Here is a 68,897-nt window from a genome sequence, read left to right as displayed (position 1 = left end):
CATATTCTGCGAAGGTGCCGGCTAAAAGACCAGTGCCAAGCAACGGAAGTTTCGAACTGTCCGTCATGCTTTGGCAGGGTGCGATAGCTTTTGCAGAGGCTCGGGTGAAAACGGTGTACTTTTTTTTTCTTAAAATACCTACATTTGTATTTGTTTTGTGTGGTTTCGAGATTCAGAAAACCCCCGCGGATGGAAGCGCAAACAAACTTTGTACGAAAATATTGTAATTTAAATAAATGCGATAATTTCAAAACGTAACTACAGTTTCTGACGAATTTCTCCAGTACAGATGTATCACATTCCTGCCTTAATTGTGTCTCCTGTTGAGCTTCGAATCATTTCCTACCAGTTTCTTTTATTGTCTACAATTTCAATTAGTTTACTTCCAGAAGTCACTTGAAACGCACTTAGAAGTCACCTTTTATACTGGTCAAAATTCAAGAACATGTGGCTGCATACAACAACTGTCTATGGATTTAAAAAAAAATTTTTTTGTGTTCAAGTTGATACAATCATTGAACGAATATCAAGTTAAAATTAAAAATAAATTCAGTTTGGAAGATAATTTTATGGCGAAAGCATGTCTCTAGTTCCGTACAATTCAGGCCAGGATTTGACTAAATTTTAGCGGTTACGACACATCCCACCTTTTAATTTAACTAAACTACCATATGTGAGGGTTGCCATCCACCCCGCGAAAAAAAAGGCGTCTCCGCTTTTTCTCCAAATGTCTCGCTTTTTCCTGAGAAAACTTTTGTGGTAGACTCAACCTTCTCCGAGTCAACCACTTCAAAATAGTTGGTCCGTGCTTGATGATAATGCTTCTTATAAAATCTCCCCTCGATCATTTTCAACTCCTGTCATTTCTTTCCAATCTTTTCTTATCCATTTACTAGCTGATCCCATACGAACTCCGTTTCGCTTTAAATTTAGAATATGACATGAACAGTTTGAATAAATATCAATAGTCAGGCATTTTCCAGATGCTTTGCCGAATGCATTGTTAAGCAATAATAGCAAAAATGATGAACACTTAATATGGACGATCACTTTTTCTGTCGTTTGCTACTAAATTTGCAATCAGGATTCCATTGACCAAGCCAAAAAAAAACCCGTATATGAATATTCGTCTCGATGCGATACAAACTCACGTAATTATTGCAAAAACAAAACAGTTAATATGGAAGACCTTTTTTTGTTGTTTGATACAAATATTGAAATCAGATATCAATTGACAGTTCCAACCCCCATGTATAAATTACGATCGTTGCATTAAAACAGAATTATTGCCAAAAAATTAAACCCCTTTCGGTGGCCTCTTTTACCCAAACTATGATATCTGAAATCAACTGCGCTTCCCTCAAAACTCCCGTGTGCAAATTTTCAAACCAATCTATTGCATAATAACGTCAATATCGCAAAAACAGTGAAAATTGGTATAGACGACCCTTTTTGCCGCCTCGACCCAAAACTTGAAACCTGAAATCAATTACTCGTCACTCGAAATTTCTATGTACAAAGTCTCATCTCAATCTGATACATAATTATCATAAGAACGCAAAAACAGTGATCAATGTATATGGACGTCCTGTTTTGTCGACCACTGGCAACAAATTTGCCACCTAAAATCGATTGCCCGTCCCTGAAAACTCCTGTGTGCAAATTTTCATCCCAATCCGATGTATAATAACGCCAATATCGCAAAATCAGTGAATAGTTAATATGGACGACCCCTGTGGCCGACCCCTAACCCAATGTTGGATTATTGGAATCAATTGTTCGTCCTTAATAATGTGCAAATTTTCATCTTATTCCGATGTATAATAACGTCAACAACACAAAATATTGAAAAGGTAACATGGATGACCCCTTTTGCCGGCCCCTTACACTGAATTTGATACCTGAAATCGATTGCACGTCATTCAAAATTCCCGTGTACCAAATTTCATCTGAATCCGATGTATAATAACGTCAATATCGTAAAATCAGTGAACAGTTAATATGAACGACCAAAAAATTGATACCTGAAATCGATTGCCCGTCCTTAAAAATATCCGGGCGAAATGTTTATCTCAATCCGATGTATGATAACGTCAATATCACAAAAAATATTGAAAACTTAATATGGACGACCCCTTTTGCCGAACCTTGACTCAAAGTTCAATACCTGAAATCAATTTCTAATCTCTTAAAACTCTCATATGCAAATTTTCATTACAATTCGACGAAAAATAACGTCAATAACGCGTAAACAATATTTGTCCTGTATGGACGACCCCCTTCTGAAGGGGTCATCAAAAAATCTAAAAACATTTTTCATCATTCCTGATCCTAATGAGCACCCATGCCAAATTTCAGCTCTCTAGCTATTAAGGCGGCTGAGCCTATTGAAGACAAACATACAAACGAACAAACAAACAAACAAACAAACGGAAATTACTTTTTATATATGTATATAGATGATTTTCAAAACTAGAAATGTTCTTACATGACATTCACCGATAAGGCTGTAAAATTATAAGGGTAACACTTTTATAAAGTTTCACTGACTAACACTGGAATAAACCTAAACTTAGCCTCAATTAAAAATTATGGGTTTTACACAGAAAATCATTCAAATACAATGTTTTTTGTGTTTTTTTTCTCAAAATTAGCAGCATATTTTTCAAAGTTTGTTTCAGACAAGATTCTCGTTCAATTCTGAGCATTTAAGGTTGCCAGCATATTTTCCAGGTATATCCGGACCGGGCGAATCCCAGGGTGGCCAGCGGATGTCCACAATCAAATTCCCGGTTTTCCCGGTTTTTCCGATTAAGATTTTAATCTTTTTTTCGGTTTCACCATACCCAGATAAATACTTTCTATACAGTATAAAAGACATTTTACATTTTTTTAAAGTAAAAGTGAATTAATCGAATTTAAATTTCAAAATTTTATTATAAATTCAATTGCTAATACAGGTTTACAAACTTTACCTTTTCTGAAGAGTCAAGATTTTAAGAGATGATTTCTATTTGAGGCGCTGATTCAAGGCAATCAGCTTTTTTTTATCAGCTCAAGAGATGATTGAGATTTTATTGACCTTTTAAAAAATGTCTACATTTATTTTAAAAGTGTGTATCTTCCCTTTTTAAGAAAAACTGAACAACATTCCTAATTCCTAGGATTTCGAAATTTTCGATAACATAAACATATACATCATTTTCCGATTCTGTAAAACACGCAAATCCGAAGACATTTAAAAAAATTTAACCCCAAAAGGAAGGCAATGTCTTATGAAACCTACAACATCTAGGAAACATCAAAATCCTCGAGGGCAACATAAGTTGATAGAAATCTTTTTTTTTCCATATAAGACCCTTTTATCCAAAAGGGAGTAAGTTATAAAAGCTTATTTCTAGAAAACACGCTGTTAAGATGTGGTGTTTGGTTATTTCCGTATGTTTAAAAAAACTGTATTTCTCTTTTGAGGATTAAAAAGTAAATAAGATTCTTAAAATATGAAAAAGTCACAAAATATAGTTGAAAATATAAAGAATCGATTGGCGTTATTAATTGAAAATCGAACATTTTTGCACTTATACCGCTTTAGCTCTGCGGGCCTCATGTAGCCTCAAATTGATTTTTTTTATAAAATATAATCTTTTCTATAGAAATCCTAAAAATAGACTCTGATGTTGAAACTGTAAGTATATTATTTTTTAAAAATGCATTCCAATCTTAATCTTAGATTGTAAATTTGAAATATTAGTCTGAGTTCTGGAAAATAAATCTTGGTCTTAAACCTGAATTCAGAATATGAATTCTTCATCTGAATTTTGAGTCGGACTTCTGTATAAAAAATAAAAATTTCAATCCGATCTCTTGATTTGAATTCAAATCGAAAATAAATACAGATTCTGAAATTCTTATCACTTATGATTCCAATGTTTCGATCCTTGGAATTATAAATAAATAGTCGTTTTTGTTAGACTGCTAACCGAAAAAGTATCTCACATAATTCATTAAAAGTTGACAAAACACATTTGAATATTATTTCTGAATCTGATATATGAATTTTTAATTCAAGTTAAAAATTCTGTTTTCAATTTAATTATTTGACACGTTTTCTAAATTCGGACTTATGGCAAGTATTTCTAACATTTGAAGTAAAGGCTCAATTGGGGCACAAAAACCTGCAACTCCATCTCTTGTTAACTCATAACACAACAAAACTGACAAATTTGTCTTAAAGCATCTGAAATTTTTTTTATATGAACTTTCCTATTAAGAATGTAAGTATATTAAGAGGGAAAATATTTTATTTTATTTACAGTATTTCCCGGTTTTGATTTCAAATTCCCGGTTATTTACCGGTTTTCGCGGTGCTCTTTTCAATTCCCGGTTTTTTTTCGGTTATCCCGAGTTTCCCGGTTCGCTGGCCAGCCTGCAGGCAATTTTATCTTAAAACCCAGCAAAATCCGGGCATCTGATTTCCAAATTTTTAACCCGAAAGCCGGGTAAATTCAATAAAAATCAAAAAGAATACACTTGAAAATATATTTGAACATCATAACACATCAGCAAATTCTAAATATTATTTCAGGCTTCCAAAAAACTCTTCATGTTTGTTTAGAATTAACTTGCTGAAAAAAAAAAATGTTTTTGGACACAAAAAAAAATATGATAACTAAATTTATGTTTTTTGTTCATTTTGGAAATAACATGAATAAATCTGAGCAAAATCCAGGCTTGAGCACGTTCTAGCGTTGTTAATATTTTTCTATTGAAGAAAGTTTTAAGTTGCTTTCAAATGATGATGGCTCAAGATTTTTCTCCGGAATCCTAGCAGAATCACTTGAATGTGAAGGTCAAGGAAAAATTCAAATTCCGGATAAAATAGAAGAGGACTACCGAGCGAAAAAAAAAACTAATTTCAATCAAACAATAAATGAATGGACGAGTTAAACTAAATAAACTAAAGGGTGATACGCTCTAAATTTGGTCAAGGGATAATGCGTGTAAATCGGTGAAATCGTTTATTTAAAAAATCAAATAAAATTTCTTTTTCAAGTTTAATTAGTATAAAATTCAGGAAAAATATTCAGTTAGGCTTCCGCTTTTCCAAATCCGAATTGCCGGGCCTTACGCTTAACCCCTGCCATCAGATTTTGAACAGCTACTATTTCAGCTGAAGGAACATATACTTACGTATCGGTATGGTCATCCAAATTAGGTTTTTAAGAGTTTCCAAAATGTCCCGCTTTTTTCGGCGATGTCCCACTTGTTTTCGTGAAATGTCCCGCTTTTTCTGAAAGTTTCTGGTAAGCCTACCATAAATACTTCTTTTAGGAAATTTGCTCTATTCCTTGTCAACCTAAACATCTTAGAATAAAACTATCAAGCTGGCAATGTATTTTGATATGTAAACAATATATTTTTATATAGGTTTATTGATTCTGCCGAGGATAAACTTTCAACAGCATTTTTGGCCTGTTTGAGATACTGAGTACCTACTTTTCGACAGACAATCTGGGCTTAGGCAAAAGACATGCTCTAGGCAAAATCTTCTAAAGGCATATGAAGGATCAAACTGATGAAAATTTTTAAATACCTGGGGAAACTTGTGTGTCCCTCTTACCCAACATTGCAATTTTTTTTTCAATACGCTTGTTGCTCAGCCCCGTCGACCAAAATCCGATTATTTTTCTCCAGGTGGTCATCGAGAAGCCTAGCAAATATTTCACGGTTGAAAACTGTTGAAATTTCCAAAAATGCTGCGAGTTAAGGACTTTTTTCTGAGTAGAGAAAACTACATCGTATTGTGCATGCTTAAAGTTATCTATAAATACATTGAAAGAGCTGCTTTAGGTTGAAATATTTTTTTTTTCGAAATATAGATCCAATTGAAGAATATCAAATCAAACATAAGTTAAGGATTAAAGTGTTGAGTTTCAGTCAGGCAAAGAGACTGAATTGATTGTAGTAAATAATAAATTCCAAAGCGTCAATCATAATGGATTTTATTTAAATAATCATTTAAAAAATTGACTGAGCAAAAAGAAAAAAATAAACACGGAACTCCGTAGTATTAAAATTCCAACAAGATCCGATACTTTAAAAGTTTTTAAAGAAGCATGACCCTAATGGGTTAAACTCCTATGAAAAGGAAAAATATATACTTGAAGCTTTTTAGCTGTTCCGGAAAGCTCCTCGCAATCTAAATGAATCGAAAAGCTTCCAACACACGTCTACTCGTGTCTGCCTACCTTAAGGCGTTTAGCTCACGGCTAAAAAGCATTCAACGCTTGGAAATTCAGCTACCATTCCAGAACGTATTGGACGAACGAGGACGTTTCATTTGAGTTTATTTTATTAGAAAAATTTAGGTACTCGATAGATTTGCTCTCAAAACGCGATCAAACCAATCTTGCGAATTAACTGTAAAAAAGCCTGTACACTTATAAAGGTTTGACACCTTCCCTTTTCTCATGGGATTTTGAACCATATTACGTATAGAAATTTGGGGATTAAAATATTCAACGCAAGATTTTTATTCAGTTCAGTTTTAGGATAAATGACAGCTTGCTGTTAAATTCCCGGGAAAAAAATTATTTAGTGTTTTGAACGGTCACAATTCCCAGATTTCCAGAACAAGTATGTTTGGGTTGAGCAATTGATAAATAATTTGTGTACAGATTTGTGTACAGAATTCAAACATTCTTTGAAACCCCGAAGAAGCTTACTTTTTTCCCAATTCAATGGTGCAGATAGTTCTTTTTCAAAGCTGTTTGATATCCTTGAATAACGACTCCTTCACTGGAACACAAATAGACCCCCAAACCTCCAAACCAGTTCATTAGCATAGCAGATGTTAGGCGCGCTCTCAAGATCAGACGGAACCATTCTCAATGGATCGGAAAGAGATTTCGGAAACAATTCAGTCACATAAAAAATAAATTTAAAAAAAAAACAAATAGAAATATGTGAGACCGATTTTGGTTTTGGGATGAGATAAAAAAAAAATCAAACTAACATTTCGATGTCTTTGAGAGAGATAGTGAAAAAAAATCCTACCCGACTGACTGAACTGGCTAGCATCAGGTGAATGAAGTCGTTTGCCTTCTCCCTTGAAATAAGTTTAACCCCCAAAAAATCGCTGACGCCTCCAAGAAAGAAAACGGCTTAGATTACAACGTCATTATAGAAGTAAAAAGCATGTCTGAGAGTTTTGGAAATTATGCAAGCTACGCAAGTGGTTCTCAAGATGAGAAAAGCATACATCAAGTGATTACAAATCTAACAATCTTACACTCGGTGGACTATGCCAGAAATTTTTCCTAGATTGGAAACACACTGACTCTGCAGATTTATAAACTCTGTTTGGTACATTGTATCGATTACAGTAAAAAAGCATCATCATTAAAAAACAGCAATGTTAAAAACTTTGTACCATTTTAGCAAATTTGTCCAGTAAATGTGGAGAATTTTAGAAACTATGGTGTCAAAAAAATCTGTTCGATTCTGACACATGTCATAACGGGTAATTTGCTGGGGTGCTGAATCCGAATTTTCTATTACTTTTTTCCAAAAGCTTCATTTTTTTTTTATTTAGTGGTAAAGTTTGAAAGAATTGGAAGGAATTCAATCAATCACACAAGGCAACAATCAATCACACAAGGCAACACAATTTAAGTTTTTCCGAGGTGAAAAAAAAACTTAAGAACTGATTTTGACTAATTTGAGGCGCTGATTCCAAATATGCAATTAGTTTTTTTTGTTCTATCAGCTCTTGTTATCGAAATAACTTTGGAAAATGAATAAAAATTCACGATCGACGAGCAACGAGCTGGAGAAAGTCGAAGACTTTTTCTGTCAGTGATGAATATCACCTTTAAAAAAGTTTGCCCATTTTTGAAGCCTAATAACTTTTTTATCTTAAATCAAATCGAAATTTAGTCTTGTGATGAAATATTTGAGATAATTTAGGTTTAAATAAAACCCTTTCGCAAAAGAAATCGTCCGAAGGGTTCAAAAGTTATTGATGAAAAACTGGATTTTCTTGTTCCTCCCGAAAAAAATGTCTCAAAACTGCATACAAATTTCAGGCTCGTTGAGCGACCCCTTCCCGTGATCCGATCTGGCCCAAATTTGGCATGACATCTTGTACTAGGCCTAGGATAAATTTTAGACTGCAATGCATAGCATTTCACAAGTTTAAAATTTCACATACAAATTTGAGGCGGTCTAAGTTATTAGTCATGCAAGATTGTTCCCCACCAGGTGGTAAAGTTAGTTAGTTAGTAAAAAAAAATTGTGAAAAGAAAATTTGCAAACAAAAAATAAACGAACTAAATAGCGATTAGCGTACTGTACCGAACACTGATTTTAATGAATAAAATTTAAGATTGCTCAGTAAAAAAAATCGAGCAAACCTGCAAACATTCCTTCGTTTTGAGGTCCACTGTCGCTAGACCTAGTACGTATGCTAAACCACCCTGCTCAGAAAAGTACAACAATACTAGAGGAACGCTGGTAGATACTAACTTAGTCAAGACTATACTTAGTCCACTACCTAGTACGAGCTTCGACCAGATCTTCCACGGGCAAGATCACTCAGTCTTGAGGAACAATCGGTCGCAAGCGGGTCGTACTAACTATCTCTCCGGGTGTCGTTGGAATTGTTTCGGTCGAATTTAAAAACTCCTCCGCCTAACAGCACAGTTTGTCGCGCATTTAAATCTCCAGCGAGGTTATTTCGGTCTCTTATGTGCATACAGATCTATGGCAAACCGCCAAACATAAACAAGAAAAGTGGACCTCCTCAAAGTGTCTGATCGCGAGAAGTACGGCAGTGGGTCGTCGAATGTTGAACCAGTTTGGGCGCCGAATTTTGAACCAATCCTGCTGATCGATACCCGTTTGATTGACTACTTTTTGAAACTATTCTGTGTGCAATCCGATAGCGGAACAATTCGCACTTGAAAAAAAGAACCACGAAGACCGTGATACATCAGCCAGATTAACATTTCTAATAACAGTGCTTGCAGTAAAGATATAGTTTGCGGGTTTCGTGAGAAAGGTAAGCAAGCAAGCCCATCATTAATGAGAAGCGGGAGAGGTAAAAACGATGCGGGGCCAATATGGGGGCACACCGGACAATAATTTTATTTCAATCATCAGGCTCGTCCTCGGCCGGATTGAACTTTAACTCACCGATAACCATCCTGCCCATTAAATAGTAGTATCGCACAAAGTCGCAGAACGATGCAAAAACAGCAAGGCGGCTTTTAGAAATTAACGTGACTGTTCCACTACGGTTAAAGAAGTTCGAAAGTTAATTTTGAAACTTATTTTTAGGGATTATGAGGTTGGACAAGATATTGATGTTATAGAAAAAAAAAACAATATTTATTTTAACCTTTCTAGGGGAGAAAAGACATTGAAAACTTTACCATTCCATAATCATATGCTAAATAATTTGAAATTTATATGAACACATTTCTGCCATCATGTAAATTTGCGCAGCCTATTGATTCTTTTTAATATTTTTTTATAACATAAAATTGAAATATTATAGATATGTAGTTTATTATCACAGCGTTGATCATCTATAATGATTCTCTATTTTGCAGTAGGTAATACATCTATATATAACCATGAACACAGAGAACAGACATACAAGCTAGCCCACGAAACTTGTGTAAAATTTCCAACGATAGTTTTGAACAATTTTTTTTTGTTTTTTGGCTGGGCCTTTTCGAAAACTGGCCACCTGAAAATTTGATTTGTAACTTTTGAACGGCGCAATAGATGGCACTATTTTAAGTCCATTTCTAACGTATATTTTGAATGTCAGCATTTGAAATTTTACACACTTTTTGGGAGATTTTTTGTTTGAGCTTGTACGTCTGTTCTCTGTGCCATGAATTTCTGTCTGCCTGCCTGTTCCCTTTAAACTCGAAAACTACTGAACCCTTTTCCTGCAAGGGGGGGGGGGGGGGGGTGGAGGGTCTCTCATATAAAAGTTATGTCTTCATAACTCGAGAACTGATCAAGCAAATCAAACCAAACTTGGCATGGGTGGGTAATTGGGTACGAGGAATGTTTCAAAGAATATTTGGTACCCCTCCCTCCTTCCAGTATGGAGATAGTAAGGGGGAAGGGGGTCTATTATACAATTATTTACATAACTGGAGAACTCATCAAGCTAATGGAACAACATTTGACGTGGGAGTTTAGTGGAATACGAGAAATGGTTCTATGATTATTTCAGACCCCTCATTCCTTCCAGTGGAGATACAAGAAGGAAGAAAGGTGGCTTTTATACCTTGTTTATTGAATAACTTGAGAACTATTCGAGCAAATGGAACCAAATTTGGCTTGGGAAGGTATTTGAGCACAAGGAATGTTTCTGTGAATATATTTGCCCTACTGCCTCCTTCCAGTGGGGTGATGGGAAGGAGAGAGTGGGGCTTCTTTACAATGTGAATTTCTCGCATAACTCGAGAACTAATCGAGCAAATGAAAACAACTTTGGCATGGGAAAGCATTAGGATACGTAAAATGGTGATTTGCTTATTTTAGACTTCTTTCTAAAGACTTTCTGAAGACGGGAGCTCATATACGATTGTTTTGCATAAACTAAGAACTAATCTAATAAATGGAATCAATATGACATGGGAACAATCATACAATCGAGCAAATGGAACAGAATTTGGCATGGGAGTGTATTTGAATAGGGAAGAGGCGGGCTATATGCGATATTTAGGAAAGCACTCATTTTCTCCCATATTCCAATAGATAGGAGTCTGGAAACTATATACACATGAGCGGACATCTGTTTTATATACGTTAGAGCAATTTTTCTGTTAAAATCTCTTACTGTTTTTGTGAAAATAATTTTATAATAAAAGAAGTCAAAATAGCCGATTTCCGAAACTGGCGGGCTCAACGCGCATATTTATGTTTTTAGTTATATTTTATTAACACTTGCAATATTTTGATATTATTTAATTGAAAATAGTAGAAACGGATGCCAAGCATACATCAAGGCTGAAATTTTGGTGAAATTTTTTACATCACTAGTTCTTTTACATGAAACAAAGTTAGGGAATATTTTGTTCATATCGTATTTTTATCGGATCAGTATGAAGTTCTTCTTTTTTCACTGTAAGATCGTGATTTGAGCGTAGATTTTATGTTTCAATGATAAAAATAAAAATTTATAAGACTAATCTATTTTTCTTGATATAGGCATTTAACCTGCCTTGGGACCTAAGGGCATTCAGAACCTGTCTCTTATTCCAATATCTTATCATTTACAACTTTGCCAAAAGCTTCAATTTGTTGAATTTCCGATTTCCAAATGAATAAGAAAAAAAAAAAACCATTCAAATTTTTGGTCACAGATTCTGTACGCACGATAATTAAAGTTCAATATATTATAACAAAACTGACAAAAATCTTGTTTGAATTTTTAAATTTTTTGACTCAATATAACAATTTAATTTTTTCATACCATGTGTTAAAAGCGTATTACCCTCAAACTGAATTTATTAGATATGATGAATCTCCAGCCATATCGTCAATCTGCTGTATGCGCATATTACCCAATATGCGCATTTAGTAACACTTCCCCCTATCATGTATAATTTTTCCTACACCTACTAAGAAAAGTACACTGCAGTTCGTAAACTATTCAAAAATGCAAACATTAGGTACTGTTTTAGTAAATAACCACAACTTCTTCAATTCTCAAACGATTTTAACAAACAACCACAAAAAAATCTTTGTTTTGAAATAGCCTTTAAGGTGCATAGAAAATAAAATTTATAAAATGCTACCATCGAGTCTAAAACTGTCGTAAAAACAAAATTTTCTCTAGAAAAATGCATTTTTTTTTCTCTCATAAATTTACTTATATCAATAATACTGTGGATCATACGCAAAAATAAAGTTTAGGTGATTGATAGTAAATTCATCCACCCTAAACATGCAAAAAAGAGATTTCTAATTAATTTATGCTGTTGATGTTTGAATTGAAAAATAAGTACTTTTCCACATTAAAAGTTATCTTCAGCTTAATGAGTTTAAAAATACTGTAAACTAGTTTTATCAAGGCGTGAATTCAGTTGAAAAACTGTTTTGATTTTACTGTGTGAATTCAGGTCAGAAATTGAGTGTTTCTCATTTATGTTATCCATACATCCACAATGATAATATTTTTTAATTTTTTTTTTTATCCCTTATATTTTATCTGAAAATATTTTCTGAATTTTGATTTTATACTGGAGCACAAATGGTCGAAATTTGAGCAAACCGAACTAAACGCCATTAGCTTATTTTTTTAAGAAAACTTCATTTGAATGTTCAAATCACTTCTACATGCTACAAGAAACAAAATTTATGAAATTTAAGGATAAAAATTAGTTATTTTGATTACAAGAAACTAATTTCCGCCAATCATAGATAGATAGATGTTGAAAGTTTATTCATTTAAAAACCTTTTTTTTAACCGTTTTATTTCAACGATTCAACAAATCTCTCTAAAGTAACCGACAAATCTCTAACTTCACTTCATATGCAGCCTGCAGATATTGTTCATTAGTCTGAGTTCCAATTTCTAATACTTTTTTTTTATATATATGTGCAACTTGTAATTTCATTTAAAGCTTCATTAGTTGATGTTTGGAATTTCTACTGAGGCATTCCGTCACTTAAACAAAAAGAAATATTCAAGATAAACGGGATTTGACACATTAAAGACAGCAAAGAAATTCAAACGGAAAAATATCATATTTCTACCAGCTATTTCTCGGTACCAACTGGATTGAAGTATAAAATTTTAACATTTTCGAGTTGCTCGAAGCTTCATGTAAAGTAAATGTAAGTTTAATCATTTATCAGTTACCCTGGAGCATTGAAGGCACTGAAATATATCTATGCACTGAGCAGCTTAGCCAAAAATTTCCGATTTCTTGGAAGAATTCCCGACTTTTTCCCGCATTTTCCCGATGGATTTTGAATCCCGACTTTTTCCCGCATTTCCCGAATTAGTGGCGAGCCTGAATTTCGTGTGCTTACGTTAATAAAAGAAGTCAAAATCAATTTCCATAAACCTAAACCTAACAACATACTCATACGCGTTCCGCAGCTAAAATGTCAACTGTATTGCCATTCCATCATTCTCTGTCGTATCAGCTGCTGATCGATGGATCAACCCGGGGTGAAGGCAGCAGCACACCTTTATAATCTCGATTCTTAGTGATTTTTATTAAAGTTCTAAGATACTCACACCCTGTCCGTTTAGTGAGCATGAACGAGTGACAAACAATCAGGCTTAGCGGCTTCAACGGGTGGGAAACAAATTGCCATCTGTCAAGATCACTCGTCATTAGGCCCTTATTGACCGATTAAATATGCATGTCTCATGCGAGATTCATTCTAGTAGATAGGGTAAGTGAAGTTTGTAACTTTTTTATAGTAGAAGTTTTAGACCCGTTTCAGTTATAAATCAATTAACAATAGTCGTCTTCAAAACGCGCGATGTATTAGATAAATACGATAAAAAATTACAAGCAATGGAACCATAACCTTATTTGAGTAAACGTTTATGATTACATCACCTTCGAAGATGTCATAATCTTTGTCTACAATTGGATGTTTACCATTAAGACCAAGATCTTAAGCACATCATTCTGTTAGCTATATTTGCAAATATCGAGAAATTTTTAAGTTAATTTGTCTTTTCATTCCGACTCAGAGTCTCTGATTCTGTAACTCCATGGAACCAAATTTCATTACATTGTCTCGTTGACTATCGCTCAACAATATTTATCGACAGATGATGATTGTTTTGAATCCTGCAAATTTTGTTAAGATGCGATACCGATAACAACAGGAAATTCGCAACCTTGGTTGTTGATAATGGTATAGCACAACAATGTAATTAAAATGGAACTGTAAAGACCGATCACGAAGACACCACTTGTGATTCGAATTATAGATACGGATTAACGTAAACTTCCGGAAATGAGGGACTTGTTAATCATTCGTAGATCCCAGTACATACTTGTTTTGAATCTTTAATGCATGACTTTTGAAAATGAGTTTGTATAACCTTACTGTGAAACTGATTGACGTTTTAAAATGCATTTTAAAATGTTTTGCCGAAGGCTCAAAATCAGTCACTGTAGGGGCATAATTAGAACCCCCAGTGGGGCAGTATAAGCAACATTAATCGGGGCACGATGAGCGTTTTCTGCCGTGGAATCTAGCAGCAAATTTCACTCGATGAAGTCAACTGAATAATTGAGCTACAACTTGACTTGTTTTATCTGACGATTTTTTCTATTGGTAAGATGTCGGAGAGGTAATCAGAAGACTCGAATTCGATTCCTGTTCGAGGTGATTTTTTTTCATTTTCCATTCATGATCGATGCATTTTACACTGAACGGTGAGACGAAGATCCATCAAACAAAGCAATACCAAAATAATGTAATGACTGTTTGTAGAATACAAACAATTCACACACACTCATACATTAGGTTTTGGGTGCTTTACATCACCCGCCAAGATGCATCTATTCATATAATGCAAAAATCAAAATAATCGATCATGAATGGTAAATGAAAAAAACTACTCGAACAGGAATAGAACTCGAGTCTACTCGAGTTACCTCTCCGACTACTTACCAATAGGCCAAATCGTCAGATGTAAACTGGTGAAGCTCTAGCTCTATCATTCAGTTGACTACATCGAGCTGAATTCGCTACTAGATGTTACGGCAGAAAACGCTCATCGTGCCCCGATTAATTGTGCTCTGTTCGCCCCAAGTCAACAAATTAAAGTAAAAACGCGTTTTAAAATTGATTTTAGTGAAAAATCAAAAAGATAACGATGGTGAAAATAGAAGAACAATGTTGCAGTGCGTACGTTATAGAATGATGATTCAAAGATCATAAAAGCTTATTTCCTGGTGCTTGAAAATTATTATATTTTAGCCACTTGAGAACCTAGATGTTTTTGTTTAAATATTCCTGTAAAGATGATTAGGAGATTTCTTTTTTGGTGAACTATTAATACTATAGGAAGTACGAAACTCTTCCTCATGAAAATTGATTTAAGAAAATGCGTACTTTTGTAGAAAAGAGAAATGCTTACTATGCCCCGGGTGCTCGTTATACTCTTATCTCCCCTACATGTGTGCCATTTTTTTATGGAGATCGTCGAACTTTACTAATTTGGTCTCGTTTCAGTTGGATTTTTTATGGGAGCGCTCTCCTCACCAAAGTAGCAGCGTCTTCAAACTCTCATACAAACCATTTTTGGCCCAAAAACTCACGTGTACCAAATTTTCCGTCGTTCTAGCCACCCGTTTATACGTGATGGTGTCACAAAAAACTTCACCAGTTTTACTTATAAGATATGCATTTTTTGCATGAGACCTTCCCGTTATAAAAGAGGGGAATTATATTTATAGAATTTCTTGATCAATGCCTAAAAATTGTATGAATTATGTTGTTTTTGTGTGAAGCCTCCCTTTTTCAAAAGCGATAGGGGTCATACTGCAAGATAAAACCATTTCAGTTGTAAAATCATGCTTGTGAGGAATTTCAACGAAAATCACCTAATGAACATTCGCGTTAGATATGTCATGTTAAAAGTTGAATTTGTATGGGAGCTTTCTTTCTATAAAACCTAAGAGTATTGTGTCTATTAAACTAACCATACTTCGTCCGAAAAAAACCCTTGTGTACCAAATAACACATCATTTTAACTGCCTCTTTAAACGAGATGATGTTACAAAGAAAACGTCTCCATTTATAGATAAACTAGCTGACCCGGTGTGCTTTGCTATCCCTTTAAAAATCAATACATTGTGTTAAAATAATTTCATTTTAAATAAATTTTCGATACCTTTACAATGAGAGCTTTCACATCAGATTATTATTGGAATACAAGAAGATTAGATTCTCTGATATGATTTTTTTAAAACTTGATCTGAAATTGTTTTTCAATAACTGTCTGGCAGTTAAAAATTAAAAAGTAAGATTCAGATCTTCATAAATTTATATTTTAATCTGATTCACAATACAGATCAAAAATAAATAATTTAAATAGTGAATTTAGATTAGACCTGAACTACAGAATAATAGATTTATGAATGAGGGCTCTATAACTTGGCTCATAGAATTCTGATCTGGAATAAGATTCGAAAATCGTATATTTTAAACATTGCAGATTTAAATTTTTTAAACAAAATTAGTTTGTAAACACAATTTAGCTGAAAATCATAAATAAAAAGAGAACTCTCTTTATTTTATCTGCCAAAAATATATTTTTCATTAAAAAATTATCCACAGGATTTTCATTATGGAATTGATGCTTTATAAGAAATATTTCCTGGTAAAGAAAAATCTTCACCTAAAAATCCTGCACAAATTTCTTTATCTTCCCAGTGTGTTGTTTGACGTTTTTCACACATAAAGGGCACCAAAATTTGGCATTTTATGTTTCAGAAACCCATAGACAAAATTCTGCTAATTTAATATAGACATTGGAGCAACGGTTAAATACTTTGAATTTGAAGAATAGTTTGAATTTGTTTGTTTGGAGTATAGAATAAGTTTTTCATAAGAAATGGGAGACTTTCCTTAAAAAAGCTTATTTTATGCCCAAATCAACTAAGTTTTATCTACCACACTTTTGAACCAATTCAAAGATTTTAACTATCGATGAAATGAATTTTGCTCACTTCTTCGACCAATTTTCTAAAGTTACGATTTAATACGAACACAAAGCATCTTAGAAATATTTCTTGTAGTTCTCTTCCCAATTTGTAACCATCTGCTAGATTAGCACTCAAGTTATTGAAAAAATTGTATGGAAGCACCCTGTCCCTCTTCCAGTCGAATCAGTGAAAGAAGGAAGGAGCCTCATCTCATCTCTGCTATTATATTTGAATAATCTCGAAGTGATCCAAAAATATTGTATTGATATCTCCCTTCATGTTCCCTTCTTCCCGTTGGAGAGTAAGGAAAAATTTTCGTACTCGAATATACTCCCATGATAAATTTGATTTTCTTGTTTGATTAATTGTCAAGTAATGCATAAAACTGAATGGGAGATCCCCTCCCCCCTTCTTATCAACTTCGTTGAAACTTGACTCGTAGCCTTACACCAGATATACTAGAACCGATATACACCACTTAACGAGAAATCGGGAGACACGAATAGCGCTATCTGGCGACAGAAATGGAAGTATTACACTGTGAATTTTTTCGGAGCTTTGATCAGAGATGCCAGGTGTCCTGATTTTTCAATTGACAATCGCAAAAAGTGTAGCGTAGCATATAGAAAAGGCGGAAGTGAAATGAGTACTTTTTGAAAAAATATGAATTATTAACAGCGCATATTCTTATAATTCTTAAAACGTTATCCAAAACCTTAAAGCATCGGCAGCGGTGAGTGCCATCCCAGGTGTTAACCCGGGACACATACTAGGTCCTTTTTTTAGCTTTGCGCACCGGTAAGCGCTAAACTGGTTTACATTTTTGCCACTGGTGACGCTCCGATAGGTGTTGTTGTTGTAAATTTTTCCTAGACACTTTAGTACCAGGGGGTGACATCCCTATTCTTTGTCATTGATTTTGACAACCATCAAAATTACGGGCCCACGATTTTGTGGGCCCATAACAAACCTGACATTTTGCGGTCAAGGAACCAGACTAGATGTCAAATCCTAGAGAATTATGAATGATTGCACACTAACACAACAATCATTCTGATTCCTCATTGGTTGAAATTTTGACTTTTTCAACTCTGTACTGCTTTGAGAGGAAAACACCATAAACGTTTCTCCCGATGGATAGAAAAAAAGAAAAAGATTCTTGTTTGCAAGAATTGTCACCCCCCTGTTTAGTACCTTTCAAATCAGGAGCTGGTCGGTATTCAAATATGGCTCCTGGCTTATTTTTTCAATACCAAGGAGCAAGTGTCAAAACTGAGTGTTCTTATAGCATTGACACCTGACCGCTGCTGATACTCTTAAACATCGTGATAGTAATATTACTATCGATTTAACGCAAAGTTTAAAAAAAGAAAGAATGAAAAGGGAATTAGACTCAAAAACTTTAATAAATGGCTAATTTATTATGACTTCATAAATAACTAAAAATACATTGATTAACGACATTCGCGTAAAATCTGCCAGCACAGATTTTAGACATATGCATTTCAAATTTCCGCCAGCACTTTACGAGTAAACAAACAAACTACATATTCGAACCAAAATTTGCGCCTTTTAGTTTCTTTAAATCGAATTCCATAAAATTTATTTCATCTTTGTCTTCATTTCGAGTTTTTAACAACGATCCGGAAGCTTAATACAAATTTTAAAAGCTTAGCTAAGAGACGAAAATTAAATAAAGATAAAGAAATAAAAAAAATGGAAATTCAAAAATTCAAATTATTATTATTTTTCCTAGTTATATTAAAATAGTTTTTTTTTGTGTTTTGGAATATCATTTGTTTTGTAATAGTAAAGAATAATAAAAATGTTTCATTTCAAAACTAATATAATTGCCATTCGGAACCTGATATGAATTTTTATTTAATTTCGTCACATTCCATAGCGGGAACAAAATTTTTCCTTCTTGGTAACAACAAATTACTTGATGCTTAATGTGCGCACAATTTTCGTGAAAATTAAAAAAAACGTGCTTAAATTTTGTTTTCTCTTTGATAATCGTTTCTATGAAACTTGGATTTTTTATTTGTTTAGATTTTTGTTATGCGTTCACGTGCACAAATAAATGATGGGAAAACATTGTGAAATATATCGCATTCCGATTATTCATTGAGAATCGAAAGAGTTTTTTCTTATTTATTTCAGTACAATTGGTTTAAATTTGGAAGAAAACACAATTCTGTAGCACACATTTGTCTCAATTAATTAAAAAAAAATCGATTTGTGCCCTTTTAAAAATGTTAATCCGGAGCTGTTAAAATGTTTTTCAAGGATGCCGTCCGAACATATTTTCATCACTTTTATGTTTAGTTTAGGAACACATAAAAAAAATAAATTCCGCTCATTTAAGAAATGAATTCAAAATTCTCATCACCAGCCTTCACTTCTTTCATGTTTTTCAGAAGATATGTCACAAGTCTCTTATAGGCATAATTTCAAGTCCATTATCAGAAAACGTGGATATTAGTTGTGAGCCTTTTGTTTTTTGGTGCACTGACATTTTGAAAATGATTTGTTAGCCTTGATTTTTTTAATCAATTAATTAATTATAAACATTTAAAGGAGATTATTGTCATGTTATTGCTGGATAAAAGCTCGGTATAATATCCTTTGACCTAAGATCTAGATTTGATAAATGTTCTAACAAACTTTCTAGTTTGATAGTGATAAACCAATTTGTTTGAAAATGTTCAAATATTAACAAGAAACATCTAGCATGAGACAATAACAATACCATCTTTTTTCTGTAAATTCTTTATTTGAAACGGCTCATACCATCTTTAAATACGAATCGTTTAAAAAACCTATTTTTTCCAAATTGAAAAGCGACACCCGTCATCTAGTAAGGAGAAAATAACGATATATCTACGTAAATATTTTTTTCCTTAACTATTATTAGTTAGAAAAATTTTTATAAACAGTTAAGCAGTTTTTTCTATTCTGACCGATTGAATTTAAAATCTTTTTCTTAAAAAACACTTTATGCGCATCCAAATCTATGTATCTTTTGAAACAACCAAATGAGAAAGGCAATAAAAAGTAATTAATCCGCTCCATATTTTGTTCAGAAATATTTACAAGTATGGAATGAAGATATTTTCTTAAACCCCTTTTTGTTTGTTTGTTGATTCACTGAAATTTTAATGGTGCAAGAATTGAAACAAACAATTTCATTTATTATAACTGGCATCCCTGATCAAGTCGAGTCGGAATACACGCTATTCACAAGTTAGACGAATTTCTCGAATTAGTGCTTTCATTTTGTCCGCTAGAGGATGCTGATGGTGTCGCCTTCTCATTATATGAAGAAAATAAGTGTGGTGAATATTGGTTTCAATTATATTTGCTTACACCTTTCTTTGTGAAATTTGGATTGATTCGCATGTTAAGTTATCGAATAATGCAATAAATTGAATCTCCCCAATCGAAGAGGGTGGATTCCTAAATAATCATAGAAACATTTCTCGTACCCAAATAAACACCCATGTCAAATTTGGTTCCATTTGCTTGATTAGTTCTCGATTTTTTTTTGCAAATTTGTGTGTGAGACCACTCCCCATTTTGTATCTCACACTAGAAAGAACCTCGCATGCCAAATTTGGTTCTGTTTTCTGGATTATTTCTTGAATTGAGCGAAAAATTGTATGTGAGTCCCCCTCTCCGCTTACCATTTCTCCATTGGGAGCAGGAAGAGGTACAAAACTATTTTAGGAACATTTCTCATACCCAAATACACTCCCATACCAAATTTTTTTCAATCGCATGATCGGTTCTCGAGTTATTCGAACATGTTTCTTTTGTTTCAGAGGCCTCCTCCCCCTTCGAGAAAATGGAAACTCTCAAACTATTATATGAACCTTCTCCGGCCTTCAAAGACACTTCCTGCAAAGTTTCACATGAAATGGTCTAGTATAAGGTTGCCAGATTGCAGGGTTTTATCCGGGTTTGCCCGGTTGCCAGGATTTCATTGAAAAATGCCCGGATTTTGCCCGGATTAATTCGCTTTATTTGGCAAATAAAACCAAACCAACAAACACCTCCAAAACGAAATTGTTTGAGCAAGTTTTATAAAAATAATCATGAAAGGTTTTTTGGAAACCTTAAATAAGGATCAAAATCTATCAATGAGTTTTGATAAAAAAAATTGTTGAGGAGTTTCTGAGTTTTGCCAGAATTTGCCCGGATTTATGGTCGTCAATTTGAAATCGAATGCCCGGGTTTTGCCAGGTGTTTACATTAGAATTGCCCGGTTAGTCCGACCCGGATACGTGGTAAAAAATTCTGGCAACCTTAGTCTAGTTGTTTCCGAGTCTATAGGGAACAGACAGACAGAAATTCATTTGTCTATACATAGATAAGAAGAGAAGATCATCTAAAACTTATGGGAAGAAGTCAATCTGACATTTGTCGTTTTTGTCAGGCTGAGAAGGAAACATCGGAGCACCTTCTACACAGCAAAAAATTTCTAAAAGTACACGGAATCTAAAAAACGAGTGATCTATTTTTTCTTGAGTGTAATTGCAAAAAGATGTAATTTTAAACTCCTTTTGATATAATATTACACTTTTTTCAAAAATAGGATAGAAATAAACTATTTTGATGTAATTTTACATTGCGACATGCAAAAATCAACCGGTCAATGAAATTTATTTCACAAACAGTGTAAAATTAGATCTGTTTGATTTAAAATTGAATGCAAATATTTAACTTCTGCCTTTTTATATTTCGTTAGTTTGCCCACAAAGTAAACAAGTCGGTAAATTATTCGGAAACGGGTCGATCAAAGGCGTAGCTACCGACAGCAGCACTTCTAGAGTCTTTTAAAGTCATAGGTATACGTGAAATGAAGAAGAAATGCGGTTGAAACTGACAAGTTTTTTCTCCAATACAGCAAGGTCAGATTTTTGCGCAGAGGCTGATATCCGGGCAGTTATTATCCGGAGAAACTTTTGTTATTGAAGTGTCCAAGTGCTGACCGAAAGATCATGATGTTCCGGAACCATTTGAAGATACTGACGCTGATCTGTAAAAACATCCCCGTGCTGGGAATCATCGGATGCAACAACAATTCCAGCTTGACGCTTTGCTTAATGGTGTTTTAATTTTCAGTTTTGTAAATAAATGTGAATTAAAAATAATACATGTGGGCGTATTCATTCAAAGACAAAAGTAAAAACCTGAAAATTTAGCAAAAATATCAATATTCACGATAATAAATTTAAAAATTTACATCCCTGTGTATTTTTACACGACGGCTTTTGTAATCCGATCTCGTGCATTGATTTCAATCTAAATTTACACGCCGCAAAAATTAAATCCTTGAAAAAAATAAACCGTGATAGAATTTTACATCAAAATCGATGTTCCGTTTTCGTGCATCGTTTTCGATCTAAATTTACACGAATTTTTCTTGCTGTGTATGTGAATGCCCTTGTTTTATATCAAAAAGAACTAATGTTTAATGGGATGAATCATCCAATAGAATGAAAATCCCTGAAAAAAAAGAATAAACTAATCGATAAAGGAATTTTAGATCCTTCTGATTTATTTTCTTTAGTTTCCAATGAGGTTGTTAACTTCATGCGTGTTGTTCTCCCAAAATGGCAAAATGCTGATCAACAAGAAAGTGACACTACTGTAATCAATCAGAGTGATCTTTCTTGATAAGCTACAGTAAATAGGGGACAAACCACAAAAGATCTAACAACTGGTCGCAGTGGTAGGGACCCGACAAAAAAAAAGAAGTGAAGATAGCCCGGATTTACCCGGCCCGGAAAGTTCAAAATCTGGCATCCTCATATATGAACCATATGTACAGGATGTTTTCGCAATGTATTTGAGACTGATCTAAGCATTCAGTTCCTTCCCTTTCGTTTCCAAGATTGCTGTGGCTATAGAATGTTCTTAAGCGTACATGATTCCGCAATTGATCGTTCGTTCCGAGACTAATCGCCCTGCCTGGCTTAAGTGAATTCTCGCGCCAATCTCCTCTACCCATTGCACAACTTTCTTCAATTGCTCGTTGCAAAAATGCCATCCCGCGGTAAACACAGCCCCTTTCAGTGCCAGTGACAAGGACTTGGACGTCAGGTACAATAACTGTGCAAAAGATGCAGCTACTCGGACTCTTTTTTCAAGTACACCACCCTTGCCTTGAAGTGGTGCTCTGCGCCGGATAAAGAGTAAGTTTATTCATTTTGTTTTGTTTGCACCGTCAATCGTGAGCGAGACCTTTGCCTTCGAACTTTGGCAGCTCCAAGTGCAGTGGAAGTGCAGCAGCGCTCAGAAGAAATCTACTCTACAATATGAAGTTGCCATGCATCCGACTTGGTTGAATACAAATCTTTCAGAACGGTGCTGATTTTATGACAGATTCTGTCACGGGCGTTGCACAATTTTCCTTTTAACTTTGCTAAGAACCAATAATAGGTTGTAGGTTCTAAGTAAGCTTGCCAACCACTAAGAAACCCTAAGTCATGGGTTGAGATTTGCATCATATATTCATCAGCGATTTTGCTGTTGGTTGAAACAACCAAAAAAAACTAATGAAATGAAGCGTGGTGAAGATGAATTCCGAATAAATTTAAATGAGGGACACATGGAAATCAGTGTGAAATGTAAGCTGCTTAGAAATTCAAAACAACAAGGAAAGCATCCCAGAAACCTCACCTGCTTGTAGCCCTGCATCGAGACCTTGAAGGTCAACTAGGCTACAGAAGATGGTACAGCCCACATGGGAAGGTTTCTTTTTTTTTGTCAAAGAATGCTGATTAATCGGTCTGCAGGCCACGACGTTGAACTTCACCTGGTGAGTTTCTTTATCATGTTTTGCTTTTTTCGGTCACCAACACCGAACAACGGTCTTTTTCTTTTAAAACAAAATGTCTAGCTGTAGTTGAAACAAAACTTGTTTCCAGTTTGAAGGTCTCCAGCTCTCGGTGCAGAAATGAGCCGAGAAAGATAATAAACAAAACTGTTGCATAAAATTTGAGGCAACAGTCCTATTTATTTTTCATTTTCTTGGCTTCAGAAGAAAAAACCGTCGACCTTCTACTAACGGAAGCTTTTCAAAAATATAATAGGGCTTTGCTTTCTATCAAATACCTTTTAGAAAAAAAATCAATCTTTAACATTCTAACTTCTAATTAAGTTGAGTGCAATCGATTAAAGGACTTTCGCAACTGCACGTGCTCGTAAAATCTAACTGCCATAAATTGGAAGCTGGAAGCGAGCCTAAGAGTTGGTGGTCCTTGAGATGGAAAGTCCAATCGAAGTCAATACAGATACCGAACTGTGAAGGTCGCAGCCATAGCAGCATGAGTCAGCTCGAATTTTGGATGCGATAACCTGTTTTGGGTCATGCATTAGTAGATAAATTGGAACTTTAGTAGGAACAATTAGTTTATAGTTAGCCGGGAGACTCGGCTTAAAAGCTTGAATGAATGGTTGAACGTGGTTTTATTATACTATTAATTTGCTGTTGCACGTGTTATTATTCTGTTTTTGTTAAGCTCTACGGTTTGTTAATGAAGCTGTGCACATTTCAAAATCAAAAGGTGGTGAAATCACGCAGACCAACGGATTATCATATTTTAAGGTTGACCCTTTGGAAACGACCGCCTATAAATCTGCAGCTTTCAAAAGCCCACACCATATTCTTCTTACGTGAAAATTCAAACGACATCCATAAAAAGGGGAAAAGGGTGTGGAGGGATGCTCATAGTGTTCATAATTGAACTTCAAATGTTTGGTTTCGAAATATTGATAGAATTGAATAGAATTTACAGTTTGACAATCTCATGTCTCAACACTCTCAACTACCCAGAAGTTCCAATAATTTTATGTATTTTTTTATGTTTCGTTAGAAGGGGTTCTGAAAAAGTTTCTCAGCCTTGATTGAGGCATCCATTCAGCTGAAAATTTGAAATCAAATCCAATGTTCGTAATTCATCTTGGAACATCTTCGAACCTGAAAATTATCACATTTCCAAAGGTTATGGTAAGTATTAGAGAAACATGAGATATCAAGGAAAGAAAGAACATAAGCCGTAAATATAATGAATTTTACTAAAAAAAGATACAACGGCTCACCGACAGGACTTGAACACGCAATTTCCGCTTCAGTACAACGACCCTTTAGCTAATTACATCACGGTGAACGTGACGAAAAAAGCTCCGTCGGTCGACTGAGGGATCTTTTATCGATACACTCCATGTAATCTCGCATGCAGGGATGCCAATGAGACTGATTTTGAGTGATATTTCCGTTACACTGATGTATTCTGATTTTTGTTTCACAAGTCCCTGAATTTTGAAAATAAATGTTGCCAACCCTGCTCCTATGTGTTCTTTGCCTTGCCCACTATTGATCTCTCTCTTGTTCCTCTACCATACTCATCGACTCGGGATTTTAGCCGAGCGCGCACATGGTCGATTGCTTCGGGCCTGCCGCTACTTACTACGACACGGTCAAATGAAGATGCAATCATTGCTGCTCACGGGGTTGCCAACATTTTTTTTTATCATCCAGAGACATGAGCAATTAAAATTAGGAAACATGGTTTAATGGAAGGGCTTATGAAAATTTACATGCGCTCCGAGAATTTTAGCAAAAAAGCACAATTTGCCACAAAAGACAATGTCTAAATTCAAGAATTCTACACGGCGACGGAAAGCGGAAAGATGACAGAATTCTCAAATCGATTTTTTTTACTAAATGATTGGTGTGTGTACAAAATTTTCATACAGGAGGCATCGGTAATTCTTATTTGCTTGGTTATTAATGTGTTTGTTTGTTTTCAATAGGTTAAGCCGTCTTTTTTTTTTTTTTTAGACGAACACGAACACACACATATAGGATCTCAGTGAAACCTCATGTTTCTTTGAAGAGATCTAAATTCTACTTAAGACTAAATCGTCATCTTTCAAGGATATATAATGGCTAGCATCTTATTAATGCTAACACCACCAACCCACAGAAAGAGTACTATGTATGCCGTGACCGAGACTCGATCTCATGACCTCTGGCTTAGAAGACTTGAACGCTATCCTCTAGGCCACGGTCGGCGGCACCTTAAGACCTAAAGAACTGAAGCTTGACTGATTTTATTTTATTCCAATTATCCAATTTTGAGTCAGGCGTTGTAGAAAGGGGTCGTCCGCATTAACTGTTCAGTGTTTTTGAGAAATTGACACTTTTAAATATTGGATTGAGAAGACAATTTCTAACTGAGGGTTTTAAGGGATGGTGCGATTAATTTCAAGTATCAAAATTAGGGTCAAAGGTCGGCAAAAGGGGTCGTCAATACAATTTGTTCACTGTTTCAAGCGATTGACGTTATTATACACCAGATTTAGCAAAAAATATCGCATAAAAGGGAAATTAGTTTCAATTATCAAATTTAGGGTTAGGAGACGTTAAAAAGGTCGTCCCCATCAATTGTTTTATGTTCTTTGCAATAATTTGGCAAGGGACAGCCATTTGATACTTGTTATTCATTTTTTGTGAAGGCCAAGAAAAAGAATCGTCCACATAAACAAATGATACATGTTTCGGCAATAATGTCGTGATTTTCTGAACGTGTGTATGTATGTATATGTATGTATGAGAACCCACCAGTGGCTGATAGGTCCTTCGACCTGAATCGGTACAGGAAGTCTCGAACCACTGGCTTGGTCAATGCGTGGGCCGTAGAATGGGGTAGTCACCTTACAAACTCCAGGGGACAGCTTCTACTGGAAGCCATAGCAAGGCTGAACGCAGACCTGGGGAATGTAGGCGATACAAGGACCTACCACAGGAATGGGAGCGAGCCCATCATTGACGTCACCTTCAGCAGTCCGGGCTGGACGAGCAACTGGAGGGTAAGTGACGTGTTCACCGATAGCGATCATTTAGCGATCCGGTTTCGAGTGGGCACAATTACGCGGGCAGGTAGAAGAGGACACGGCAACAGGAGCACGCCTCTGGAAGACAACATAATTCAACCGGAACGTCTTTGTCGAAGTGTTAAATTGGGAGCGGAACTTGGAAAACCTGTCCGCGGAAAACTGTACAAGGGTACACGCACGAACATGCGACGCTGCGATGACAAGGAGGGCCAAGCGGAAGGACACTCGGCAACCCGTCTACTGGTGGACGACGGAAATCGCGGACCTGCGTACTAGCTGCCTACGGGCTAGGCGACATATGCAGAGAGCGAGGTCCCCGTCAGCGAGAGCGGAGCGAAGAGTACCCTACGAAATTACGAGGTCTGCCCTCTGCAGGGCAATCAAGGCGAACAAAAAGGCACGATTCAGGCAACTCTGCGAGGACGCCAACGACAACCACTGGGGCGACGCTTACAGGATTGTCATGGCTTAAACGCGGAGCGTAGATGCGCCGCAGGAATGGTGTCCGAACAGACTGCGTGAGATCATCAACGAGCTGTTCCCACAGCACGAGGAGGTTACATAGCCGACGGTCCCATACGACTGGGATACGAGTGAGGAGGAGAAGATTTCGCTGGAGGAACTCCTTCAGTTGAACAAAGCCCCGGGTTCGGATGGCATACCTAACGTAGCAGTGAAGGCCGCACTCATGGAACATCCCGAAATGTTCCGGTCATCACTGCAACAGTACGTCGATAAAAGGGTTTTCCCACACGTGTGGAAGCGGCAGCGATTGGTGCTCCTGCCAAAACCGGGCAAGCCACCAGGTGACCCATCAGCATATCGCCCGATATGTCTCCTGGATACTGCTGGAAAGGTGTTAGAGAAGGTGGTACAGAGCAGGATCCAGCTCTACACCGAAAGTGCGAACGGCCTATCCAACAAACAGTTCGGTTTTCGGAAAGGCCGCAATACGGTGGATGCCATTCGACGAGTCATCGAAAGGGCAGATGAAGCCAGAATGAAGAAAAGGAGAGGAGACCGGTTTTGCGCAGTGGTCACCCTTGACGTGAAGAACGCCTTCAACAGCGTCAGTTGGGCAGCGAGAGTCTCGTTAGAGGTTCCACAAGGATCGATATTTGGCCCGGTATTGTGGAAAATTGTCTACGACGAACTGCTGAGACTGCGTCTCCCCACGGGTGTGAGACTTGTGGGATTCGCCGATGACGTGGTTCTCCTGGCATCGGACCCATCAACCGAAGAGGTCCAGCTACACGCCACAGTAGCTATCGATGAGGCGGAAAGTTTGATGCGCTCCAAGAGCTTACGTCTAGCTCACCACAAGACCGAGATGGTGCTGATCACCAACTTGATCTCAGCACAATCAGGGACGATTGCAGCTGGACCGTGCGCAATCGAATCCAAGCGTGCGATCAAATACCTCGGGGTGATGATCGGCGACCGACTAAGCCTGTAAAAGAGCGGCAATGGCGACACGGGCCATGTCGAACAACTCGGCGATCCGCTGCAGCAGAAGAAGGGTCCTGGCGAGCGTGACCTCGTCCATTTTGCGGTACGGAGCGGTAGCCTTGAGCAGGCAGTGTAACCTGCAAAAGCTCTGCAGTGTGCAGCGGCTGAGGAACCTGCGACTAATCAGCGTATACCGAACAGTGTCCTCGCACCTGAGTAGTGTGCGTCCGATCCTGGCAGTAAAGCTTACAAAGATAAGACTATACCTTCTGCGTATGCCGAGCTGTTAGGTACGTCGCGCGTCTGTGTGTAGGATACCTCCAACGTTACCGTCGCGGAGTATCCGAGTCGAACGCACCCTCTGCGACGGAGGCTGTAGGGATAAGACATGACCTTTTCCGCAGTCGAACTCGTAGGGGGAAGAGAATTCACGTCGCGGAGTACTTTCGGGTAGAGTGGTCTCACGTCGCCATCGGATGAACCACTCGAGTCGGGTAGGATGACATCACCGTCGGGATTCATCTGAGTCGCAAGCCTTAAAGACCGTACGTGTGCTGTGACTTTCGCGAGTCTAGGATAAGCTGCTCTCGAATCGGTACACGGCGGGCAAAAAGCCTAGGGTTGCCAGCCCCAAAGTTGCCAGCCAAAGGAAGAGGGAAGACCGGACCACGGTCGGAGTAGAATGCCCTATCGGCAGGGGACATTCGTGTAGTGTGCGTCCGATCGTAGCAGTAAAGCATACAAAGATAAGACTATACCTTCAGCATATGCGGAGCTGTTGGGTACGTCGTGAATGTTGTGTAGGATACCTCCACCGCCGTGGAGTATCTGAGTAGAACGCGCTCCCTACGACGGAAGCAGCGGGGAAAAGACTTAACCTTCTTCGCAGTCGAACTCGTAGAGGGGAGAGTATTCATGCCGAGGAATACTCTCGGGTAGAGTGACTTCACGTCGTCGGCGGGTGAGTCACTCGAGTCGTTGTAGGATGACGTCTTCGCCGGGAATCATCCTAGTAGTTTCGTAAAGCCCCAGACGTGTGCTGTGACAGGCGCTTGTCTAGGATAAGCTGCTTTCGATTCGGAACACCGACGTGCAAAGTGGTCGCGGAAACCAAGCGAGCCTCGAGTTACGAGTTAAGGCCGGACATCGAGTCGTAAGAGGAGAGGTCCTTAGTGTTGAATCGTAACAAGAGGCAGGGTATATTTGCTGGAGTTTTGACTTGAAACTGATTGAGCCGATGAGGGCTTGAGCGCGGACTTGCTCTCCCATTTCGGGTACAGCCTTCGATGCAGATCCGTATGGGAATTATGACCAGAGGCCCTAGGTGGACTTTATGGCGTAGGGGTACATAATATCTAGAGTCGACCAATTGCACCCATGAACCAAGAGTAGCATACTGGAGAGACGCGGTGGCTCGCCGTCTCTGGAATGCAATCCGTAGAAAGGATTTACAACCTGGGTGATCAACTAATAAAAAAAAACACCAAAGTTGCCTTTTCAGTGTCCTTCCGCGCCACCATGGCTTAGCACAATCAGTCCATTCTCTGTTCGACTCATCCGGCAAGCTGGGGGATAATATTGGCTGTTCCGGAATGATGAGGAAAACGCTTCGTAGCTCTGTAGGCCAATTTGTAATATAGTTTTAGGATGAGGACTAGTAAAAAAATGAAATCTATTGCGAAATTAACCTTTCTGATCCTATTTTCACGTATTTCGCACAAAACCTAACTTATTTCTGAATAATAAAAAAAAAACAAATTTACCTCAATAGGCGGGTTCGAGAAATAATTACCTCTTTTCGAGTTGAATTGTAGCTCTACCTTTTTTGGATTTACCTCTTTTTCTAGGTGAATTCTACTTTTTTGTCAGCTCGATTCAGGTAAACTTTACCTCCTTGTGAGGTGAGTTTTACCTCCGTGAGGTGTAAAAGTTACCTTTTTCGATTTCACGACATTTTTATTTCGGTAAAATTTTACCCTTTTTTATTATTTTTCGTGATGAACTTAAAAATGACATAACTAGAGAAATTTTAAAGTGATTTTGATAGAATTTGAAACACAAGGGAGAGTTTCGAATTTTGAAACCGACCGTATAAATAAATAGATTGTCCAAAAAACTGACCTGTGCAAAATATCAACTATCAAAGGGGTAATGACGCGAAATGCATAAAACGTTGAAATCTGGTGTTATCTAAAAATCTAATATTTGGCTAAATATCGACTTTTTGGAATTTAGCCAATTCCAAATAAAGCCACTAGCGGTTTTCTGAAAAACGTCCTAGAAATTCGAAATAACACCAGATCTTGACGTTTTATGCGTATTTAAAATATTACACCACGCCACGCCATAAAAATTCAAATTTCAGTTTTTTTTAAGATTTCCTTTGGTCCTCCTTAGGTGATTTTTGTATGTGGTGTCACGCAGAGTTACTGCACTTGTATTTGGTTTCGAATGGAAATATTTCTAAAAATCTTTTTAGAATGCGTATCCATGCAGCTTAGCTGTGTATTAAGCTGATTGACGGCCCTTGAAGTTTAACGGGCAAAATAATCTTCGACGGCTAAGGCTTAATGGTGTTGCACTTGTGAATAAGATGAAAGCTTTAAGATCAGAGCCTCAAATGATCCCGTTTAGCGTCTTTTCCAGTCCCACATGATTAACTAAGATCTTTCAATATGTTCTCTAACCTTCTCGAACAGGTACAATGAAGTACACGAAAGCGATAAGCCCGGCAGACGAGTACAAATTCCCGTACGATGAAGCGCTGCAGAAACTAGCCGAGGAAGAGTTGGGAGAAACGGAGGATCGCCGAAAGCACGCACTGGAGGCGCTTCGAGAATGGGCCGAGAAAAATCCACGCATCGCAAAAATCCGAATGGGTGAGTTGGGAAAATTATGCCACAGACGAAAAATACTAAAATCTTACACTTATTTCTTTTTAGATTCCGTTTTCCTGTTGAAGTTTCTTCGGGTAAAGAAATTTAGTATTCCCATGGCTCAGGAAAATATCGAACGATTCATACTGCTGAGACACACGAAGGATGGCGAGTTGTTCACGAGCCTAGATTGCCGGATGCCAAAGATGGCGCGTTTATTGGACCTGGGTTACATGTTTGCTTTGCCCAAGCGCGACAAAAACAATCGCCGAATAATGTTTTACCGCCCAGGAGTTTTTGATTTGAATGAATTTAGTAACGCTGACATGTTGCGAATCCATGGCATTTGTTACGAAACACTGCTGGCCGACGAAGAGAACCAAATTCGAGGAATTGTGCACGCTGGAGTTGGCTCCGGCATCGGATTGCAATATTTAACTTTGTTCACGATCAAGGAAGCGGTCAGGATCGCGAAGAATGGGGAAAAATTGCTCCCGATGCGTCACTGTGAGATGCACGGTTGCAACATCAATCCGGCCCTTAAGATAGCCGTCGATTGGGGACTATCGTTGCTATCGGATAAACTTCGTAAACGGACACGCCTTTACACGGATATTAAGGATATCGAAATGGACAAATCCCTGCTGCCGAAGGAGTATGGCGGAGAAATGCCGATGGCTGAAATGATCCGACTGTGGAAGGAGGAGGTTGAGGCTTACCGAGCTACGCTACTGCGTGACGACCAAATGGCTGTCCATCTGCACATGTATTCGGAAGCAGCTCGGGAAGGATCGGTAACAGCTCTCAAGCAGAACTTGAATGCTTGCTCGACAACGAAAAGTACGAGCAGCCAGTATGGATTGGCGGGAAGTTTCCGGAAGCTAGAGGTTGATTAGAGTAATATTAAGCGAACGATTTTAGCTGGTGGTTGTCAAAATAGGCTAGGAATTTAATGTAAGTTTAATTACAAACGGATAATAAAAATGATTTGATGGAACGGATGAATTAATTAATTCGAAATTGAAATTTAATTTAAGTCTTAACCCAAGTGAAAACTTTCACAACCAAATATGCTAATGATAAACACACCGTTATACGATCAGAATCAGTTTAATTAGAAAACATAAAGATACTTACCGGAATATACGACTACACTATCAGTTCTTACACTCTTCGTGGAATGGCTCGAGCGTTCTCAAGTCTCTCCAAGTCGGCGGCAATGTATTGTGCAAATGCTTACCGCATTTTTTGCAGGGATCAGCAAACAGGGTCACATAGCTCCGGAACCAAGTCTAGGGTAGGGAAGTAAAAAAAAAACAAATCAGAAGGAAAATCAAGAAAATTTGAAACATTGGGAACTAACAATAAAACTTCGAATGGCCAGCTCCGGCAGGGTAGGCGAGAAGAAATGCAGCATCGCCGAGTGGGCGTGGTCTTGCACCTTGCGAAACACCAGATGCCGCGATTCGGTCCAGTGCTCATCGACACCGTCGATCAGCGATTCGTCGTAGCCCTTTACGGTGACCCACTCGATTAGCAGTCCCTTGAGAATGACAGCCGCCCTCAGCACCCGGGAAATCGTGATCTGAGGAAAAATGGTATGGAATTTAGAGAATGTTTTACGTTTGAAAAAAAAAAAAAATTCGCAGGAAGCTTACGTGAAGAATCGCATTCTGTAGAAACGGGCGAACGATTTTCAGATTCATATTGTTGTAATGAATGCTACCGATGAGATTGTCAACGACTCTGAAAAGAAAATCCAAAATGAAGAGAATATTCAGAACTGACAAACAGCAATTAAAATAACAGCACTTATTCTTCGAGTCGCGGGACGTGACTCACTTCGTCATCCTGGCTCTAGAAAACGCTTCAGGAAAGCAATATAATCCGAATTCATGATCGGATTCAGAGTTCAGATTCAGAATTCAGGATCATATTCATATTCAGAATTTGGAATCAAAACCTAGATTCTAAAGTGAGGTTTAGGTTTCAGATTCAGAATTAACATTCAGATTTAGGGGTTCAGATTCAAATTCAGCATATAAAATTTAAATCAAGAGATTAGGACGCATAATTCCGAGTTAAAATAAATTGGCATAAAGGCCATTTGGCATAAAGGTCATTTGGCATAAAAGCCATTTGGCATAAAGCCATTTGGCATAATTTCTTTTTTCGTGTGATCACGTTGAGATTCAGGCCGACCCGCCGTCCAATGACCTAGACCTAGACCAATGTAATAAGGCCGCCGCTTCCGACGGCGGGTCGGCGGCCACCTCGGATTGGGGAGCTTCGGCGGCTTTGTGCCGCCTCACCCCTGCATCCTCGATGTATGCGGCAACGCCGCAAAATTTGAAAAAAAATTGCAAGTTTATCTAAACAGTCACCACTCGGTAAGCTGAAATTATGCCAAATGGCTTTTATGCCAAATGGCCTTTATGCCAAATGGCTTTTATGCCAAATGGCTTTATGCCAAAAGGCATTATGCCAAATGGCTTTATGCCAAATGTCATACTCTCCAGATTTAGTACTTATTCAGTTTTAAAAATTCAGAATTGAGATAACGATTTGTAGAATTTTTGTTTCAATTGGGATTATTACTAAGAAGTTCTACTTAAATATTTTTCGAGTCTAGAAACCGGAACTGGGGTACTCACTGTGGCGTAGCGAGATGGCTGGACGGAAGCGAGCGGCGCCGTTTGGTATTGGTGTAATAGGACCGTTTGAGCGCATTCTGCTGCATCAGCGTGGCCGCGAAGGAGCTGTACTCATGCAGCTTGTCGTGCCATTTGTAGCTCTGCACCAGGTGCGGATACAGCGCTTGCCGTTCCAGATTCGTCTCCAGGGACAGATAGGCCGTGTTGGCCAAATTGAACGGTGCCTGGGGCGGGGTCAGATCGTTTATGCATGTTTCGAAATCCCTGAATGAGAAAAAGTTCATTAAAGAATGTTAGATTTACGTTAATACCTTCAATCACACCTATTACCTCAAATTAGAGTTGACCGAATTCAAAAGTTCTTGCAGCTCCTGGAGAAATTTCTGTTCCTTTCCTTCGTCGCCATGCTCTGCCCGAACTCCGTTTCCAAGTGTTTCGAAAACTTGCCCAACGCTGGACCGCAGAACCCGCAAGTTGGATAAGGCATTGTTTATCGGTTCAAGATTCATTTTCAGATAGTTTTACTTGAAATTTTGAATTAAACCGAGCCAATTTCACACGAGAACGCCGCACTTTTGTCCGCAGTAAAAAAAACAACAATAACAACAACAAGCAAACAAAAAAAGTAAACAAACCGAGAGCTGATGACAGAGTTCGCCTTACTCCGACTACTCCGACAATCCGCAGATGCGGCGAAAATGACGTGTTCCCAGCGAGGCGAAAACCGTTCCCAATTTGACGGCTGCTTTCTGACGTGTTTTTCACCTGGTCAGGGTAAATTCTGTGAAACTTCCGCGGATTGTAGTCGTTTTGTCTGGTGTTTTACCATGAAATTATTGTAATAAACTGCTTTAAAAGTCAAGCAACAGTTCACTGATAATATCTGTGACGCACTCTGCTGAAATTTTCGTGGTGAGTAAGCTTAAAAAACGTTTCCAGTTCAAAATGAAATTCGACCTCAACTTCATCAATTTTTTTTTCGTTCCCAACCCAGCGTCCAGCAGCAGCGAAATGACCACGTACGAAGAATTCATCCAACAGAATGAGGACCGGGACGGGATTCGGTTCACCTGGAACGTGTGGCCCTCGAGTCGCATCGATGCCAGCCGAATGGTGGTCCCCCTGGGCTGCCTCTATCAACCGCTGAAGGAACGGCCGGATCTGCCACCGATCCTGTACGATCCGGTCGTCTGCACCCGGACCACCTGCCGGGCCATCCTAAATCCGATGTGCCAGGTTGATTATCGGTAAGTTTGGCCGGAAATGTCTCAACTAAGTCTGAATCGATATATTATAAAAGGTATTAAAATGACGTAGCCTAAAAGCAGGGCTAGAAGTTGGTCATTTATTAGTTACTTTGTCACTTTTTAAAAGCTGGTCACTCACCAGTTGCCTTTTTGTTTTAAATTTTATCACTAAAGTTACTAATTTCAATAATTTCCTTCAAAATGACTACATTATACATTTACCTTTATTTTAGGCATTTTTTAAACTTAAATCGTTTTACAGGTCGGACACAATTATCCATTATAATTAATAATTTTAAGATTCAATCACAGAGAACAGACGTACAAGCTATTTCACGAAACTTGTGCAAAATTTCCAACGAACATTTTAACCAATTTTTCCTTTTTAGCTTAGTCACCAGATGTCTCCAAATACACCAAAGAGAACTGTGAAAATTAGATGACACTGTTGCAAGTCAATTTTCAACGTATTTTTTGGGTGTCAGCATTTGAAATTTTACACACTTTTTTAAAGATTTTTTGTTCGAGCTTGTACGTCTGTTCTCTGTGATTCAATTATCCATTCCTAAAATTTTTATGATAAGAAATGAGTTCTACCAACGTTAATATGATAATTGTGTTGGAACTCTGTTTTTAAAATTTTGTTCTTATTTTCGAAGATCCGACTCGGTTAACTTCGTTTTATTTTCATTGAATGGCCATCGGATTCTCCTCATTGGTTAGTACATTCATTGCCTTATCCGGCTTGCTGATGGCTAATATGTTGCTGTTGCTGTTCCGGAATGATGTCAAAAACGCTTTGGAGTTCATTGGGGCAATCTTTAATATAAGCAAAGTATTATAACGAGGAATTAGAAGAACTGAATGAAATTTTAGACTACATTTACCGTTCTGTTCCCATATTCTGCAAAACTTGTTCTTCGATGAAATAACAGCTCAACCTGCATAAACCAGAAAATAGTTATCATTTTTTCTAGCTGAATTTTACCGGTTTGTTTAGCTCAATCCAGGTCAATTTCACCTCGATATGAGGTAAGCTTCATTTCGCTGGATTTACCAATTTTCTCAGTGAGTTATACCTTTTTATTCTGCTTGATTCATGTAAAATTCACGTTGCTACGAGGTAAGCTTTATATTTTTTCGGATTAACCTTTTTTTTACGTGAACTTTACCTATTTTGTCAGCTCGGTTCAGGTAAACTTTACCTCATTGTGAGGTGAGTTTTATCTCGACGAGGCAAAAGCTACCTTTTTAAATTTAACCTTTTTATCTCGGTAAATTTTAACTTTATATTATTTTCCGTGTACCTTTTTTCTATGTGAATTTTACTTTTTCATTCAGTTCAATTCAGGTAGTCTTCACCTTGCTACGGGGTAAGATTTACTTTTTTTCTGATGAATTGTACTTTTTTCAGGTAGAATTTACCTCGCTGTGAGGTGAGTTTCACCTTGAACAAGGTAGAAGTTACCTTTTCGAAGAGGTAGAAGTAACATTTTTGGCTTTCACGAGCGTTCACCTTGCTATCTCGGTAAATTTTACCTTTTTATTATTTTCCATGATATCTATATGAATATCAAACTCGATTTCACAAATGATACCTAGTAGTGACATCTAGTGGCTGGTATGCAAATGGGAATAAATTCCAATAGAATCATAAAAAAACGGATTAAAATCAAAAAGTTATTGCAATGTGATGCAAATGTTTTAAATGTTCTTGAATGCACATAATCTCTTCTTTTGGTGTTATTTAGTTTTTCTTAAAAACGTTTGCTTTAAGTTCACAGATCAATAAAAAGTCTAACACCAACCACCAGATGTCACAACTAAAATGCAACCATTTAAATCGATTTAACGAGATGATAATTTAATTCTTACTGTGTTCAGTAACGTTTACCATTTGTGCGAAAATATTTTACCCTTTATCTCCTACTCTCAACCGCCACTTTTCAGGGCCAAGTTGTGGGTGTGCAACTTTTGCTTCCAGCGCAACCCGTTCCCGCCGCAGTACGCAGCCATCTCGGAACAGCACCAACCGGCGGAACTGATCGCCGGCTTCAGTACCATCGAGTACACGATCACTCGGGCCCCCTGTTTGCCGCCGGTGTTCCTGTTCGTCGTTGACACCTGCATGGATGAGGAGGAGTTGTCGGCCCTCAAGGATTCGCTCCAGATGTCCCTGAGTTTGCTGCCGGCCAACGCTCTGGTCGGGCTGATCACGTTCGGTAAGATGGTTCAGGTCCACGAGCTCGGCACCGATGGTTGCTCCAAGAGCTACGTTTTCCGCGGGACGAAAGATCTGACTGCCAAGCAGATTCAGGATATGCTCGGGATTGGTCGTGGTCTAGGGCCGAACCAGCAACAGCAGCAGCAGCAACAGATGCGCGGACAAGTCGGTGGGCCAGTTCCTCCGGCGAATCGGTTCTTGCAACCACTGCACAAGTGCGATATGGCACTGACCGATTTGTTGGGCGAGTTGCAACGAGATCCGTGGCCTGTTCCTCAAGGCAAGCGTTTCCTTCGCTCGACTGGAGCGGCTTTGTCGATTGCCGTCGGTTTGTTGGAGTGCACCTACCCGAATACCGGAGCTCGAATCATGCTGTTCCTCGGAGGACCGTGCTCTCAGGTACTTGAGTGCTTTTTTTTTCTTCTGAAGGTTTTTCTAGACAAGTGTTCTATGTTTTCAGGGTCCCGGTCAAGTGGTTGATGATGAGCTCAAACATCCGATCCGATCGCATCACGACATCCACAAGGACAATGCTAAGTTTATGAAGAAAGCGATCAAGCACTACGAGGCGCTGGCATTGAGAACGGCAACCAATGGGCATTGTATTGACATTTACTCCTGTGCCCTGGATCAGACGGGCTTGATGGAGATGAAACAGTGCTGTAATTCTACCGGTGGCCACATGGTTATGGGAGATTCTTTTAACTCCTCCCTTTTCAAACAGACCTATCAGCGAGTATTTGCGGTCGATCAAAAGGGTGACCTGAAGATGGCATTCAATGGAACGTTGGAGATAAAATGTTCCCGAGAGTTGAAGATAGAAGGCGGCATTGGTTCGTGCGTATCACTAAACGTAAAAAATGCTTCTGTATCTGATTCCGAGATCGGCATGGGTAATACAGCTCAATGGAAGCTGTGCACAATGACTCCGAACAGCACAATGGCATTTTTCTTTGAGATAGCAAATCAACATGCAGCGCCGATCCCTCAAGGTGGTCGTGGTTGTCTTCAATTCATTTCTCAATATCAGCACTCCAGCGGACAAAGGAGAATCCGTGTAACGACCGTAGCTCGAAGTTGGGCAGATGCAACTTCGAATTTGCACATGATAAGCGCCGGTTTTGACCAGGAAGCTGCTGCTGTGCTGATGTCAAGAATGGTAGTCTACCGAGCAGAGTCCGATGATGGGCCAGATACTTTGCGATGGGTCGATCGGCAACTTATTCGACTCTGTCAGAAGTTTGGTGAATACAGTAAAGACGATCCGAACAGTTTCCGGTTGGCGGAGAATTTCTCACTGTTCCCGCAATTCATGTACCATCTGCGGCGATCTCAATTCCTGCAGGTCTTTAACAACTCACCTGATGAAACCACATTCTATCGACACATGCTGATGCGAGAAGATCTTACCCAATCACTCATTATGATACAACCAATTCTATATTCGTACTCATTCAACGGGCCCCCGGAACCCGTTCTTCTCGACACCTCCTCGATCCAACCGGATCGGATACTGCTGATGGATACCTTCTTCCAAATTTTGATTTTCCACGGTGAAACGATAGCCCAATGGCGAAGTCTCAAGTATCAGGAGATGCCCGAGTACGAAAACTTCAAACAGCTGCTGCAGGCTCCGGTGGACGATGCCCAGGAAATTCTACAAACCCGGTTCCCAATGCCGCGATACATTGATACCGAGCAAGGCGGTTCCCAAGCTCGGTTCCTGCTGTCTAAGGTCAACCCTTCACAGACCCACAACAACATGTACGCCTATGGACAGGTGAGTAATTTTTCCACACCTTTTCTTTCAAGAAAACATGTTCTCGAGTTTTGTTTCTAAGAGAAACGTTTTTAACGCGTGTGTGTTATTTTTCCCGGAATGGAACTCTTCATCTACACCACATACACACGATTGGTCGTTGAAATTGGGACCCCGGTTTTCTTCTGACGACTTTGAACGAACCTTGTTCCATATTACGTTTTATCTTTCGTTTTCCGACAGATGGCTGCACCGATGGCGGTAGATATTGTGTTTTTATTCTTTTTTCTTCTGTAAATCTCGCTCGTTAATTTTAGTGGTGGGAAGCACAAATTACGGTCATTTGGGTGGTTTACTAAAATCATTCGACATTTTCAAACTGGTGGTGTAGTTATGAAATATCTTTTTATTATTGGCGTCTGAAACGGGAAAACAGTTGATTAACACATACAATATACACATCCCAAAGTATCACTAACATAACAAACGTCACACTAATCAATCAAACATTAAACTCAAAACATTTTATAGGTTTTTTGTTTCATAGACAAGGGTAATAGAAGTAACTATGGGAAATTTCGTAAATTTCCAGAAGGTTGACAAAATTATCTCAGGACGTTAACTCAAATCTCATGTTATTCTGTAGTTTTCAAGATGATGCTGAATATTCCAGACTGCGTATTACATTGATGAAAATGAGGATTTTTGGAAACAGTTTTCGGCCTCCAAAAACTTTTTTACCTGTTTAAAGAATCTACTTTTAAACTTGTAACGTATAGGTTTTCTTCAACTGTGTCGAAGTTGGAATCACAATTTCTTGTCGTACCGCATAATTTAGAGTTAAAGATGTTTTTATCAATGATTTTAGTTGAAATCAACTATTAAATTTGGTTTTCAAATGGAACTTTTCTTATTCACTTCGTGCTATCGACTGTTCGTATATTTATTTCATCAGCTTTACCTTCACCATTCGCTAGTCGTTCGTCGAAACAGCAAGGTCATGCTCTGCGGTTTCGTAATCCGTATGATCCATTTCATACTTTTCCAAGGCACCAAATGAGTAGGACGTTTTCTGTAGTTGTAAAAAAATATCCCAAATTGTCATACAACCGTTCTATCATCTTAAGTTCATTGTTGGGTAAGCTTAAAAGGCTAGTTTCACACATTGTTCAGGTCATTCATCCATTCAATATTCTATCGTCTAAATTTCACATCCGGTAAGAGGTAATAATTGTATTTATAAAACAGTAATAACGGTTTATGAGGGTATTTTGTTTGCATCGAACTTCAATGCAGGTACTAATTTCGTTCTTATTTTCAATTTTCGAAACGTGATGTTGCTGCTTCTGCAGGATGGTGGTGCTCCAGTGCTCACCGACGATGTCTCGCTGCAAGTTTTCATGGAACATCTGAAAAAGCTTGCCGTCTCTTCCACGACCTAGGAGGATTGCAATCGGACGCAGGGACAGAGAAAATGGGTATTTTATTTTATCGAATCACTGAGTCGTTATTATTTGTGTGTAGTTTAAATTCTTATCGGACCGTCGAAGAATTATGTATGTATCTGTTCTCGTACTTTAACGTTAGTGAGAAAGACAAGGGAATGATTAAATGGCAGCGCGACGATGCTCTTCGATCTGCGATCAATCAAATCGATTTGTTTTCGATTCGTACTCTTAATCGATTCCCGTTTGTTTGAACTCATCTTGTGGCAATGCGGGCTCTATTCAGTTATGTATTACTCTAGCAAAACCAATTAAACAATTGCATAAACTTTATAATAAATTAGGTAGAGACAATAGACCCTTTTTGTTCGGATAGAAAAGAAAGAAATAATCCTGTCGGTTAGTAAGTTACTGTTAAGAAACGCTTTATTGAATACTAGTATTTATTTATCCCTCTATTTACACCATTCAGAAACAAACGTTTAAAGTAATCCTGTTCTTTGGAAAACGAAGAATCTTCCCCATGCGTCGTTAAATTCGTCTTTATTTGCCGCTCGTCGTGTGCATCAGTTTCAATGAAATGAAAACTTCTGAAACGAAACAAATGCACATTTCCTCTACGATTGCCCTAAATTGGCAAACCAATCACACCACGAGCGCCGGCTTCAGTTAAGGAACCGAATCGACATCTTCTGCTCGACCTCGGTGCGCTCTAAGGCACGGCAAAAGTCGTCGAACGTGATCTTTCCTTGACCCGCCGAATCGGCCTCCACAATCGTCCGCTCGGCGATGCTGTTCAGCTGGTCCTGGCTTATGTTGGCACCGACCATCATTTGCAGAATGCTCAACAGCTCATCACGGGAAATGGTTTCATCATCATCGAGGTCATACATTTTAAACGCAAAACGGAGCTTCTCCTCTCGATTGTTCAACCGATTTTCCTTGTTTGGTTTAATCGGTCGGAAATGGGCCAGTACCCTAGTGAACTGGCGAAAATTGACCCGATCATCGTTGCTGTCGGCGAAGAATGAATGCACGATACGCTCGCAGAGTGGGTTAATTGCTAGCTCCGGAATGCGCAGGAAGTCCTCCCGGGACAGGGTGCCGCAATCGCTGCGATCCAACGACGTGAAACGGGAATACAAACGCTCGATTTGATTTGGGGTAACTGTGAAAAATGGGTGAAGTACAAATGAGGTTCGAAATTTAGTTCGAGCGACAACTTTTGATATTATGTGGTCCTAAAACTTTATTTGCATGAAATTTCCAACAACTAAATAACGGGTAGCTTCTTTGTAAATCATTGAAAAACAAACAACGAAAAAAGTTTTTATTTATTAAGTTCCATTTTCTGTTTGGTGATACCGAGAGCCATTCTTCCACGTAATATGTGGATGTAGCAACACTACTGCGCTCCTCAAACAAACGGTACCGACTTAGGTTTTCATATTTACAATTGCACTTTTAATCAGTCGTAAGGTAGGTACCTACTAAGCGAAAATTAAAAACGTCAATCAAGCTAGTACACGAGACACTGTGTTTTAGCTGATAACCAAAATGCTGTTCTTGCGGCGCGCGGGTGGATGTCGTTGGAGCCACTCAATACCTATGTGAAGTTGCTTTTAATTACTGAGGAAACAAAATTTTCACTTATACCAGTGCTATTGGAAGTGTTGATCCAATGTAACCTTATCAGATATAGAAATATTTTTAGGGCATATAGAACCACACATGATGTGTCGTTTTGGCATTGGGACTGAGATAGTTCTGATTGACTATTTTTCCCAACTATTCAACATCTTATTTATGTAGAATTTTCATAGTTAAGTATGTATATATAAATCCAGTATCCAATGATCGGAAATTTACAGCAATCACAATTCTAGGTATATTTAGAGCAATCCCATTAAAAAAACATCTCGAAATCAATAGTGGCCAATCTAAACCAATGGAATTCAAATGTCCAGGATAGGAAATGGATCAGATCGAGTCCAAGGATGCAGCCCCGTTATGTAGCAGTACTTCAATTTACTCTCTAAAGGATACTCACATCCAGTTTCCTCATGGATTTGTGCGATTTCCTCCTCCCGCAGCAGCAGCGAAGATTTATTTCCCATGGTTTTCCTTCCGATGACGTTATTGACGACGAGGCAGAGGTCAAAAATATTAATCAACCACGGAATGTAATATCCGAAGAAAAAACAATCTTATTTTCTTTCTTGTGGAGCTTACGCCTGTTGTAGCGCTGGAATAGGTTGAGCGAAACTGATTGGTCTGACTGGCCTGGAAAACGATTCGTGGAGGCGAAACTTATTTTTCGCTTGCTACCAAGTTATGGTTGTCTTCTTGTGTGAGTATACGTATTTCTAGCTTATACACAAACTTTTGATTTGTCAAATTTATCAGAATTTGGATGTTCAAGTTCAATCAAAAAGCATTTTAATCGAACAACCTGTATTTTTTTAATACAAGTAGTTTTATTGAGGCATTTTTCGGATCTATCTATAAACTTAAAATCAACTTAAGAAAGTGCAATCAATGAACAAACATTTCTGTATCCGATGCGTACGAATTGTGCAAACAGGACTGGATGTGTATGAATCGCATAATACCGTATTTGTTTATGCCGAGTGTTGCACTAGTGTTGCACTGGTGCACCACTAGGTGCTGTCAAACTGTTTGTTTATTCGGACGGTGTTGCACTGGTTTTGACCTGTCGGAGTTCTGCTTACGGACGGTGGCCCACCGATAATTTTGCCAGTGTTGCAAGAGAGCGTGTGAGTGAGTGAGGTAGCAATACACTTGCGACGATTTGTGTTTGTTTTTGTCGGGTACGGTGGAGCACTGATCGAGGGGAGAAAACAAATCTAGAGTTTGTTTTGATTAGGTCGTATGAACCAACATAAACAAAATTGAGATATTTACTACAAACGATTGAAAAACATGTATTTTACGTTTGGTAAAAATTTGGTTTCATTTGATCAATAAATAAATTTTAGAACATGATTTAAATTTAAGACGTATAACGACTTTCTCATTTTTGAGTGCAACTTGGTTTTAACGGCATTTTGCATCGCACTAATTTGCCGTGCATGCAAAAAGTCGAAAAACAACAGTTCGGCAAAGTGGTTTTAGCGACCTTTTGCATTTTTCCAGGAAGTGTTTCGGGAAGTGAACAAAAGTTAGAAATTCTATCGGAGTTTGTGTTCAATGGTGTTTAACTATCTTGGTACGCAATACAGGGCTTCATTGTGTGAAGGTAAGTTCAATGAAAGTTTATTTATGCTGGGCAAAATATGAGCTTAGTATTTTTACAGAGGCAGCCAAAATAACTAGCGGATATTTGTATAAGATTCCTTGAACGATCCTCGGAAATATATCAGCAAGCAGCCAGCAATGTTTAGTCGACTTCAAACATCATTAATGGACAGTCTCTCGCAGAACCTATTCCGGTCACCACTTGGGTACTGAATCCGGTCAGCATCTGGGTACTTCCAGGTAACATTTCTACTTTCTACGTATTTTACCAGTAATATCGATGGAAATATCAACAATTGAGAAAAATCTAATGATGTTCAGATGAAATTAAGGTTGTTTTGCATTACGACGTATGCGCCAAGTAACATACTGCAAAATGTCGTGAAAACATCTTCACTGAATATAACTTAACTAATTGATACATCGAATACACTAGCATGTTCTTCATTGATTTCCGCATCGCATACAAAATTTCCTGACAATTCTTAAAGTTATTTTAAATACTAGAATTAAAAATGTGTTTCAACACTTCAAAAGCGATTTTCTCGAAACACGCAATGTGGTTCATACGACCTAATCAAAACAAACTCTAGAAATACGGTATAAGTCGGTGTCATTTGTCGGACTTCGACTTCAAAAAGAGGGTCGTTCACATATTACGACGAGAAGCATCAATCAAAATTGAGTCGTACGTTTTGGTAATTTGAAAATAAAAACCGAGAAGAGTTAGTATAAACACGTCGCTACTCTTAAATCCGAATGATCTGCACGCATTTTGATTAACAAATTACTGTATTGTTTTGGTTGTATACTGTTTACCGGAATTCCATTTACCGGAAAACCATTTACCGGAATGCTATTTACCGGAAATTCATTTACCGGAATGAACCGTTTACCGGACTGCTATTTACCGGAATGAACCATTTACCGGACTGACATTAACCGGAATGTACTATTTACCGGAATGCCATTTACCGGAATAAGAATTTTTAAGAACAAATCTATTATTGCATCCCGTTTACCCGTGAACTTTTGTCCAGAATGATTTTTGGTCGAGATTTGGGTACTTTAATTGATTTCATGATAACCAGTGAGTGTGGCTTTCAAAACCGTTCTCGTTTTTAGTATCCGACTCCTCACGCTGCGCGTTCGAACTTGAAAGACATATTGTCCTTCACGCTGTCGCGTGGCGGACGGGACTAAGGGATCACCCCTAGCTTTCACGCAGACCTAGGAAGCCCCGACAGACCTAGACCAATGTAATAGGGCCGCCGCTTCCGACGGCGGGTCGGCGGCCGCCTCGGATTTGGGAGCCTCGGCGGCTTTGTGCCGCCTCTGCCCCTTCATCCTCGTTGGTTGCGGCTTTGCCGCAAAGAATAATATTTTTAAACCCTCTTTTTTAGAAACAAGTTCTTTTTTTCGGATTCCAGTTTGTATAGAAATATTCAATACTCTGGGAAATGGTCCTTCAGGCGAATTTTTTTTTTTAGAAATGGTAAATTTTCGGGGAATTGGGGTACAACCCAAATTTATACGTATCAAAAAAATTCCGGTAAATGGGACTTCCGGTAAGTGGTTTTCCGGTAAATGGTATAGTCCGGTAAATGGAATTCCGGTAAATAGTACAGTCCGGTAAATGGTATTCCGGTAAATGGCACTTCCGGTAAATGGAATTCCGGTAAACAGTATACAACCTATTGTTTTATACACCTTTAAGTACGGTAATTAATTTTTGAATGTGGATTCAGATTTCAAGAAATCATATTTATGGCTGGTGACATCTAGTGGCAGGTGTGAGAAATATTAGCGAAGACAAACTCACCAATGATGATTTTTTAAATAAAGACAAAAAACGATTCCCCGATGCCAGAAAGTTTTGTAGGTACTTATCAGCTCAAATTTTCGATAATTCCTTATGGTTATTGATGTTAAATTGGATAACAGAATGTATTGAAAGTCTCACTCAAAGTACTCACTGCAATATTACTTTCAATCGCACCAACCATCAACACCTCACACGCAATAATAGAAACTTACTCGATCGGACTATCGTATCAACAATTGGTGAACGCTCTCTTTCATTTCATGGTGTTACGTTAACGTAACATTTCTTAATTATTTTGAGAAAATATGTGGATCTTTCAATAATGAAGTTCAGTTAAAAAAGCAAATAAAGATGTACTCATTACAAACTCATTTTGCATCAACATTTCTAATCATTTTCCTAAATAAGTACCTAAACTCCTTAAAAATAAGCATAATTTCTTTCCGCGTTAGGTAAACGCTGGTTTTCCGTGAATGTAACGTTCTATACAACATTGGCAAACTTCAGATAGCTTCCTGGGCAAGAATAAATCCTATAATGATTTCAATTTACTTGGTACAGTAATGAATAAATTGAAGGATAAAAGTTAAGAACAATTTTTGATTTTTTTAAGAAGATTTCTTAAGCATATCAGTTTAGACCTTCCTTTCATGTTGTTAGAAACCTTTTTTTCTTTCATATCTCTTTAAAAAAAACAGTCAAGCAAAAAATCGTCTGTAACGATATGGTTTCAAATTTATTGCACAACAATTTTTCACTGGTTTCATTAAGGCACCTCAGCTCCGCTTAACAGCGACCTTTTCTTCGAGGACCCCGCTCATGCCTCGGTTTTGCGTCCCACAAAGTAAATTTGTCCATTCTGCTGCAGCATATACAAGAATGGATGATCGGCGGTGAAGTAGGGATGAAGTATTAGGCAGCGCGTCATCATGATCATACCTGTGTGGATGTGAAATTCATTGATAAGCACCTTTGTTGAGATAAGCGTTGATCACACCGATAAACCAATGCATTTTTTGTATGATAAGCAAAGGGGGGTTACCGGATTATCAGATAACGGAATAACTTAAATGTTTTCAACATTACAGAATTGAAAAAACGTACGTACAATATGCAGCTTAAAATCGTAAGTGTGTTTTTGACGATGACGGCGTTCATTGCACTGGATTCATATTCTTAGCAATGAAAAGCAATTTGTTGCGAATTTGAAGCAAACACATGAAAGGATGATCAACGCGGAAATAATGATCGCGACCAATGCTTCTTTTCATTCGTACAACGACGGCTACAAAACGAAAGCACATTGCTAATAGAAAACAGTTGAAAATAAAACTAAGTGCTCTTACCGGTAGCAGCGGCTGCTTCTGCACCCTCTTCGTTTATTTCTATGAACGCTTTATGGATGACCTTGGATACCTTGAGAGGTTCGGGTTGTTCGAGAAGACCACTAAAATCAGCTTGGTCCGTAAACATAGTAACCATTCCGAGCTGTTAAAGAAGAGGAAAACACTTTAATACTATTTCAATCGTTGACCGAAATCATTCGTAGTACCTTCTCCAGGGTCTCTTTTAAATCCAAGTCGAATTCGATTTTGAATTTCGGCAGAAATACTTCCACCTCCTGGTTATACATCTTGCTGCGTATATCGTCGAAGTTGATATTGAGAAGATTCTCTTCTAACTTGGCCAGGCCATCCCTCTCATGGGGAAGCAGGATCAACATACTGACTTCACTATCACTATAGGTTAGTTCCAGCGCAGCCATGTTCAATTCATCGAACAGCCCATAGTTAAATTGCTTTTTGATGTTCATCATAGGTACATCAACCGATTCAGTTTCACTGGTCCAGAAGGGTCTGGGAACGGTCTTGTCCGGATTGAACTGATGCGTCCAAGTGCCTTTGAAATGAATAGCGTTTACCAGAACCATCCTGGTCAAATCGTCAAGGGCCTCCGGGGAGATCAATTCCTTGATTTTATTGTTCGTCTTTCCCTCGACCCAGTTATTAATGGTTTGCGCAGCAGTCGCGCTATCCCCAAAGTTTACCGATTCTGCCTCGGAGTGGAAAGACTTGGTAGCAATCTCATGGAAGCTTGACTTTAGCGAATACTTGTCCATGATATACATTTTGTTGGCAATTTTTAGGCTATTATTGTCAACCAGGTTACGCAAAATCTTGCCATAGTTATCGGCCACTCCATGTCTTTCTGAAGCGCTACCATGTTTCAGACTAGCGAACATTTCTTCGGCGGTCGGGCCAGCTGCCCCCATTCCGGCAAAAGAAAGACAGCTGCTGATCGAAAACGGAGAGATGACGACATTGCCTTTCTGAGCTTGGATTATTTGCTGTAATTTAAAAAAAATAAAGGTTGGATTTGTTTGAACAACCACTTTGAATCGCACCACTTACCTTATACAGCTCCAAAGCAAAGTGGTTGGTTCTTTGAACGAATTGTGCATCTAATTGTTCCATTTTGTGCTGGACTGGGATTGTGCTAGATTTTAATACTGATAAGTAGTACCAAGCTGCTATGGCCACCAGAATCGATAAACCGACACTAAATGCTGTAAAGAATCGGGGACGTAATTTAACTTGCCGTTTGCCCGGTGACTCACCTCGATGGACTGTCGAAGCTGGCTTTGGTTTCATATTCGTTTAATACTGAGAGGCATTGAAAATATGGGAAAAATGTACTGTACGCTAGTATGTTGGTTGAGTAAAAACCACTAATGAATGACCGACCGGCAGCAGGTGAAGTGTGTGAGTTGATGTTTTTAGCTTTGTCGGAGCAAAGCAGGAATACCAGATGGACACTTTTCTGCTCTGTGTTCACATGCGCACTTGAGCCATGTGGTGAGTAGTTTATTTCCTCGATTATCACGAAAGACTGAAAATATCAACAATTTTTATATATTTTAATAAAATCTGTAGATTAAGTATTTCATGAATCTAAATTTACAAACAGTAATTATTAACAATTTTTAAAAGCTTACCCTTATCACGCTCCTTTTTCTGCTGTTTATGGCATATTCCTCATTCGTAACAAAAACAATGCTTTATGCTTCGTAGCATGCTGGCTATTGCTGCTGAAAGACGATCGAAACGTGCTCAAAGTTTAAAGTTGAAAAATCTTTAGCTAAACATAAGTAAAAATGGCTAATCAGTGGAAGAAATATGTATTATGGTTTGCCCAAGAGCACGTGGATTTCCGGCAAGCTGTAAGTATATTCCTAAATAGTTTTGTTTTATTCATTTAAATGCTTGAAAATATAAACTCAGGAAATTGCATCGCTGCTACGCTTATGGAACATCAAAATGAACACTGCTCCGAATCATAAACCAGAAAATCCGTTCTGGATAGTGGAACTTCAAAATCATGACGCCGCCCGGAAGTTAGCTTCGCGATCCATGTCGTTACGGTGCATTTTCGAACTATGGGCTCACTCCAACAGTACGGCCAACTTTCATAAAGAACTGAAATGTTATATCGAGACAAATCGGAAAACCTTGAACCCGTTCTTCGGTAAAGATCGCAGTTTCAAGGTAACTGTAGAAACGTATAACAAACATTTTTCTCAACCCGAGAAGGTTGCTAAAATAGAAACTTTAGAGTACCTCCCTGTTGAAGGGCCGGTCAATTTGAAAAATCCAGATGTACATTACTGGTACGTTGAGTTCTGGGGACTAGATCCCATGGATGTACCAGATCAACCGTATGATGTCGTTTTCGGAAGTTGGGTGGCCGATGGAGCAAGAGACATCATCAATGAGATATCGCTGAAGAAGCGGAAATTCATCGGAAACACCTCGATGGATCCGCAACTTTCGCTTTTGATGGCTAATCAGGGATTGGCCAGAGACGGCGACTTGGTACTCGACCCTTTTGTGGGATCTGGCTCGCTATTAGTTGCAGCGGCCAAATTCGGAGCGTTTGTATTAGGGTCAGACATCGACTACATGACGATCCATGGGAAATCTAAACCCACCCGCGTTAACCAAAAGGTTCGAGAAGCAGATGAATGCATTTACGCAAATTTGAAACAATATGGGTGTGAAAATCGATACGTCGATGTGCTGATATCGGATTTTTCCAGAAGTATTTGGAACAGCAGAATACAGCTCGATAGTATCATCACTGACCGTAGGTCGGATGGGTTTTTATCTCAGTTCAGATAGATTGAAGATTATTTTTTTCAGCTCCCTATGGTATTCGAGAGGCAACGGAAAAGATCGAATTCAAAACGCAGAAACGGGCAACATGTCTCAATGAAGGTGTAGTTCATTATCCATCTACTTCTCCCTACCAGTTCGATCAACTTTATCGGGATCTCATGAACTTCTCGGCTCGACATCTTAAAATGGGAGGGCGCTTGGTGTGTTGGTATCCCATATTGAGGTAAAATTATCCTAAAGGCCAAAAACTAAAATAATACACTCAACATATGTTTCCTTTACTAAACAGGAAAGATTTCACACCGGATATGTTACCACGTCACAAATGCCTGGAACTGGTGGCCAACTCAGTACAACCCCTGACCACGTACAGTGCCCGCCGGCTGCTAACGTATGAGAAAATTTCCGACCGGGAGGAGGATATGGACTCGTACCAGCTATCGGAACAGATGGTGGACAACTTTCGCCAACGATACATGAAAACCGTTTTGCAAAGCAGCGGTACCCGGAAAGAAAGGCGGCTTGCTTTGCGGGAAGTTGGTCGGGAAGAAGCCATCAAACGGGGAAAACAGCTGGATAGTGATGGCAAATGGAAACTTATCGATGAAGATAAGGCGAAGAAATAATATTTGCCTTTTAGGACTTAAATTTGCGTTGATTACCAATTCGTTAGTTGATAGAATCACATTTCCCGTTATAATTTTTTTTTAAAAGAACATTTTTGATAAAAAAAATGTTTTCCAACGACCAAATTTTCCATTTGACGGTTTTTACATTTTACAGACGACTTTTTTTTTAAAAGGTTTTGCCTTGTAAAGGGATACTGTCTCGAGAGTTGTTTACCTAAGACAACCTTAGATTGAAGCTACGATTAATTAACAATGAATACACAAAAAAAGTAGATAAATCACGAATGCTTACGTAGCTTACTAGAATATAGAGTAAAAAACCAGCTGAAAAAAACCAAAACGCTGTACGATGATTCTAGGGCTGACGTTAAATTAATTATGAAAATTTACAACATGAAAGAGTGGCAATACAATGTAAAGAGGGTACAGAATAGTGGGGCTTATTATGTATGCCACGTGACGTAACTTATCAAACTTCATTTCATAGTGCTGACTCCAGTAACCCAATCTGAATAGAATAAATTCGATTCTTTACTCAGTCATTTTTAAACTACGCGAACCTTTCAAAGATGATTGTTAATTTTAAAAGAGGGATTGCAAAGGCAGCTTAACTAAAAATTTTAATTTATGTTGCAACGGTAACACATGGCCGTAAGATCATTCTGCAATCGCTGGCTATGCTATAATTAGTTTGTAAAAACCATAAACACTTCTTAAAGAAGTAAACATCAAAGCACACGAGAAATTAGTATTCGATTAGTACACTCAGTGGGTGACGTCAGTTTTTCATCGGAATCTCACTCCGACAAAGTATTTTCACATATTTTGCTAAACAGAACGCATACAAGCGCTTTACTTACAGCGATATCTTTTCGTGCATTATAAATCGAACGGTTATAGAAAAGTGAATCACCAAAACGAAAAGTATTCAGTATTTATCTGGCATTAACAGTGAGCACTTGCGATAAGTTCAAACCAAGACACCATGGCACAATTGGACGCCCAGTTCGTTGAAAATACCAACAAATTTGCATTGGAGTTGTATAAAGTGAGTATCAAATTTGATATGTTAAAAATTTTAGAAATTTTAGATTTGAAAATTTAATCTTTTTTCCTTATAGCAAATAATACTTGGAGGCCAGAAAAAAAATGTCGTCATATCACCTTTTTCCATCAGCACTTGTCTGTCGTTCGCCGGTATGGGTGCAGTTGGCTCAACGGCAGACGAATTGTTCACTGGTTTGAGACATGGAACCGCCTCAGATAAGCACGTCGTCGCTGAGAACTACGGAGCTGTGCTAAAAAATGTGGCTGGTAACCAAAGCTTAAAGATTGCCAACAAAATTTATCTCAAACATGGCTACACATTGAAGTCAGGTTTTCAAGAAACCGCCACCAAATCATTCCATTCGGAAGCTGAAGCGGTGAATTTCACAGACAATGTAGCAGCCGCCAAAACTATTAATGAATGGGTCGAACATAAAACGAACAACAAAATCAAGAATTTAATTGCCCCGGATGCATTGGATCAATTTACTCGCATGGTTCTTGTAAATGCCATCCATTTCAAAGGATCTTGGACTCACCAGTTTAAATCGGAAAACACAAGACCAATGCCATTCTGGATCAGTGCCACCGAATCCGTTAATGTGCCCACGATGAACCTGAAGGAGAAATTCAAGTACGGAGTCTTTAACGAATGGAATATGTCAGCATTGGAGATGACGTATAGCGATAGTGATGTCAGCATGTTGATTCTTTTGCCGGATGAACGAGATGGGTTGCCTAAACTAGAAGAAAATATTCTTAACATTAATGTAAGCGATATGCTCAGTAAAATGTACAAACAGGAAGTGGAAGTTGCTCTACCCAAGTTCAAAATTGAATTCGGTTTGGAACTGGAGGAACCTTTGGAGAAGGTATGACTTGTGAATATTTCAATGTTTTGTTTTCCTTAAAATTAACAAGGGATGAATCATCCCAAAAGATGATGATCCCGTTAAAAAAAAACTGGAAAATTAACGTTTCAATTTTTCAATTTTTCAATTAACAGCTTGGGATGGGCAAAATATTCTCCGATGAGGCAGATTTCAGTGACCTGTTCGAACAGTCCGAAGCACTAAAGGTATCAAAGGTCGTTCACAAGGCATTTATTGAAGTTAATGAAGAAGGAGCCGAAGCTGCTGCAGCTACGGGTAAGTCCGAAAATGTGCTAGTTATATAGAAGTACTAGAAATGATAGACAGCCTTTCCCGAATTTGTCTAATACTCTGTTGCCAATAGATTTAAGGTACACCGGGGCAAGTGCAAACGGTTTTCACCATAGTTCAACTTTCACATGTCCTAGAAAAATATGTAAACCTTCAAAAATTATCAATTATCGTTTGTTGCATCATTAAAATGGTTCTCAACAAATTCCCGTAGAAAGTGAAAATTTAAAAAATTCTGGTAAAAAGTAACGGCACTTTTGTGAAAAAATTTCTAAGTTTGCACTTGCCCCGTTCATGGGGGCAAGTGCAAACGCAATGCTTTTTCCAAACTTATTCAAAGATGCGCCAGTGTATCGTTACTAAAACGAATATAATACATGTTCCGGTATGTTTTATCAACTTTTTTTGATGTATTTGCTGTTTTTCTGCTATATTAATTACTTTTTGGAACTTCAGTTTTGCTGACTGTTGTTTGAAGCAAAAGACCTTCATTTGCCAAGGCATTACGAAATTTTGAATATCCGTTTCAGATACAACACTTTGGATACCCTTTCTGACCACTCTAATATAATGCTGAACCATTTTTTAGATGATTTTTTTTAATGTCTGATGTTACATGGCTTAAAGGTGCGTTTGCACTTACCCCGGTAGCGTCGTTTGCACTTGCCCCGCAGTGTGGGTTGACAGGAGTGAATATTATTTTCACAATTTTTAGGGTCTACTGAAAATTTATCATAAATTTTCTGCTTTCACCTGAATATAGGTTCCATACACTCACCTTTCGACGAAAAATCGGATTTGAATGCCCTTTTTTGTAGCCAAAAAAAGCAAAACAAAAACACACTTTTCATGTCTAGTACGTACTTGAATTCGTGTGTAATCAAACAGTGCCGTGTTTTTAGTGAATAATTGAAAGAAAGTTTAGTTTATCTATGTCAAATTGTTGGTTTGGACAACAACAACAACAACTTCTAGAAGAAGAAATATTTTTCAATTTTTTTTAACAGAGGAAAGTTGATCGTTTGCACTTGCCCCGAGTTTGCACTTGCCCCGGTGTACCTTATATCAAAAGCAATTTAATGTTATGTGTAACAAACTTGCTTCGGTGGTTGTTTTTTGTAGCTATGGGCTTCGCAATATGTCTTCCCGAACAATTTAAAGCTGATCGTTCATTTATGTGCCTTCTTCAACATCATAACCAAATAATGTTTGTCGTAAGCATTCAGCAACCGTGAGAATCGTGTATAAACTGCGGCTACCATTAGTCATCTATTGCAACGACCATAATTAAATTTACTCAATACAAACCTAAGCTATCATGTATGTGTCACTGTTCCAAGTTGATAAATAGTTAAAATAGTTTAAAGTATCATTTAAAAAATTCCCTCTCTTATTACAGGTATGATGATAATGGCAATGTGTCTCATTATTCCGTCGCAGTTTACCGTCGATCGCCCGTTTTTGTACATGCTCGTGCAAAATGGGCAAATATATTTCATAGGTCGCAAAACTGAAGCTTAAAATGATGTGTGATAATTAAAACCGACAAAGTGATAACAGCACGATGTGACATATGCATTTGAACGTTCTACAATAAATCTACTTTTTGTTGTTGTTGTTGTTGTTAGTGTTTGTAAAATTTCTGAGCTCAATCTTTTCGATATCACATAATCCGTGGCGTAGGCAGAAAGTAAAATCAGTAAAATCAGAAAGGCTATGTCATGTCTGTGAATCTTCTCTCTTGTGGCTCTTATCACCTTATTATTTGGAAAAATAAATTCACTTAAAATCGACTTTCTAAGACTTATGGGGAGTCGTTTTCATCCGTTTAGTTCGATGGATTCAGTACGAAATGTTCAAGAATTGCTTGTTATATGAATAATATAAATTAAAATTCAATCGGATCTTCAGGCCCTTGAGCAATCGAGCATTCGAAAGAAGAATAAATTATTTATAAGAGAAATGAATCAGCAAAACAAAGGTTAATAATTGATGATTAAGTTAAAAATTTCATTAATGTTCAAAAACAATCAGCCAGCAGTGTGCAGAACGCATCTAGTTCTATTACCCACCACCAGAGCTCACAGCTGTCAAGTCGAGGGAGGAGAACGTCAAAAATTTAAATCCGCCTTCCTTCAGTCGAGTGCAGACGACAGAGACGAACGAGTGCGTGAAGATTTTTTAGTCCGACTTACGGTGTGGTGTGGCAAATTTTCTGATAATTTTCCTCCTTTCCCGTTTGGTTTTTCTCTCAACCTTAGCCGAAGCGAGAACCGGATCTTGAAAGTGGCATTCCGTGATAAGAATTGACCCGACAGGCTGCTGCCACACAAAGTGTTGATCATCATCCAAGGGGGAACCATAGGACGCGATGGCCGGATTGCTATCCATCTCGTCGCGTAATCTTCCGCGCACCGCATTGCGAATCAGCGGTGGCCTTCGATCTTCGCTAGAGGCCACCAATCGGCAGCAGGTAAGACATACGGGTAGATTGGGCTGGAACTATTCCTTAGTGACGTCGTCCTTCAGTAGCTCGACGTCTAATTATTGGCCTGCAAGATGTGGGAAAAGATTGCGGACAAGTGCAAATTTTTGGTCGTCTTAGATTATGTAATCTGCATTAGGAAAATCTGCAAATGGATCATTCGAAGATTTCTGCTGATTTCTTCGTGTCCTCAGGGGTATTTGATATTTTTTGAAATATCTGAAAATAGTACCTTAAGTAATAATTTTTTTGGATCAAATTCCACTCATGATTCAATCTGTCTGGTTGTCGATTTTATTTGCTCGTGTGTTTGTGTGCGTCACGCAGTGGGCCGGTTCAGTTTTTCAAAATAACGATTTATTTTGGAACTTTATGAAGCTTCCTGACCATATTTTTTTTTGTTTTTTCATTTTTTTTTTTTTTTTTTTTTTTTTATGGCGTTTAAATAGCTCGGGGAGCTGACGCTGGAAATGAAAATTAGAATAGTTTGGAGAAGAAAATTTAAAGTTTAGAGAAGGCAGCGTAGAATAGTAAGCGATCTTGAGACGTTGGTTAAACCATCAAGCACTTCATTATATCCATGGAATATGGATAAAATGCAGTTCAAGGTAATAAACCAACCCCTCCCGATACCAGTTGGAGGAAGGACAAGGGTGGGTTCGAGACTGGCCTCTACATACTCCCCAAGCATCTACATACTACGGTTTATAAGCGCATTGAAAATATTAAAAATAAAAAGGAAGGATCTCACCAAGTTACAGGACACCATCTTCAGCAGTTGATTTATGGTTAGATCCTTGGGCTGGCAACCATGTCATGCGAAAGCCAACGTCTGGGTCCCATGATGTTAGGGGATGGCTTGAAGGTTCGCTCAAGGTCATCATTGGACCAAATGATTTCTCGGTAGTACATGCCACGATACATGAAAAGAAAACAGAAAAAAAAGAAAAGAGAAAAAAAAGAGAAAAAAAGAGTTTTAGTTCATATCATCTATCAATATCTAAGAAGAAGCCTAGCTTAAACTCATAATAAACCGAGATCAAATTAATAGTAGAAGTAAGCTACATTGTTCCTGTCATATCATAGAACCATACTATTTTACCAAAATATGGATGTGAGAGCCTGTTTGCTTTTTGAAGCAAGCCTATTTCAAACTAATAAAAATTCTAGCTCAAATTAATAGTTGAAGTAAGCTACCTTATTCCTATCACAACATCATCACAATCATGCGAATTCACCAAAATATGGATATAAGAGCCTATCTTACCGTTTGAGCATTGCCCTACACTACCTGCCTCACATAGTTGAATGCCTACTTTTGAATGAGATTTAAAAATTGCCAAGACTGTTTGCTTTAAACTATAATACTATCAAAACAACTCAGGTGACAGATCCGTTTCACAAACCTTAAACCACAAAATATCATTTCCATCCAATTAGCCCCCAGTGATTGAAAAAAGCTAGATTTAAGAATAAGCCATCGTAATTCATAAACCGCAAATACACATCCACTGGAGCATTGGGGAGGAATATGGTATTTGAATATGTTAACCTACTCCTTTCTAACTTTCCAACTATTTGAATATATCTGAAGAGAGAAAAAAAAAACTCCACCTCCGAATGATCTGAAAAATAGAAAAGAACATTAAGAAAAATAGAAAAGAACATTAAAATGACAATAAAAGGTCAAACAATCATTTCTGATCGGACCAGATTGACCATGTGATTGAGCTTTAGTTAAAAGCCGTGGGACCGACATCTAGGGGTTCCGTTTCACTTATGGTCGGAAGTGATCCGTTGATGCCTATAGCAACACTGAACTGTGATACTCTCACTATTCTATATTTTATGTTGCTATACGTCAAGGTATACCCATTTATATCAAAGTGATATAAATGAGCACTCAATCACGCCCACGGATATTTTTTTTTTTTTTTTTTTTTTTTTTTGTTTTTTCATTATAACCAAAATAATTTATCATATGATTGGATTACTTTTACGGCACATTCGTAAATGAATTTTTTTTTTCGGATGATGCATCAATCAATCGATTTGTTTTAGAAGATGTCAAATCACTTTTGATTGGAAAATTTCAAATGCTTTTTCATACGTTTGTTTATAAATGACGAACACGCAGAACCAGACTAAACCATTAATGTTTGAAAAATAACCATAATGATAGTTTTCCCGGGTTAACTCATTTTATGACTTTACCGTGAATACTCATAAAATGAGATTTCAAGGAGAACTTGGATTATGGTTATTTTTCAAGCATAATCAAAAAGTGAAAATTTGCAGAAATTTGAGGGAATTTCCTTGGTTTCTATGTTTTTTTTTGCTTAAAATCCAATAATTAAGGGAAAAATTCACCGAACAGGATCGAATTAATCTGAGAGTTTTTCGTAGGATCTTTTATTGGTTAATAAAAACGGTTCCATTATGAACTTGTTCCGGTAACCTCCACAATCGGATGTTGGCAATGAAGAAGATATGAAGTGAGGAACCCGTCGATTAAATGGTTCTCAGGTATTCAGTCGGTCACTGCTGCCACCACTCCGGATAAGCGCTACTGCCTTTTCCCCGATGAATGTACCTGATCCTGCGCCCACTGCTCTCTTTTTTCAGTGTCGGGTTTCTACTGAGTTTTTCGAATCGGACAGACTCGGAGGAAGTGCTCTGCTGGTCATTTCTGAAATGGCAAAGCAAAAACCGAATTTGAGTACCAACCTTATTCTTTGTTTTGCTCTAAGCAGTCACCTTCCGCATCGCTATCGTTGGTATTGCTGCCATCTACCATTCCTGTTTTCTGACTGGAAGCACCTGATCCAAATCCTAGAGCCGATCGGTTGTTCTCCCTCAAAACAGCTAGCTATTTCAGAGCTTTCTGCCGAGGTTCCGGTTGTTCTGTTCAGTAGAAAAAATATAGGTTAGTTCCGCGTTGATTCAAAAAATTATTTTTATTTTTCATTAGTTGATTTCAGCCGATGCTTACCCGTATTGTTATCAAATATTTAATACTCCTGGAGCTGTACACTCCTTCACCAACTAAATTCAGTTGAACTCAGCCGGCAGCGCGTAAGAAAAACTAGTGAACTGCGCGTCCAAAGATGGCCACTATATTGTAACATATTGCGGTTGAAATTTAACCATTTTATAATTTTTCCGTTAGAACTTTGGAATGCTTAAAATTGAACCGTACACTACGGTTAAAAATCAACATTTATGGCAGTTCTTTCTAAAATCGCATGAAATGGTTCAAGAAAAGTCATTAATGGTTAATAAAATATGAGCGTGAACGCCAGCATCGATAAAAAAGAATCACGTCGGTAGAAAAAATCGATTTACGAACGCGCCTGTTAGAAAGAAGGGATTTCTTATTGTATCCTCAATGTGAACAATTTAAAATTTTTATCAACTCACGTACATAGTAGTTTTGCTAATTTGATAGTGCTGGTGCATACTTTTTACAAAGTTTCATTTAAGAAGTCCAAAACAAAAATATTCTTTGATATTTATGCAAATGTAAATATTCTTATTATCTTCTTCCCAAGACAGCCAAAAAAATCGCTTTATAGTTTGTGGATTAACAACACACATGGAATAGAATCGTTTAGACACAAATCACGACACAGGGAACGGGTTGTTCCAAGGGATTGCAGTGGAGAGAGAATTCTTTGCATTTGGAATGGTAATGATCAAAATTCAACAACTGCTTAACAAATTGTAACAATTAGCACATGTTCACTCTCTCTGAGCCCCGGTTTCTCTCATTTTAACTTAAACCTTCTAATTCTCTCTAACAAATTGCCACAAATTATAAGAAATTCAATCATTGGCTGCCAAATTTGTTTGATCATTGACGATGATTCTCCGTTTATCTCAGCCCCTTGGGTTGTTCAGTAATAATTTTTTTTTGCTCCGCACCTAAGCTGAACGTAAATGTGAAAACAGAATCGTTATTAATTTTGTAATCTGCATAACTTGGTTTCGCTACCTTACGGGAAACTTGAAGAAAGCTTAAGAAAATTTATCTTTATTGAACTTAATTACATTGACATTGACATCCATTGATCACTTGAAGTATCTTCCGAAGATGTCTTATTATGAAAATAAAATGACAAATCTGTAACAAGTTATACAGGTACCTTATTGATTGAACCATTCTAAGCAAACCCGAAATTTTACGGCCCGCACCCTTCGATAATTTTCCTGTTGATGATACCTCACATGCACAAGCGAAAGATATTGATATTATTTTTCCTTTTATAGGTTGCCAATGCCGTCGGTTCTCGCACCTACCACCAGGGTCGCACGGCTCTGCAAAAACTAGTGCGTTTCGCCGAGGGCTCCACAGCTGCACAGAAGTAAGTAGATAAGGTACACCGGGGTAAGTGTGGACACGGGGTAAGTGTGGACGATGGCTATTGAAACAATACTGTGCACTATTTTTTCAAACTTTTAATGCAGAATGTTCAATTTACTTGTAATCTATCCAATAACTGTGAAAAAGATACGATTCATACAGTAACGGATGTTTACAGCGACTTTTTTGAAATTTTCTATTACAACTACGATGTCGAGTTGATGTGCATCTTTTTCAATTGCAAATTTCTCGTAAACCAGCTGGCTCTCGATCAAAAACTCTACATTGAAACAATCCTTACATTCCAAACAACCAGTTAGGAAAAGAAACGGCGGTTAAAAATGAAGAAAAAAGAGTTTATTTACAAAAAAATAAAGTTTTATCTCCAACCCACACCTGGGGTAAGTGTGGACGGCTTTAAAAAGACTTGATGTTTACACATTTTTTCAATTTTTTTTCTTTGAATTTGTATTATTTAGCTATATTTAGCATTCGGAACATGGAAAGTTGGGTGAAGTACTTGTTTTTTCTGTGTTTTTGTCAAAATCGGATCTCGTGTGTTGCAACATAAATTACACACAATAATTATTGAAAGATGCCTTACTAATAGTATTATGAACTTTTTTCAAAATTTTGAACGGTTCGAGCAATAAAGTTACGTATTCATCCAAGAAAACACAAATTTGTTGAAAATTTCCTGAGAAATCAAAGGGAAAATCTACCGTCCACACTTACCCCATAAAGCGGGGTAAGTGAAGACATCAGCCGTCCATTACAATTTACGTGATAACTTTTTTCGCTTTGCGTCTATCAAGCTCATCTTTTCAGCACTTGCGAACAACATGTTCTGCATCACATTGAATGTAATTTTATCAAAATTGCTCCACTGCTGATTTTTTAATGATTTTTCAAAGTTGAACTATACGAAAAACCGTCCACACTTACCCCGGTGTACCTTACATATATCAATGGATTCGCACCTGCCCTGGTAATGGCGCTTGCTTGTAAACAAATTATAGTTGCGTGAATTTCGCTTGGCACAACGCTGCTGTTTACACTCGATAGCCGGCGCATCTGTAGCGGGTTTGTGATCGAGTTGTTTGATATCAAGAAGCGTCTATTTTTAGCAACCGTTCTCGTTGTTTCTTGATTTTGTTTTGATGCAGATCGAAGTCACAGGATTTAATGGTGGCGTATCACGAGATAAATATTAATTCTAGGTTAATCTAGTTAATAATTGTTACAATCCATCGGAGGCTTGCTCTTTGTTATCATCGAGTTTGATAATATTCTTTGGCATTTTTATAACTCCAAAATTGGAAGATTTTTCTTTTCATAAAGCGATAGCAATATGTTATAGTTTAACCTTTCAATTATATAATTAGAAATATTATTTTATGCACTCACATCGAAAAACTGTTGTAGGTAGGGTAATTTTACTGCCAACAATATGTGCCTTCAAGCGTTCGATTTAGTGAACATTCCATTTAAAAATCCTATGATTCTTAGCCTTACTAAGACAGCATAATATTGTTTGCAGTTCCTCAAGATGGATGGTTCTGGAGCGAAATATCTTCACCTCGTCGCGGCTGCTGACGTCGGAGATCGTAAAAGTGCCTCCGTTTGCCGACTCCGTCTCTGAAGGCGACGTCAAGTTCGAAAAGAAGGTCGGCGATGCCGTAGCAGCCGACGAGGTCGTTATGGAGATCGAAACCGATAAGACCACTGTAGGCGTTCCATCTCCAGGGCACGGTATCATTGAAGAGCTCTACGTAGCCGATGGCGATACGGTGAAGGCGGGACAGCAGCTTTTCAAGCTGAAAATCACCGGAGAAGCTCCGAAAGCTGCAGCGAAACCGGCCGAAGCCCCTGCAGCTGCAGCTGCGCCTCCGCCACCCCCGCCGCCACCACCAAAGCCAGCCGCTGCTGCAGCTCCACCACCACCGCCTCCGCAAGCAGCCACTGGAGCTCCCCCACCGCCGCTACCAAAACCGGCTGCTCCAGCTGCCAAAATGCCGGTGGCAGCCATCCGACATGCCCAAGCTATCGAAGCTGCCATGGTGAAAGTTCCGCCAGCAGATTATAGCAAAGAAATCACCGGCACGCGTACTGAGCAACGCGTCAAAATGACTCGAATGCGTCTGAAGATCGCATCCCGCTTGAAGGAGGCCCAGAACACCAACGCTATGCTGACTACTTTCAACGAAATTGATATGAGGTAAGTCATCTATTGTATACCTACCTAATCAATTTGGAAAAACATCTTCAACTGTGCAGAACAATTCCACGCGATTTGCTTATCAACCATTTAAAAGTGATAAGCCACAAGCATCTATCACCAGTCGACTGGCTGCTCTATCAGCAGCTGTGCGATAATCGAATTAAGCTCTGGCCCAGTGCCAAGCCTCCACTAACTAAGTACTTCAATTGTAGCCAGTTGCTCTAACATAGTTGTACTCATTCGCACACAAATATCGATGAAGGTGAAAGTGTAATAGCTCCGAATCAGCAAGTTCATGGTCACGCGCAACAATTGTAGTGGCAGCTATGACGACATGCGTTCGCTGCAACCAATCCACGCTACTTAGAAGTGGTTCGTGTGTACCTTTCCTTTTAAAATGTGATGAACTCATCACGTGAGATCATCACGCATTCTGCGCGTAAGCAGCCGCTACGTAAGCAACGAACTGATAAATGCCTAGGGCGACACCAAGTGGTCGGTTTTAACACCAGCTGAGATGATATCAAATTCACGATTTTATACGAAATGTTTCTCTCAAGACTTCATGAGTCAGTTTTTTTTAATGAAAAATTAGCTTACTCAGTGCTACATTTTTCAAATAATATCGGAGATAAATTGGCTATTTAGTTATTTTATTTTATTTTTTGAAGGGGCTTCAAGTTAAAACCAGGGGACTGGGATGAATGGAGAATCATCGTCAATGATCAAACAAATTTTGCAGCCAATGATTGAATTTGTTATAATTTGTTGCAATTTGTTAGAGATTATTAGAAGGTTTCAGTTAAAATGAGAGAAACCGGTGCTCAGAGAGAGTGAAAATGCGCTAATTGTAGCAAATGTTGCAAATTGTTAAGATTTGTTAAGCAGTTGTGGAATTTTGATCATTACCATTCCAAATAAAATAAATTCTCTCTCCACTTCAATCCCTTGGTTAAAACTATACGAATGATTTCAGAAGTATCTATCTGATATTATCGTGTGCGCTTGCTTAGCGTAGCGTAGCGAGATAAAAATTTCAAAAATATAGCGGTATCATTTTGGCATTCTCTATTGTGTCACAGATCATACAGTTACGCGTAAAATAAAATTATATTTAGTGAAATAGTTACCAAATTTATTTTGCAAATCTAGAATTATCCTTGTTCATGTCATGGGTTGAAAATTCAGCATACATGTGCATTAAATATCAATAACTTCTTTGCCGTCCGTTATAGTCACATCATGGAGCTCCGTAAACAAAACTTGGACGCATTCGTAAAGAAGTACGGTATGAAGCTGGGCTTTATGTCAGCATTCACCAAGGCTGCAGCCTACGCCCTGCAAGATCAACCCGTGGTCAATGCCGTCATCGAAGAGAATGTAAGTCACCAACGTTTACCGAAGTTTGTCCTCTCGATTTACAGGGTTTGTTTTCGGTTTCTTGCAGGAAATTGTTTACCGTGATTACGTTGATATTTCGGTCGCCGTAGCTTCCCCCAAGGGACTGGTCGTTCCAGTGATAAGAAATGTTGAAGGTATGAACTTTGCCGATATTGAAATTGCCATTGCCGGGTTGGCCGACAAAGCGAAGAAGGGAACACTTGCGGTAGAGGACATGGACGGTGGCACCTTTACCATTTCGAACGGTGGAGTTTTTGGTTCACTACTCGGAACTCCCATCATCAATCCACCGCAGAGTGCTATTCTCGGGATGCATGGAATCTTTGAACGACCGATCGCCATCAAGGGTCAAGTAATGTTGATCTTAGCAAATGTTTCTGTTCTTGTGAAACTCAAACAATTTCTTTTCGTTCTAGGTTGTCGTTCGACCAATGATGTACGTTGCCCTGACCTACGACCATAGGCTGATTGATGGTCGTGAGGCTGTTACTTTCTTGCGTAAAGTCAAAGGCGCCGTGGAGGATCCCCGTATTATGCTGGCCGGTCTCTAAAGATTGGCTTAACCATCTAAACAAAATACTGCACACTAGAAACCAATTGAATCATTCGCCATTAGTCGAAGATAAGGTTCGATACAACATCACTTGACCGAAACATGGCGATACTAAGCGCCCTGACGATTATCTTTCAAGAACTTGTGCTTATATGCTGTTATCGAGATCCATTTTCGGTGATAAACTACGAGAATCTTATACAGTAAAGCGATATTGTTAAACCTACACCTACAAGGCGACGTTGTTTTCGAAAGCCCTTCCCGCATACTAAAAAACTATATCTGAAACAGTCCATACTATACATCCACGGCTTCAGAAATAGTGATTGTCTCTGTAAACGTAGCTGTTCTATAAAACTTTACCTCGAGAACGATAAAAACAAAACATGAACGTTCACGTAAAAAGTGATGGTATCTAGAAAGGTAAAAGAATGGTAAGAACGATTTCCTTCAATATTTCTCTAATCGTCAAAATGATCTCTAATCGTTACCCATATCGTCCATTTCTTCTGCCATATTTACGTCAAAAATGAACGAAACGCCGATCAGAGATGCCAGATGATTTCGCACAATATCCGTACACATTTATGATAATATCCTTCCGATCTCTCCTAGAAAATGCACATTATTCTACATTTTATTTAATTAGTACAAAACAACGAGTCTAAAAGAATCAAACATGCATCATGAAAATCATGTGAGCAAGCATTTTAATAGTCTAGTCGTAAATTCCAGTCATTACATTACATCTGATTTTTCTCTCCAGTTGGGGGTACAGCTCGGAATATCAATGTTGTTTGTTGTTCTGGTTGCTGTTATCGACAGCAAGCGTTTTTTAAAGATATTTGCGAGAACTTTGTATCCTATGTCATTTAGCATAGATGCAAGCGACATAGAAACATTGAATTTGCGTTCACATTGCGTATACAATTCTCGTTTTTTAATTTTGATTTGAATTGATTCATTCATAATTGAATTTATAGCTTGTTATATGTCCATAACATTATAAACTTTAACTAACAAATATAAAATAATCCTGCTCATCTGAAAAGATTACATTTAAATTTTGCATTCTAATTTATATCTGTACAAATATTGATAAAACACTTAACCTGGCACCACTGCCGCAAGCAGTTATTTTGTTTTGTTGCGCGCGCGGGTTGATTTTTTTTACTAAATAATTCGTATCGATTGGCGTCTTGGCGTGGATATTCGGAGCTGAATCTGCTGGAGCAGGTGAAATTAGCGTCCCAGGGCATTCAAATTTAAATGAATGCAATGCAGGTATGTAAAATTAAAATTCTTAAAAAAAAAATCCGATTATCCGTATACTTATATGTTTCAGGTTATGCTACTGGAACCCCCCAATACTCCGCACTACGAAAACGGAGACTTATGGATTACTTCAGCTTCGGACCCTTCCTTCTTGGTGGAAATTATAGATTGCTGTTCATTCCGGCAACTCCATCGATGCAGACGAAAATCTGTACCGATCATCTACGCACAGGAATGGCGCTGACACCGGAACCAGTGCCGTAACTTACAACAGGTCGTGCTAGTTGAAACGTCAACAAGAGGAAAACAAAAATGGTCAGGTGAACAAGAGAGTTGGTAATGTTAATAAATTATTCAATAAAAAAATGAAATTCATAATTTCAAATTCTTATCCGAAAAATTCCTTATATGCGTTACGAAAAATATTTGCGTTTGTGTGCGTGCTCTTTTCACGAACGGTTCCCAAAACTGTTTGCATAACGTTTGATTGAAGTAAAAGTCAAATCGTAACAGAACTATTAATGTAAACGTGTTAGGTATGAAAGCTCTATAAAATAACTTTAACAACTACAGTTCGATGTTCTAAATATGCTACGCACAATCGGTTCTTCAACCTTTACCAAACGGTTTGAAGAAAAGTTCTCCCATACAAATGTTTTAACGGTTTTTAACAATTACATAACCTAACGACATATTAAAAACACTGTGAATTTGGAATTCACGATTCAGCCAATTAATCTCACGGTTTAAATAATCGTTTACTAAACGTTTTTTTACGCTTTATCAAATCGTCGATTGACTATTTAGGAAATCGTTTGGATACAATCCTCATTTATGCGGGTTGTTAACACAATCCCCGTCAATGAATTTTCCTATTTTTATGTACCTATTTCATACTGTCCCAATAATTTCTCAAATACAGATTCAAAATAATAACAAAAAAACTCCGTATGCACATGAACGTACATAGTTTCATTAGTCGAAATAAAGTACTTTATAAAAACGTATTCCGTCGCACCAAAACAAAAGAAAAGCTTAACATAGCACACCTAGTGACCGACTTCCGAACACAATTTGGTTCTCCATTACATCATTTAACAGAAGCCGATTGGTCCTGTATTGTTTTGTTTTGAGTAAGAGATCCCTGCCCCTTGAAAGCATCGCAGCAGATATGTTAAACAGAAACGGCAATTTGTTTTGTAAAAATAAACAAGCATGGCGTACTATAACACAAAACATCATAGATAGAGATATTTATTTGATCGAAATTTCATAATGTATTTATTTTCATGCGCAATAAAATTTTAAACACCTCCTGTAAGGAATAATTCATCCCGAGAGTAATTGCATACTTCATTTCGAACCCACATATCCCTTCAGTTTGGTTTTATGAATCTGATTTCTTTTTTTATAACGCATATTCCATAAGTTCCTCGCGCGCAATGACTAAGATCTTCGGCCAGAACAGGTTCTGGATTCGCATTTCGGTGTCCGTTCCATAGCCTCTATTGTTTCACTTTTTTCGTAGCATTGAAAATTAATGGACATTATGTTGTGAGAGCATGTAAGGATTCTTACAGTCTGAGGTGGATTACTATTTTGTAAAGAGGGGATGAGGGTTCTTCTAAAAAAAAATAATCAAAAATAAATCAAAACTCGAACAATTTTCGAAATTTCTCATTATATATCGATATTTGTATTTTATTATGTGTATTTACATAAAATTTATTGAACATTTATTGAATTGACAAATAAGTTTTGGTAAAGTAAGATAATTTATACGATTGATGGCTTTGTATATTGAAGACCTCTTCAATTTTCTATGAACGAAAGCTCTCACACGAAACCTACCGAATCACAACAATGTGAACAAATATCTAATTCATCTTTTAAACGACTTTTTGCCGACCCCTGAAACAAAATTTGAAATCTGTAAGTAATAGAGCGTCCCTCAAAAATCTCATCTCAATCCAATGTAGAATAACGTCAATATCGCGAAAACATTAAAAGGTTGATATGGACGATCTCTTGGGCCGATCCCTGGTCTTATAAATTTTAAACCTGGAATGGATTGCTCGTCCCTCAAAACCCTGATGTGCAAATTTTCATCACAATCCGATGTATAATAAGGGGTCATCCGAAAATCTAAAATCATTTTTCATCATTCCTGGTCCTAATGAGTATCCATGCCAAATTTCAGCTCTCTAGGTCTTAAGACGGCTGAGTCTATTGAGGCAAGGTTGCGAAATCTCATGAGATTGAGATTTTTTTGAGTGAGATTTTCCCTTTTTGAATCTCAGTGTGATGCTAGGTAATCTCATCGTGAGTATCACAGAATCACAAACGGTTTTTGTCTTAAATGTCAACGCTTTCTCAGACTGAGAATCACGAGCAGAAAAACTACTTTTTGGAAGGCAGAGATGCCATGGAATAATATTTGTGCAAGCTCTTGAACAATGAAACAAGTTTCATAGTTCAGAAAAAGCTGAACATACCACGACTTTTTAAAAACTGTCAGTTATACGTTATACTTAATGAATGTTAAGGGCTAGTTATACTTTTTTTTAAACATTTTTATAGAGAACATACTATTAAAAGCTCAGTACAATCAGGTTGATGATAGGAATTTGTTTTTTTTTTTTTTATTTATGTCTTAAGCAAAGTTGCGAAATCTCGTTCAGTTAATATTTTATCGAGTGAGGTTCTTCCTTTTTGAATCTCAGTGTGAAACGTTAACGTTGATTGTGAATGAAAGTTTCGATTTTAAAACATCTTTCTGAAGAATGTATTATCATGACTTGTAAGAATCTAATTATAATATTTATGTCTTAGTTTAATGAAAGTTTTACAGAATGAGCAAAAAGTTTTTAATGACCAAATATCGCTCGTATTCAGAAGATTTAAGACATGCAAGTTATGAAATTGTATTTCCTACAGTAATGTACTTTTAAATTTCTTAAAAACGTTGATGCAAAGTTTTGCAATCATGGAAAAGAACCGCAAACATTGAAATGCCCAAGCTCAAAATTCTTCAAAAAGCCCCCAATGGCTTAATGTGTTTGCCAGAAAAAAACATCTCAAATCTTCTGGACATTACAAGAAACTATAAAAAATATAGCAAAATCTGAATTGCTAAATATTTGATTATTATAAATATTAACACAAAAAGTACCGCAAAGACAACTAAGCTGGGAAACACTAAAATTCAGAATTAAAATTATAAGGATCCACCGGGCCTAATTTTACTAATTTAGTATCTTTGAATTACAGAAAGTTTTATTGTCAATTTTGCAAAAAAAAGTTTTGTGATTTTATTTATAGCATTCGAGCTATGCTTTGCTTTTACTTGAAGCGACAACCTTAAAAAAATTTAATTTATAGGTAGCTATGTAGAGTTTTAATATGACTGAAGAAAATAGTTTCTTAATCTTCCAAACAAATTAAATTTTAAAATATAAAAATTAAAAAAAAGATTGTTAACAACGAATAACCATTCCAATTAAATCGCATGGCATCCCAGCTTATGCAACCGGCTGGAATCGACCACATATGAAAAGCATTTATGAACCAAATAAAAAGTAATCCCGCATACGAAAAAACTCTACCTCAAATAATCAAAACGATATTTGAACAGCTCCTGCAACTGTGACTGTTTATATAAACATAGCTGTTGGGTACAACTATGCAAATCAAATAAATAAATTTTAAATAAAACGATTCAAACCAAGCATCCACGTTCATATGAAAAGTCACGTTAATGGTGAGTTCATCTGAATGGTTTGAACAATTAACCAACGTTTTTCATCAACCGTAAAAATCATCTCGAACGATTACTGTTAACGTCCATACAATTCTGACACCTCAAATTTCTGGATGGCAGCCAGGTGCCAGGTGGTTTTGTCAAAAATCAAGACAACGCGAAGAAAAAATTAAGATTTTTTAAGATACCTAAAAATTTATGGAAATTATATGCAGCTCTTCATAGATTGCATAAACAAAGGCGAAATACAGGTGCTCTATCTGCCATAATCTATGCAACAGTTGTTTGGCTGGAATACAGCTCATATAGAAAATCACCATTTAACTATATATCATCTGAACGGAAGATTACCATCGGATAAAAACGACTTTTACTTGTTTTATCACAGTTTTGTTCAAAGTTCTCATAGTTCGATTACAAATGCTATTATAATTGAGAATTTTTTTTGAAGTCAAATTTCAAAA

At 37.9% G+C, this 68,897-nt stretch overlaps 9 protein-coding genes and 1 long non-coding RNA gene across 19 annotated transcripts in view; 6 read left to right on the top strand and 4 right to left on the bottom strand.

Moving 5' to 3' along the window:
* LOC129738147 (optomotor-blind protein) overlaps nt 1-258 on the top strand; it is a 310,401-nt gene extending 310,143 nt beyond the window's left edge. Inside the window, exon 7 of the mRNA XM_055729331.1 lies at nt 1-258. This exon is cut by the window's left edge and continues 1,934 nt beyond it. The gene's annotated coding sequence lies outside the window, so the exon portion shown is untranslated.
* Nucleotides 259-8,584: 8,326 nt separating this feature from the next.
* LOC129739083 (retinaldehyde-binding protein 1-like) lies at nt 8,585-31,941 on the top strand. The gene is made up of 3 exons (XM_055730475.1): nt 8,585-9,061; nt 30,773-30,952; nt 31,016-31,941. The coding sequence occupies exons 2-3, from the start codon at nt 30,778-30,780 to the stop codon at nt 31,843-31,845; spliced, it is 1,005 nt and encodes a 334-aa protein (XP_055586450.1). The 5' UTR covers nt 8,585-9,061; nt 30,773-30,777; the 3' UTR covers nt 31,846-31,941.
* Nucleotides 31,942-32,040: 99 nt separating this feature from the next.
* On the bottom strand, nt 32,041-34,192 carry LOC129739082 (mediator of RNA polymerase II transcription subunit 27). Its single transcript, XM_055730474.1, has 5 exons — nt 33,934-34,192; nt 33,604-33,867; nt 32,608-32,695; nt 32,313-32,534; nt 32,041-32,241 (listed from the first exon to the last, which is right to left on the bottom strand). The coding sequence occupies exons 1-5, from the start codon at nt 34,110-34,112 to the stop codon at nt 32,107-32,109; spliced, it is 888 nt and encodes a 295-aa protein (XP_055586449.1). The 5' UTR covers nt 34,113-34,192; the 3' UTR covers nt 32,041-32,106.
* Nucleotides 34,193-34,341: 149 nt separating this feature from the next.
* Nucleotides 34,342-40,632, top strand: LOC129750276 (protein transport protein Sec23A). 4 transcript variants are annotated; one of them, XM_055745454.1, is made up of 6 exons: nt 34,342-34,515; nt 34,608-34,850; nt 36,801-37,473; nt 37,535-38,854; nt 39,077-39,094; nt 40,186-40,632. In XM_055745454.1, the coding sequence occupies exons 2-6, from the start codon at nt 34,615-34,617 to the stop codon at nt 40,273-40,275; spliced, it is 2,337 nt and encodes a 778-aa protein (XP_055601429.1). In that variant the 5' UTR covers nt 34,342-34,515; nt 34,608-34,614; the 3' UTR covers nt 40,276-40,632. The 4 variants fall into 4 exon arrangements, with proteins under 4 accessions (XP_055601429.1, XP_055601459.1, XP_055601425.1 ...); XM_055745484.1 differs by having other exon boundaries at nt 34,605-34,850; XM_055745450.1 differs by having other exon boundaries at nt 34,343-34,515; nt 34,598-34,850.
* A 46-nt stretch (nt 40,633-40,678) lies between these two features.
* Nucleotides 40,679-42,574, bottom strand: LOC129751134 (calcineurin B homologous protein 1). The gene is made up of 2 exons (XM_055746492.1): nt 42,329-42,574; nt 40,679-41,446 (listed from the first exon to the last, which is right to left on the bottom strand). The coding sequence occupies exons 1-2, from the start codon at nt 42,393-42,395 to the stop codon at nt 40,944-40,946; spliced, it is 570 nt and encodes a 189-aa protein (XP_055602467.1). The 5' UTR covers nt 42,396-42,574; the 3' UTR covers nt 40,679-40,943.
* A 3,491-nt stretch (nt 42,575-46,065) lies between these two features.
* LOC129750828 (serine protease inhibitor 42Dd-like) lies at nt 46,066-48,455 on the bottom strand. Of its 5 annotated transcripts, XM_055746151.1 has the most exons (7): nt 48,357-48,455; nt 48,063-48,250; nt 47,773-47,927; nt 46,914-47,708; nt 46,708-46,849; nt 46,470-46,646; nt 46,066-46,300 (listed from the first exon to the last, which is right to left on the bottom strand). In XM_055746151.1, exons 3-6 carry the CDS (start codon nt 47,833-47,835, stop codon nt 46,516-46,518), a joined length of 1,131 nt encoding a protein of 376 aa, XP_055602126.1. In that variant the 5' UTR covers nt 47,836-47,927; nt 48,063-48,250; nt 48,357-48,455; the 3' UTR covers nt 46,066-46,300; nt 46,470-46,515. The 5 variants fall into 5 exon arrangements, 4 of the variants coding, with proteins under 4 accessions (XP_055602126.1, XP_055602201.1, XP_055601919.1 ...); XM_055746226.1 differs by lacking the exon at nt 48,357-48,455 and having other exon boundaries at nt 48,106-48,249; XR_008738519.1 differs by lacking the exon at nt 48,357-48,455 and having other exon boundaries at nt 46,466-46,646; nt 47,773-48,098.
* On the top strand, nt 47,875-50,184 carry LOC129750631 (tRNA (guanine(10)-N2)-methyltransferase homolog). Its single transcript, XM_055745661.1, has 5 exons — nt 47,875-48,327; nt 48,433-48,581; nt 48,643-49,504; nt 49,561-49,759; nt 49,826-50,184. Exons 2-5 carry the CDS (start codon nt 48,516-48,518, stop codon nt 50,160-50,162), a joined length of 1,464 nt encoding a protein of 487 aa, XP_055601636.1. The 5' UTR covers nt 47,875-48,327; nt 48,433-48,515; the 3' UTR covers nt 50,163-50,184.
* A 258-nt stretch (nt 50,185-50,442) lies between these two features.
* On the top strand, nt 50,443-54,004 carry LOC129751043 (serine protease inhibitor 42Dd-like). 2 transcript variants are annotated; one of them, XR_008738605.1, is made up of 5 exons: nt 50,443-51,213; nt 51,287-52,084; nt 52,219-52,360; nt 53,498-53,695; nt 53,775-54,004. XR_008738605.1 is itself a non-coding variant. In XM_055746334.1 (4 exons), exons 1-4 carry the CDS (start codon nt 51,151-51,153, stop codon nt 53,894-53,896), a joined length of 1,125 nt encoding a protein of 374 aa, XP_055602309.1. In that variant the 5' UTR covers nt 50,445-51,150; the 3' UTR covers nt 53,897-54,004. The 2 variants fall into 2 exon arrangements, 1 of the variants encoding a protein (XP_055602309.1); XM_055746334.1 differs by lacking the exon at nt 53,498-53,695 and having other exon boundaries at nt 50,445-51,213.
* Nucleotides 54,005-54,471: 467 nt separating this feature from the next.
* On the top strand, nt 54,472-63,624 carry LOC129750712 (dihydrolipoyllysine-residue succinyltransferase component of 2-oxoglutarate dehydrogenase complex, mitochondrial). Of its 2 annotated transcripts, XM_055745833.1 has the most exons (7): nt 54,472-54,541; nt 54,637-54,848; nt 59,130-59,224; nt 60,764-61,441; nt 62,680-62,824; nt 62,892-63,197; nt 63,262-63,624. In XM_055745833.1, the coding sequence occupies exons 2-7, from the start codon at nt 54,747-54,749 to the stop codon at nt 63,394-63,396; spliced, it is 1,461 nt and encodes a 486-aa protein (XP_055601808.1). In that variant the 5' UTR covers nt 54,472-54,541; nt 54,637-54,746; the 3' UTR covers nt 63,397-63,624. The 2 variants fall into 2 exon arrangements, with proteins under 2 accessions (XP_055601808.1, XP_055601733.1); XM_055745758.1 differs by lacking the exon at nt 54,472-54,541 and having other exon boundaries at nt 54,552-54,848.
* LOC129751197 (uncharacterized) lies at nt 57,257-57,949 on the bottom strand. The gene is made up of 3 exons (XR_008738655.1): nt 57,853-57,949; nt 57,618-57,764; nt 57,257-57,549 (listed from the first exon to the last, which is right to left on the bottom strand). It is a non-coding gene; the product is annotated as an uncharacterized LOC129751197 (long non-coding RNA).
* Nucleotides 63,625-68,897: the final 5,273 nt, after the last annotated feature.

This window comes from Uranotaenia lowii, chromosome 1 (assembly GCF_029784155.1).
Source record: "Uranotaenia lowii strain MFRU-FL chromosome 1, ASM2978415v1, whole genome shotgun sequence".
Lineage (NCBI taxonomy): Eukaryota > Metazoa > Arthropoda > Insecta > Diptera > Culicidae > Uranotaenia > Uranotaenia lowii.
This window is presented reverse-complemented; position numbering and strand designations above follow the sequence as displayed.

Excerpts from the sequence above, each read along its gene's own strand:
- LOC129739083 (XM_055730475.1), top strand. The coding sequence starts at position 30,778 with ATGAAGTACACGAAAGCGATAAGCCCGGCAGACGAGTACAAATTCCCG. Across the intron at positions 30,953-31,015 it reads CATCGCAAAAATCCGAATGG|ATTCCGTTTTCCTGTTGAAG; the intron begins GTGAGTTGGGAA and ends ATTTCTTTTTAG.
- LOC129739082 (XM_055730474.1), bottom strand. The coding sequence starts at position 34,112 with ATGAATCTTGAACCGATAAACAATGCCTTATCCAACTTGCGGGTTCTG. Across the intron at positions 32,535-32,607 it reads TACAGAATGCGATTCTTCAC|ATCACGATTTCCCGGGTGCT; the intron begins GTAAGCTTCCTG and ends ATTTTTCCTCAG. Across the intron at positions 32,242-32,312 it reads TGGCCATTCGAAGTTTTATT|ACTTGGTTCCGGAGCTATGT; the intron begins GTTAGTTCCCAA and ends TCCCTACCCTAG.
- LOC129750276 (XM_055745454.1), top strand. The coding sequence starts at position 34,615 with ATGACCACGTACGAAGAATTCATCCAACAGAATGAGGACCGGGACGGG. Across the intron at positions 34,851-36,800 it reads ATGTGCCAGGTTGATTATCG|GGCCAAGTTGTGGGTGTGCA; the intron begins GTAAGTTTGGCC and ends GCCACTTTTCAG. Across the intron at positions 37,474-37,534 it reads TCGGAGGACCGTGCTCTCAG|GGTCCCGGTCAAGTGGTTGA; the intron begins GTACTTGAGTGC and ends CTATGTTTTCAG.
- LOC129751134 (XM_055746492.1), bottom strand. The coding sequence starts at position 42,395 with ATGGGAAATAAATCTTCGCTGCTGCTGCGGGAGGAGGAAATCGCACAA. Across the intron at positions 41,447-42,328 it reads AATCCATGAGGAAACTGGAT|TTACCCCAAATCAAATCGAG; the intron begins GTGAGTATCCTT and ends CATTTTTCACAG.
- LOC129750828 (XM_055745944.1), bottom strand. The coding sequence starts at position 48,012 with ATGAAACCAAAGCCAGCTTCGACAGTCCATCGAGGTGAGTCACCGGGC. Across the intron at positions 46,850-46,913 it reads TAAAAGAGACCCTGGAGAAG|CTCGGAATGGTTACTATGTT; the intron begins GTACTACGAATG and ends CTTCTTTAACAG. Across the intron at positions 46,647-46,707 it reads AGAAGCAGCCGCTGCTACCG|CCGTCGTTGTACGAATGAAA; the intron begins GTAAGAGCACTT and ends TTCGTTTTGTAG.
- LOC129750631 (XM_055745661.1), top strand. The coding sequence starts at position 48,516 with ATGGCTAATCAGTGGAAGAAATATGTATTATGGTTTGCCCAAGAGCAC. Across the intron at positions 49,505-49,560 it reads CGATAGTATCATCACTGACC|CTCCCTATGGTATTCGAGAG; the intron begins GTAGGTCGGATG and ends TATTTTTTTCAG. Across the intron at positions 49,760-49,825 it reads TGTTGGTATCCCATATTGAG|GAAAGATTTCACACCGGATA; the intron begins GTAAAATTATCC and ends TTTACTAAACAG.
- LOC129751043 (XM_055746334.1), top strand. The coding sequence starts at position 51,151 with ATGGCACAATTGGACGCCCAGTTCGTTGAAAATACCAACAAATTTGCA. Across the intron at positions 51,214-51,286 it reads TTGCATTGGAGTTGTATAAA|CAAATAATACTTGGAGGCCA; the intron begins GTGAGTATCAAA and ends TTTTCCTTATAG. Across the intron at positions 52,085-52,218 it reads TGGAGGAACCTTTGGAGAAG|CTTGGGATGGGCAAAATATT; the intron begins GTATGACTTGTG and ends TTCAATTAACAG.
- LOC129750712 (XM_055745833.1), top strand. The coding sequence starts at position 54,747 with ATGGCCGGATTGCTATCCATCTCGTCGCGTAATCTTCCGCGCACCGCA. Across the intron at positions 59,225-60,763 it reads GGCTCCACAGCTGCACAGAA|TTCCTCAAGATGGATGGTTC; the intron begins GTAAGTAGATAA and ends TATTGTTTGCAG. Across the intron at positions 61,442-62,679 it reads TTCAACGAAATTGATATGAG|TCACATCATGGAGCTCCGTA; the intron begins GTAAGTCATCTA and ends CGTCCGTTATAG.